The 62487-nt window shown below is 35.7% G+C and overlaps 2 protein-coding genes and 1 long non-coding RNA gene across 5 annotated transcripts; 2 read left to right on the forward strand and 1 right to left on the reverse strand.

The window, feature by feature from the left end:
• Positions 1–29503: 29503 nt before the first annotated feature.
• On the forward strand, positions 29504–35797 carry LOC146913556 (uncharacterized). Its single transcript, XR_015016196.1, has 2 exons — positions 29504–29929; positions 35541–35797. It is a non-coding gene; the product is annotated as an uncharacterized LOC146913556 (long non-coding RNA).
• A 2618-nt stretch (positions 35798–38415) lies between these two features.
• LOC146913557 (methyl-CpG-binding domain-containing protein 4-like) lies at positions 38416–40189 on the forward strand. Its single transcript, XM_085720076.1, has 2 exons — positions 38416–38654; positions 39436–40189. Exons 1-2 carry the CDS (start codon positions 38619–38621, stop codon positions 39922–39924), a joined length of 525 nt encoding a protein of 174 aa, XP_085576202.1. The 5' UTR covers positions 38416–38618; the 3' UTR covers positions 39925–40189.
• An 11462-nt stretch (positions 40190–51651) lies between these two features.
• On the reverse strand, positions 51652–54698 carry LOC146913558 (WUSCHEL-related homeobox 11-like). Of its 3 annotated transcripts, none has more exons than XM_085716745.1 (3): positions 53900–54698; positions 52212–52414; positions 51652–51929 (listed from the first exon to the last, which is right to left on the reverse strand). In XM_085716745.1, the coding sequence occupies exons 1-3, from the start codon at positions 54567–54569 to the stop codon at positions 51906–51908; spliced, it is 897 nt and encodes a 298-aa protein (XP_085572871.1). In that variant the 5' UTR covers positions 54570–54698; the 3' UTR covers positions 51652–51905. The 3 variants fall into 3 exon arrangements, with proteins under 3 accessions (XP_085572871.1, XP_085572870.1, XP_085572872.1); XM_085716744.1 differs by having other exon boundaries at positions 52212–52423; XM_085716746.1 differs by having other exon boundaries at positions 52212–52378; positions 53900–54682.
• Positions 54699–62487: the final 7789 nt, after the last annotated feature.

The raw sequence follows: 62487 nt of genomic DNA on the forward strand, positions 1-62487 counted from the left end.
ACAGGACATGTACCACAAACAAAGTGTCAAGAACTTGAAAAAAGATTAGACAATTTCTTTTTGTAAAGTTTTGTATAGAATCAAGAAATAAAAGCAAGAAAATGAACTAATATTTTCTAGTAAGATTTTCAGCAAGGAAATTGCATAAAAAACATCACAAAATTAACAAGAGACAAATACAAATTTTTATGGATTTTTCCAAGAAATTTTGAATACGAATGGGAGTGTGAAAATCATAGTCAGTGGGGTAAATAGCAAAAAAAGGTCCAGAAAACAAAACAGAAACCCAAGGCCCAAACACCAGCAGGAAAATGGATCACAGGATGACTCAGGGACCGTTGGATTGATCCAGATGGATCAAACCTAGATCCAACGGTCAAGAGGCTAAACCAAGTGAACCAGACCGGTTCACAGGCTTATATAAGTGTCTGGAAACCGGTCCAGCTCACTTTTCACTCGTCCTTCTCTCTCTTATCTCTTTCTAGTGAGAGAAGCTCTCACCTCTCTCTTCTTCCTTCTTCATCCTCCACCGCCGGTTTCTGGAATGAAACGGCTGGAGACGATGAAGATTCATCGGAATCTTCATTGTCACCGCCGTGAATTCCAGATTCCGGCGACACTCAAATCTCTCCGATCTGTTTGGAACTAAACCCTAACTTGTGTTATTTTTCATGCTGATCATGGATCTGAACTTAATCTTACGAAATAAACGGTGAATCATCCTAGATCTACATGTTAGGGTTTCGACTTTGAACTTTTTTCAATCTTTGTTGGACTTTTTCGAACGAACAAGTCTTAAAACTTGTCGATCTGTTCAGATTCACCGTTTATTTTTGACTTTGAGCCTTCGATGATGATTAAAATTAGAAAACGAGGAGGTTCTTGAGTATACCTGTTGAAAATTGGAGATACGAGCCAAAAGAAAGAGGAGAAAAGACGTTGAGGCTTCTTCTTCGTCTCTGAGGTATATTTTGATCGAAACTTCGAAAATAAATCGAAGTTTCTTTGTCTTCTCACTCTTCGTCTCTGTGATTTCACTGGTTCTTTCTTCGATTCCCTCTCTTCTCACTTCTTCGTCTCTGTGATCACAGCGTTTCGTCTCTTGGATGATTCGGTGTTGGAATTGCAGAGCTTTGCGTTCGATGATGAAGATTCAATCCGAATCTCTGAGAACTGCGAGACAAATCCCCTTACTTTGAACTGATTTTGTATATGATTGTTGAATTGAACTTCCTGATGATGAAATTGGTATGGTTTTGTGATGAATTTGATGAAAATTGGTACGAATTTGAGAGTTTGTGCGGTGGGTTTTTGATTCTGTTGTGGTGGTTTTTGAGTTTGTTACGGTGGCGGCTTGATTCAGTTACGGTGGTGACTTGGGAGAGAGAGATTCTGTTAGGGTTTTTTGATGATGATGTGTCACTGAGTGATTGATGAAAAATCTGACTTTGACTTGAGTTGGCAAGGCTTTATAGGTGCCAAGTGTTCCTTCTGCCCAGTGAAATACTGCCACGTGCCCCTGGACCGAGCTTGGACTAAAATGAATTATGGACTGATCTGCAATTTTTAAAACTTTGGGACCTTTCTGCAAAATATAACAAATAAAGGACCAAACTGCCAAAATAAAGGACTAAAAGGACTGAAATGTAATTGACCGAAAAAATAAAAGGACTAAAATGCAAAATGACACAAAGGACTAAAAAGTAATTAATAATAAAATTGGTAAAAAAACGTAATTTGGAAATAACGTAAAGTGAAACGATTAAAATTGACAAAACGGACTAAAACGAACCAATGGCTTAAATGAGGTACTTTAAAGTAACCTCTCTCTGCCGAAATTTCGTGTGAAATGACCAAAATGCCCCTGGGGGCTAAAACAACTAAAAATGACTCAGATGCAAATTTAAAATGGATTTTTAACAGGAAATTAAGGCAAGAACTTATTCAAACAAAATTAAAAGACTCAGAGACAATTTTAAGAGTTTAAACAGAGTTTTGACATATGAAAAGACTAAAAATGCCCCTAGGGGCAAAACTGACTCAAAATGACCTCAAATGCAATTTTTGAAATGGATTTGGACATAGAATTGAAATAGAGACTTATTCAAACCAAATGAAAAGACTCAAACAAAATTTTAAAAGACTGAAAGAAATTTTGACATGGGAAATGACTAAAATACCCTTCTATGTGAATTTTGCAAATAACATTGTAATAAAATGCAGAGAAAGATGCAATTGATCAGAGACAGTTCAAATGGCTTGAAATGCAAGAAAGGAAGAGTTGAGTTAGTATTTTTAGGTCCAAAATTAGGGTATAACAGCTGCCCCTATTTAAGTTTCTTTGTCCGGAGAGTCAAGAGACGGAGTCTTAGAGTTGACGGGACGAAGATACTTAAATATTAACATTTGCACTGTTTTTGGACATAAAAATACGCTTTCAGATTTTCAATAATATGAATGCCATGTAATACTTTGATTATGAATGCAAGACAAACGACTGGAGTCTATGGAGCATGTCATGTCACTAGGGATTCAGGTGGACATTGACAGGGTAGGCAAACCAGGGGATAGAAAAAGGGTACAAGTTGTTCTTTGGATCGAACTCGTCGCTTGACCAAGGAATTCAAAACAAGAGATAGGTACAAGTTGTTCTTGGGATCGAACTCGGCACTTGACCGGAAACATAGACACATAGGCAGATACAAGCTATTCTTTGGATCGAACTTGACACTTGATTAAAAATACAAACAGATAGGTAGGCACAAACTGTTCTTTGGATCGAACTGGTTGTTTGGCTGGAGATATAGACAAAAGGGGTAGATACAAACTGTTCTTTGGATCGAACTTGCCGTTGGATCATCACCACATCATGTGGGTAGGTGCAAACTGTTCTTTAGATCGAACTTGTCGTTTGACTGATAACAGAGCATAAGCTGGGTACAAACTGTTCTTCGGATCGAACTTGTCGTTTGTCCGGAAGTATAGGTATATAAGTGGGTACAAGTTGTTCTTTGGATCGAATTAGTCACTTGACCGATAACAAGATACAAATTGGAAGTTTGATTTAACAAGATACCAATTGAGGGTAAATTGTCATTGACTTGATTTGAAGATAGACATGACCATTTTCGTTGGTGCAAGAGCAAATTGAGAGCGAATTGACATTGATTTGAATTGAATTGAAAGTTTAAGATTGAAAAAGATTGAGAATTGAGATTGAGCAGAGACATAGACATAGCCATTGGATTGGAGAGTTGAAATTTGACATTGAGATTGGATTGAAATTTCCGATCAAGTTGAAATTGAAATTGAGATTGCTTCGAATTAGGATTGGATTGAACTGAAATTGAGATTGCCTCGAATTGAGATTGAATTGAATTGAAATTGGAATTTGAGAGTTGAGATTGCATCGAATCTGACAGTTGAAATGATTTGAAATTGAGATTGGAGATTGCATCGAATTTGACAGTTGAAATTGAATTGAATTTGACAGTTGGAATTGAAATTGAGATTGAAATTGAGCTTGACAGTTGCAATTTGGATTGAGTTGAAATTGAAATTGAGTTGGATTGAAAGTTGATATTGGAAATGCAACATGTGTGTATGGTATAGCAAGATTATTAAATGTATGAGCACATAAAATACATGATTATGCATGTATGAATGCTTGAAATGCATGATTGGTTTGTAACTTGACAGAGAAGTTTCACAGAGATAGACAAAACATTGGAATATTGAGCACGTAGTGGCTCGTGCTGCAACATATTCACAGGGGAAAACCTCTTTGGAGAGACCGTTGTTGAGAGACGTATCGAAACCATGGCTGAGGGCAATATAAACTTGTAGAAGGGGGATCCTTGGAAGATTCTTGGATACAGGTCGCCGTTGCTAGGCGTGTCAGTGCTGAGAAAACATTGGATGCTCGCATCTGTGGTCAATGCTTTTCGATATTTCATTCTTTCATTTTTTCATTTTCAACCCCATATTTGCCTGAACCGCCCTTTCGGGTTTTCGATTCACCGGGGAATAAATTCTTTTCATTGCCCCATTTTTGCCTGAATTGCCTTCATAGGTTGTCAATCAGCGGGTGCTCATTTTTGCCTAAGCCGCCCTTTCGGGTTTTCAACTTAGCGAGCTTTTCATTTGCACTTTTTTCAATTTTTTTCTTTTCATTCTGTTTTTTCATTCTTGCTTGACCACAGATCATCCTGGAGAGTAACTTGCTTGTAACACGTATTAAAATAGACATTGACATTCATTTATTCATGCATGTTTCATTGAAATGTACCCTACTGCTCAGGTTTGTTTTCAAAATAGGCAGGAAAAGATGTTTCAATTTTCAAAAAATGTTTGTTTCAGACATTGACATTATCAAATAGAAAGAAAATATTTTGTACATAGCATTGAAAGTGGAAAGAAAAATAGAGTTTCAAACAAATAACACAGGCTCAAATTGATGTAGAAGAGTGAAAATTAGCCAAAGGCATAATTCCACGGATTTACAAAGCTTGGAAAATGGTAATTTTATTGGTTGGTGGTACATTGAACACGATGACCGCTATATTTAATAGAAATCTTGAATTCACAAGTACTGAAGCTTCTGATGAAGATGATCATTGACGGTTGCAGATGCCCAAAGGGGTGATGGTGATTTGCCAGATATAGTTACTTGTCTTTTATCATCAACCTCATTTTTGTATGAACCGCCCTTTCGGGTTTTCGGCTCATCGAGGCGCTCATTCTTGCCTGAGTTGCGTACAATCTCAGCGATCTTTTCCATCATTTTTTTTTGTCCCTAACTTTTGCCTGGATCGCCCTTTCGGGTTTTCGATCCACCGGGAAGCGCATTTTTGCCTAGGCCGCCCTTTCGGGTTTTCGACCTACCACGCTGTTCTTTTCTTTCTAGACAAAGTATTTCTTGACTATATCGGCATTAACAGGATTTGGGAGTTCAACACCATCCATGTGTGTAAGAATCAAAGCACCACCAGAGAAAGCCTTCTTGACAACATAAGGACCTTCATAGTTAGGTGTCCACTTGCCCCTTGGGTCGGGTTGTTGACTTATCCTTCTTTTCAATACAAGTTCGCCTTCCTTGAATTCTCGAGGTCGGACTTTCTTGTCAAAAGCATTCTTCATTCGCACTTGATACAACTGTCCATGAGTCATAGCATCCATACGTTTCTCTTCAATCAGATTCAATTGATCGTACCGACTTTGACACCATTCAGCCTCAGTTAACTTTGCTTCCATGATCACCCGAAGGGATGGAATCTCCACTTCCAGAGGGAGAACTGCTTCCATACCATATACCAAAGAGAAAGGGGTTGCCCCGGTTGAACTGCGCACCGTAGTACGGTAACCATGCAAGGAAAAAGGTAGCATTTCATGCCAGTCTTTGTAAGTAGTGACCATCTTCTGAACAATTTTCTTGATGTTCTTGTTAGCGGCCTCGACTGCACCATTCATCTGAGGTCTATAAGGAGAAGAGTTGTGATGTTCAATTTTGAATTCTTCACATAAAGCCTGCATCATGCTATTGTTCAGATTGGAACCGTTGTCAGTAATGATTTTGTTGGGAACACCATATCGACAAATGATGTTATTCTTGATAAACTTGACAACCACTTGCTTGGTCACATTAGCATAGGAAGCAACTTCAACCCACTTGGTGAAATAATCAATTGCCACTAGAATGAAACGATGTCCATTGGAAGCTTTTGGTTCAATTCTTCCGATCATGTCAATGCCCCACATAGAGAAAGGCCATGGGGAAGAGATAACATTGAGGGCATGTGGAGGCACATGAATCTTGTCAGCATAAATTTGACATTTGTGGCATCTTTTGGCATGTTTGTTGCAGTCCCGCTCCATAGTTATCCAGTAATAACCGGCTCTTAACAGCTTTCTTGACATGGTGTGGCCCGAAGCATGGGTCCCAAAAGTACCATCATGTACATCATGCATCAATTTCTCAGCTTCTTGTTTGTCAACACATCTCAATAAGACCATGTCATAGTTCCTCTTGTATAGGATTTCTCCGTCCAAAAGGAATCTACTAGCCCATCTTCTCAAAGTCTTTTTATCCCTGTTGGAAGCACCAGGTGGATATTCATGATTCTGCAAGAATTGTTTGATGTTGTAATACCAGGGCTTTTTATCATTCACATCTTCATCAGCCTGATCCGGTATATTTTCAACAGTAAACACATGAGCGGGTCTATCAAGACGCTGCACTTTGATTACAGGCACATCATTCCAGTGATTTACACGAAACATAGAAGACAACGTGGCAAGAGCGTCAGCCATCTGGTTTTCATCCCGGGGGATGTGGTGCAGCTCAACCTTGGTAAAGTATGTCAACAGACGTCTTGCATAGTCACGGTAAGGGATCAGCTTCTCATGATGAGTTTCCCATTCACCCTTTATCTGATTAATAACAAGCGCAGAATCTCCATAGATGTCAAGGTGCTTAATTCTCAGATCAAGGGCTTCTTCAATGCCCAGGATACATGCTTCATATTCAGCTATGTTGTTCGTGCATTCAAAAGTTATTCGAGCGGTGAAAGGAATGTGGTGCCCCTGTGGAGTTACAACGATGGCCCCAATTCCTTTACCATAAGCATTAACAGCACCATCAAACACCAATCCCCATTTGCTATTGGGGTCCGACCCTTCATTGATCAGTGGTTCTTCACAGTCTTTCGCTTTCAAATACATAATCTCTTCATCAGGGAAGTCAAACTTAATGGGCTGGTAATCATCAAGAGGCTGACAAGCAAGATGTTCAGCAAGGATGCTTCCCTTGATTGCTTTCTGAGCTTTGTACACAATATCATATTCAGACAACAACATTTGCCAACGTGCAATCTTTCCAGTAACAGCAGGCTTCTCAAAGATGTACTTGATTGGATCCATTCGGGATATCAACCAAGTTGTATGATTCACCATATAATGACGCAGGCGTTTGGCAGCCCAAGCTAAAGCACAACAAGTCTTTTCAAGCATTGTATACCGAGTCTCACAGTCGGTGAACTTCTTGCTCAAATAGTAGATAGCATGCTCTTTCTTACCGGTCTCATCTTGCTGACCGAGAACACAGCCCACTGAATCATCTAACACTGACAGATACATAATCAAAGGCCTTCCTTCCACTGGTGGGACAAGGATAGGTGGCTCCAACAGGTATTCTTTAATGCTATCAAAAGCTTCCTGACATTCATCATTCCATACAACAGGCTGATTCTTTCTGAGTAATTTGAAAATTGGTCCACAGGTAGTGGTCATGTGAGATATGAATCTTGAAATATAATTCAGACGTCCGAGGAAACCTCTGACTTGCTTTTCAGTTTGAGGGGCCGGCATTTCTCTAATGGCTCAGACTTTGTCAGGATCAACTTCAATGCCTCTTTGGCTGACAATGAAGCGTAGCAATTTTCCAGATCTTACACCAAATGTGCACTTGTTAGGATTCAACCGCAGCTTGTACTTTCTCAATCTTTCAAACATCTTTTTCAAATACACAACATGCTGCTCTTCATCACTTGAATTTACAATCATGTCATCAACATATACTTCAATCTCTTTGTGAATCATATCATGAAACAGAGTGGTCATACCCCTTTGATAGGTAGCACCAGCATTTATCAAGCCAAACGACATCACTTTATAACAGAACGTTCCCCACGGAGTGATGAAGGACGTCTTTTCTCTATCTTCAGGTGACATCCGTATCTGGTTATAGCCAGAGAAACCATCCATAAAAGAGAACACTTTGGATTGAGCAGTACTGTCAACAAGCACATCAATATGAGGCAATGGGAAGTTGTCTTTTGCACTGGCTTTATTCAGATCTCTGTAATCAACGCACATTCGCACTTTCCCATCTTTCTTTGGTACTGGCACAATGTTGGCAATCCACTCAGGATATTCAGCTGTCATGAGGAAACCCGCATCAATCTGCTTTTGCACCTCAGCCTTGATTTTAAGAGCCATGTCTGGACGAGACCTTCTCAATTTCTGTTTGACAGGAGGACATTCAGGTCTTGTCGGTATCCGATGTTCCACAATTTTGGGATCCAGACCCGGCATATCTTCATAGGACCATGCAAAGACGTCGGGATAATCATGGAGGAGTTGAGTAATCTTCTTTTTCACTTCTGGCTCAAGTGCAGCACCAATCTTGATCTTTCGCTTATTCTCTTCAGTACCCAGGTTGATAAGCTCAATTTCTTCCTGGTGAGGCTGAATGGCTCTTCTTTCTTGCTCAAGCAGTCGAGTAATCTCATACGGTATCTCTTCATCATCCTCCTCATCTTCAGCTTCATATACAGGGAATTCAAAATTTGGAGGAACCATAGGGTCACTGTGTTCAACAGGTTTATTATGGTTTAATCTGCATAATATGATTGGGATGATTTTTAGAAAAAAGGTTTTTTCATGCAGATTTTTAAAATTAATAAGAAAATACAGATGTTTTGGTTTTTTCTGGCATTACCATTATTTCCAAGAAAAAGGCACTAAAAAGTAAAAAACAAAGAGTCGTGAGAAAGACGACAACTTTTATTGATAACGGCAATGCCGAAACAAACACGCCCTTACAATGATATCACTTTCGCCTTGGGCAGGGCGAAAGGATTGTTATTTTGAAAACAAAGAAAACATGAGCAACAAGAAACATTACATGGAGGCATGCATGACTAAAGGAACATCAATGGCCTCCCAATTTCTCGCAGTGCCTCCTGGTACAATAAATGTGGGCACGTAACTACTTCCAGCAGTATCTTCAACAATAGCATTGATAAACCCAGCACTGTAGAAAGTTCCCGTTGAAACACCAGAGGTTGGGGAGAATCCAAGGCCCTCTTTACGCTTGTTTTCCAAAATCTGAATTACTTTGCCCCAGCCGACAGCCTGCCCTTCTTTAACAGCTTTCTGGGCGTCTTTCAATGAAGTCATAGCAGTACCAGCTCTTCGAGGCTCCGCACCTTCAACAGTCAGACCTTGAAATGACGTCCCTTCAGCGGACCCTGCTTCAACACAAGAGAAAGATGACACTTGGCTAACCAGATATGCTTCTTCACCATGCACAGTGACAATCTTACCATTCCTCATGAACTTGAGCTTTTGATGCAAAGTAGAAGTGACTGCCCCAGCGTCGTGAATCCATGGTCTTCCGAGGAGACAACTGTAAGAAGCATTGATGTCCATGACTTGGAAAGTAATCTGGAATGTCTCAGGACCAATGGTGATTGGCAAGTCTACCTCTCCAAGAACATCTTTGCGAGATCCGTCGAAAGCCTTAACCAAATAGCTGCTTCCCCTTAGAGAAATTCCATGATGACTCAACTGTCTTAGTGTAGACTCAGGCATTACATTCAAGGATGATCCAGTCTCCACCGGCACATTGGATATCATGTCAGACTTGCAGTGTACCGAGATATGCAGAGCCAAGTTATGGTGTTTCCCTGCTTCGGGGAGTTCATCGTCACCAAACCCCAAGTTATTGCAAGCAATGATGTTACCCACTATTCCATCAAACTGATCCACAGAGACTTCATGATCAACATAAGCTTGTTCCAGTACCTTCATCAACACTTTCCTATGAGCTTCTAAGCTCATAAGTAGAGACAAGATGGATATCTTTGACGGAGTTTGCAGCAGCTGGTCAACAATTTTATAATCGCTCTTTTTAATAAGCCTTAGAATTTCATCTAGATTAGACTCGTCAATAGATTGGCCTGATGGGCCAGTGTTCTTGTCAATAGGAGGAGCAACTGGTGGAGTTATTGTGGCAATAGGTGTAACCACCTTCTTTTGGAACAAGGGTGGACGGACTTTTCCACTTCTCAGAGCTGTAATTTCACTAGCAACGTTATCAACTGTAGCTGGAGATACCAGGGGCACCTCCACTCCATTCTCAATCAGGGTTGCATTGTACTTGTAAGGGATTGCTTTTGTAGAGGCATATGATACCGGACCAGGTAACCTGATCACCAAAGGTTCAACATTCCTTATTTGGGATACCGTTTCAATAGGAGAATCATGAAACACTGGCACAATCACGCATACATCACTGACAATCAAGTGTTTGTCATCCATCAGACTCTGAATATCATCTTGCACCACGCAACAGCCCATAGGGTTTTGAAGACATTCTGAACAAGAAGTATGATCATGATTGAACAAAGAAGCCTGGCAAAGTTTGACATGTAGTGGTACCAAGGGGGTCACAACATTACGGACATTCAATGTGGGATCCTCTTGAGGAACAGGGACTCTTTCAAAAGCTTCGATCATGTTAACAGCAGCATGGTTTGGAAGTGGATTGTCAAGAACATGAGGAACACTGTTTTCAAAAGTCAACCGTCCTTTTTCTATCAGGTCTTTCACAATATATTTCAGAGCATAGCAACCTTCAACATCGTGGCCTTGAGCGCCCTGCTGGAATTCACATGTGAGATCTTGTCGAAACCTGGGAGGCAATGGATTAGGCGGAGGCTTGCCTGGTCTAGTGACACAGTGTCCCTTAGCAAGTAGAGTTGGGAGCAGCTCGGCATACCGCATTGGTATTGGTGGAAAAGAAGGTCTGGGTCGGGGACCCTGTTGTTGCTGCTGTTGTTGTTGAGCAGGAGGTTGATGTTGTACTTGCTGAGCAATGGCATTGACGGGCACTGGGGGTTGACCCGGCGGCAGAGGATATTGCTGGTAGAATGGCGGGAAGAAAAGATGTTGAGAGTACTGCATGTATTGGTAGGGCAGAGGTAATTGTGTAGCAGCTGCAGATGGGTTACCAGATACCATCCCTACTTCGGATTCTTTCCTCTTATGGTAGCCATTACCGTACTTCTTTGGTGCACTGGCTGAAGATTCACCCTTTTCAAGAACAATGATACCCTCTCTGACAGCCTCCTATAGACGAGTCCCCATAGTAACCATGTCGGAGAAGTTGTTTGGAGCAGATACTATCATTCTTTCCTTATATTCCTTCTTCAGAGTCTTCAGGAATGTCTGTGTTAATTCTTCCTCATCAAGCCGAGGAGAAACACGGGCAGCTGCCCCTCTCCATCTTTGAGCATATTCACGGAAGGTTTCATCTGAATTCTGAGACAAGGACTTAAGGGAGTCCCTATTTGGCTTCAGACGAGTATTGAACTCATAATGACTTTCAAAGGCAGCAGCAAGATCTTCGAAAGTATGGATATTGTCTTTGCTCAAACCAGTGTACCAATCTGCCGCATCTTCTGCTAAGCTGTCTTGGAAGCAGTGTATCATCAGTGCATCATTATCTGCATAGTTGGCCATCTTCCGGACGTACCGAATGACATGGCTATGTGGACAGGAGGATCCATTGTATTTGTCAAAATCTGGCACCTTAAACTTCTTAGGAATCTCAAATCGGGATACCAAGCACAGATCACGAGCCTTAGCAGAGACATTGTTTCCACGGATAGCCTTGACCTCACGGAGTTCTCCAGCCAACTCCCTTAACTGTCTTTTCATAGCTTCCATTGCGGGATCTTGTCCACGCGGAGTATCGACATCAATCACCTGTTGCACAGTGTGTACAATAGGGTCGGTAACAACAGTAGTTACTTGAGGCATAGCGGTGGATACAGGAATCTGTCCTTGACCAGCACAACCAGAGATACCAGCAGCAGTATTAGGAGAATAGTAAGCCGAGAGTCCATAAGGACGCCCATTGGGCATAACAAACCGAGCATCGGTAGCCACAGTAGACAGTGGGATAGATGAAATTGCTTCAATAGAAACTGGAATAGATGTGGCTGGTTGTTCTTGTGCAGCCATCAGGGTAGACATAGCGTCATGAGCCTTAGCCAAGTCTTCTTTCATAGCAGCCAATTCGGCACGGAGCTGAGCATTTTCTTCTTCAAAGTTAGCCATAATCCTTCTCTTGTGAAATCTTGTTTGATGAACTCTATCTGGTTGGTAAACTTTGCGAACACGAGCCACTTTTCAGACTGCGGCGGACAAAACCAGGAGGCAATGAGCACGAGAGAAGTTTTTTTGTGACCAATGAATGCATATGATGCATGAATTGTGTTAATGCATATGTAAAAAGACTCTTTTTTGTGTTATCGAAGGGTTTTCAGACAAATTAGAACTTGTAGACATTACTAACAACAATTAACATAAACGGGAAACAAACAACCAACATATAGTTTTACAAGACGATTCCCTTTGAAATGCTAAGCCAAGGGATAGACTTTGAAACGTAAACAACATAAACAATTGGAAATAACAACAGGAAAAAGAAATCCTCAAGCATAGGAAGTGGAAGCATCGTCCTCAGACTCAGACTCATAGCTGCAGTATCGGGCATAGAAGTCACGGGCACCCCTAGCCCTCATGGAATCCCTCATAAGCAACCTATCTTTCTCTTCAATCTCTCTCTTAGCCTTAGCTAACTCTTTCTTCAGTGTCAAGACCTCATGAGTCTGCTGCTCATCCTTTCCATCCAAAGTCATGATCAAGTTCTCAGCCTCATAGTATCTAGCCCTCCACTGATGCTTCTCCCGACTCTCCATAGCTAGATGCTCCTGATACATCTCCTGGGTAGGTGGGAGTAGAGGCAAAGGCATGGTAGGAATAGATGCAGACACATATCTCATAGAGGGGTAAGGCATGCCAATCTCCTCAGCTTGGTTTATCACCCACTGTGTATAGGCCTCATGAGCAACACCGGACCTTACACCCATATGCTTCACCTCTTTCTTCCGAAGCTTGGACCAAGCTTCCATGAAATCTTCTCTTATTCTCGTGGGAGCATTGGAGTAGTGAAAGAAGTAAGGACCTGTAGCAAGATTGATGGGCTTTTCTTTCATCGGGAAACCAAATTGTCGCAAGGCGAGCTCCGGGTTATAGTTGATTCCACCCCGGGTACCAAGAAGAGGTACATTAAGAAACTTTCCACCACCAAAGATAATTTCCTTGACTCTAGAAGCGGGAGTGAGCCAAACCACTTCATTAGGAGTGAGAGCCATAATCCTCTGTGAAATAGACCAATCCTCTGGATTGTTGTGGAAAGACTTCGGAAGGTGCGAAATAAACCACCTATAGAGGAGAGGCACACAACAAAGAATGTATCCGCGACCCTTGCCGGATCGATCATGAATAGCATGGTATGTGTCAGCTAGCAGGGTAGGAACCGGATTCTTGGAGTGGAAGATCATAATAGCATTCATGTCCACGAAGTCATCAAGATTCGGAAAGAGAATAAGCCCATAGATGAGAAGTGCAAGAATAGCCTCAAGAGTGTCCTGACAAGTGGTATTGAGGTTGGCTTTCCCAAGAAGATACTCTGAAGTGAACCCTCGGATACGTGCCTTAGTGACAAGATTCTTGGAGACATCGGTGGTCTTGAGATAGAGATCTTTAGCAATAACCAATGGAGTAAGAGGATGCTCAAGTCCCGCAAAGGGTACCCCCTTAGCAATAGATAGACCCATCAGAGAAGAATAAGCCTCTAGAGTAGGCACCAACTGAAAGTCGGGAAAAGTAAAGCACCGATACTCCCGATCATAGAATTGCACTAGAGTGTGCACAAGCTTCTCATCCACATTAGTCTGGAGAATAGTAAGTAAAGCCCCGTAACGATGTCGGAAACCAGTCGGATCCTCAACCTTGAGTGCCAAATCTCTCAAACTAGCCAAATCCACTTCCTTGAACTTGTAGGACTTAGTCTTCTTCATTCCTACAATGTTTACAAATTCAACTTGTCTAAGCCCTTCGATAACAATGTATGGAAAAAGGGTTATGCATGTATGCATGTATGCATGAATGCATGATTATGTTCAAGTTCGGAGAAAACATGGTGGGTTGAAGCTCAAAGTCGAGGAGTCATGGGTGGACACGGTGTCCGGTGAATCTAGGGCTTTAGGAAATAGTAACCGGGTTCTAAAAAGGGTTCCCAAGTTGCAACCTTTCCGACGTATATCATGGTGCCACGAGACAACACTCGCTCCATGATTATCCGTGGAAGGTCTAGCTTGAGTGTAGTATCGCGTGACGACTAAAACTCGAGACAACACTCGGTCTAGCCTCCGCACTACATCCTAGAAAATGGCCATGGATGGGTTTGGTTATCTACGGTTCATAGCGTCATAGAACAATTAGAAGTAAAGTGCCTAAACGCGACAACACGCGCCGACAACATCACCCCCAAAATGCCTCAGCTATGTGGGATTTGATCGCATAATCCAAAACACGAGGCAACCCCCGGAATGAATTGTCGATTATATCCCTCCTAAATCCTAAGTTCACTCAGCCCGGGTGCAGGACTTTTGATATTCTCACCCCACACGTTTGCAACAAATTAAACATTTATTCACATAGGAAAGCAAGTAAAAGAAACAAGTAAAAGAGCGCAAGCGTGGAAATAAAGACTAGGCGTAACTCTCGAATGTCCACAGTGAAGTTGCCAGCTATTTTATCGTGGTTTTCGGGTGTCAAACATTGATTACGTTTGAACCTTTTAAACCGGTGATATCTTATTTTTTCTTGGGAAGGGAAAAAGTAAGCAAAACCCTTGAGAATCGAGGTCCGTGAGTTGTTTTCGCTACGGGAAGGTGTTAGGCACCCATAACGACTATAGTATCCTATAGGAACCGTCTTTAATTTCTACGCGCGCGCTTTATTTTTAAATGCTATTTGAAAGTGATATTTACACCTAAGAGTTTACTAAATGAAGAATTTGGAGGGAGAAGAAAGTGTTTGAATTTTTATTTTATTTGAATTGAAGGAATTTTGTTCCTTGCCTACGTACCCTTTTAAGGGATCAAATCCACCGTAGTTCTCTTCCAAAAGTGTTTTTGTTTTTGTTGGTTGATTTTAAGTTTGAAAATGGGATTTTAAAGAATAGAAAGAGGCCTCAAGGACATGAGATTTAGAAAAAAGGGAGGTTGGAATTAGTTATTTACAAAATATGGTCCAAGTATGATTAAAATTCATTAAAATTTGATTAAGAAAATGAAGGGGAAAATTACAATGGGATTTTGGTCCCAAGGTTTATTGTGAAAATGATTTGAGTGAAGTTTGTTCATATTTTTTGGAAAATTGATTTTTTCTAAGTGTAAAACCTAAGCATTCATCTAAACATACAATCCTAAACATACATCTAAACATGCATATCCTAGCCATACATCTAAAGTGAGGTGTGTGCATGTGTCGGTGCTTGTGTCGGTGTACATCATTAGAGTCCATTGTCCTTTACATCCTTGGCCTAGATACATTCTATGGTCTTGCAAGAAATTAAAAATTGCATGAAGTAAAATATTACAAAAGCTCCTAAGTCTTTACATTCTAAGCCTTGGTACAAATTAAATTGCAAGAAAAATAGAGATGAATATGGGATAAAATGGGGATGCTTATGAAATATATGAGACATGAAGTGAAATGGTTAGTAACACATGGCAATATTAAAAGAAATAAAGCAGGAAAAACACTATAACACAAAGCATAGAAACAATCCAAAATAAAGACAAAATGAGTGCAAAACATGACTAAAATTTGCTCATAAAATGTAAGAGCCACATGACCTATAATTCTCACATTCTAACACATTTTTAAAGGTTTAGAATCAGGCTTTAGAATGGGAATTAAGGCAACATGATTAACTTGACATTTTTGAAAGCAAACTTAGGCATATTATTTATTTACACAAGTAACTTGTAAACTAAGTAACTAATTAAGATTCATACTCATGCAGCAAGATTATATACAAATAATATCTAAAAAAAAAACAAGAATCACAGGACATGTACCACAAACAAAGTGTCAAGAACTTGAAAAAAGATTAGACAATTTCTTTTTGTAAAGTTTTGTATAGAATCAAGAAATAAAAGCAAGAAAATGAACTAATATTTTCTAGTAAGATTTTCAGCAAGGAAATTGCATAAAAAACATCACAAAATTAACAAGAGACAAATACAAATTTTTATGGATTTTTCCAAGAAATTTTGAATACGAATGGGAGTGTGAAAAGCATAGTCAGTGGGGTAAATAGCAAAAAAAGGTCCAGAAAACAAAACAGAAACCCAAGGCCCAAACACCAGCAGGAAAATGGATCACAGGATGACTCAGGGACCGTTGGATTGATCCAGATGGATCAAACCTAGATCCAACGGTCAAGAGGCTAAACCAAGTGAACCAGACCGGTTCACAGGCTTATATAAGTGTCTGGAAACCGGTCCAGCTCACTTTTCACTCGTCCTTCTCTCTCTTATCTCTTTCTAGTGAGAGAAGCTCTCACCTCTCTCTTCTTCCTTCTTCATCCTCCACCGCCGATTTCTGGAATGAAACGGCTGGAGACGATGAAGATTCATCGGAATCTTCATTGTCACCGCCGTGAATTCCAGATTCCGGCGACACTCAAATCTCTCCGATCTGTTTGGAACTAAACCCTAACTTGTGTTATTTTTCATGCTGATCATGGATCTGAACTTAATCTTACGAAATAAACGGTGAATCATCCTAGATCTACATGTTAGGGTTTCGACTTTGAACTTTTTTCAATCTTTGTTGGACTTTTTCGAACGAACAAGTCTTAAAACTTGTCGATCTGTTCAGATTCACCGTTTATTTTTGACTTTGAGCCTTCGATGATGATTAAAATTAGAAAACGAGGAAGTTCTTGAGTATACCTGTTGAAAATTGGAGATACGAGCCAAAAGAAAGAGGAGAAAAGACGTTGAGGCTTCTTCTTCGTCTCTGAGGTATATTTTGATCGAAACTTCGAAAATAAATCGAAGTTTCTTTTTCTTCTCACTCTTCGTCTCTGTGATTTCATTGGTTCTTTCTTCGATTCCCTCTCTTCTCACTTCTTCGTCTCTGTGATCACACCGTTTCGTCTCTTGGATGATTCGGTGTTGGAATTGCAGAGCCTTGCGTTCGATGATGAAGATTCAATCCGAATCTCTGAGAACTGCGAGACAAATCCCCTTACTTTGAACTGATTTTGTATATGATTGTTGAATTGAACTTCCTGATGATGAAATTGGTATGGTTTTGTGATGAATTTGATGAAAATTGGTACGAATTTGAGAGTTTGTGCGGTGGTTTTTTGATTCTGTTGTGGTGGTTTTTGAGTTTGTTACGGTGGCGGCTTGATTCAGTTACGGTGGTGACTTGGGAGAGAGAGATTCTGTTAGGGTTTTCTGATGATGATGTGTCACTGAGTGATTGATGAAAAATCTGACTTTGACTTGAGTTGGCAAGGCTTTATAGGTGCCAAGTGTTCCTTCTGCCCAGTGAAATACTGCCACGTGCCCCTGGACCGAGCTTGGACTAAAATGAATTATGGACTGATCAGCAATTTTTAAAACTTTGGGACCTTTTTGACAATCGTAACGCGACTTTGAAGACATAATAATTTTTTTTTTAAAGTTTGCAATTTTTTCCTGGACTTCCACTTTTAAGAAACAAGAGTTTTTGAAGAGGAGATTGTGACACAACATCAGTATTGTATCACAATCTTCTTGGCAGGGCTTGCACACTAAAACTTTGAAAGAAAAATTCCTGCCTGTTTTGTGTTTCGTTGTTGAAAATATTTTTTTTTTTATATTTAAAACAATAAAAATAAATACTACCTGAAATTAAATCTAGTGGGTTGCCTCCCACCAAGCTCTTTCTTTTACGTCATTGAGCTTGACGCTTCAACCACTGTTAGGGTGGCAAATATGTAGACCTGCATGTCGACTGGTAGAACCCTATTTCAATTTGAATGCGTGGAGTTGTGAATTGGTGGATGCGAACAAGTCAAACTAGCTCATCTTTAGCTAGAAGGAGAATGAACTTTTGGGTACTATCGTTTTGTCAGGTAACTGTTATTTTACTGTCGTTTGTCACTGTTGCAAGCAAATTCCTTGAGGACAAGGAATGGTTTAAGTTTGGGGTTGTGATGACATCCTATCATTACGTAATATTAGGGACTTATTGTGACATTTTGATAGAGTTCTGATGCAATTTAAGCTGTTTTGGAGTGCAAAATGATGAAAAACTGGTGTGCTGCCAAGAAGAATCGCGCTGATCCAATTTACAGCCTTGCCGCGATTTTGGTTGAAAAATTCACTATGTTCTGTAAAGGCAAAATCGTGGCGCGGCTAAAAAGTGGCGCGGCGCGATTTTGTGCTGACAGTTTGTTATTTGCCTATAAATACTGCACTCTTTGGTGAGAACAAGAGTTACGATTTTGGAGAGCAAAGTGCGATTTTGAGACATCAGAGACGGCTAGAAGGGCGATTTCTTCCTCCTTTTACCAATTCATGTATGTTTTAATTATTTCATTGATTATGCTATTTGTAAACTCGATTATGAGTAGCTAAATCTCTTAGAGATTAGATCCGAGATGAATCTTTGTAACCCTAATTGACACATGTTGCTGTGAAACTCTGTTTTGTTTATGAATTCAATTCTAGTTTATTCAATTCAATTGTTCTTAATGCTTTTTATATCTTGATCACATATAACTTGATTTCGTGAGAATGAATGACCACTGACCATGGCTTTCAACTTAGACCTAATTGAATTTTTCTAATAAACAGGGTTAGTCTAGGAATAGATAATCGTTTGTTAGTGATAATAGGTTAACGTTCAGTAAAACCTTCAAGAATTATTAGACCACCTAAGGAATTAGGGGCTGTAGTTTAAGAAGAGGGTCCTAACTCAAGGGATTGATTAGGGCTATTTTGTTAATCATCGTAAATTAGAAAAGGATTCATAACAAATAGGTGCAGTAGACCAATTAGGGGAACTTAGAGGATTCGACGGATCTGATCTCATCTTTCTCTCATATTTTCTTAATCAAATCTAGTTTCTTTTATTTGATTTCATAAAATCAAACCAAATCTTCTGCCTAGTGGCAAACTAAAAATAAACTTTACACATCCTAATTATATAACGAAATTGAATTATTGAAGTTAAAAACAGTCCTCGTGGGATCGATATTTTTACTACTTCGATAGTATTTGGTGCACTTGCCAGAGATCTATCAAGTTTTTGGCGCCGTTGCCAGGGACTGTTGATTTATTTCAACAAGGCAATTGCGTTATAATTTAGGATTTCTGTCATTTATATTTTTGTATATATATTTATAAAAAAAAATTATTATGCTCTTTGTTTTCTTCTCATTGTACTGTGCTACTGAAAAGTTTATCCAAGTTTTGCAGCTATGATAGACAGGGTACTCCTCTATGACACAGAAGAGATTGCTAAGTTGCAGTATGAAAAATATATGCTATCTTTTAAGATCAAAATTTTGGACAACAAAATCTCGAGTTGTGGTCATTATGAGGCGGATCAACCAGGTAGTGATGGTGAAGGGAAGAAAGAGGTGATCAACATCGATTACAATACTCAACTTCAGAATATTTTAGATGATTTCTTGGTGTCAAATCAAGTTTTATTTGAAAAGTTTGATGTTCAGTGTGGTGATCTTGTTGAGAAAGCACATGAGTCTCAAAGGAAGCTGGTTCAGATGGAGATTGAGTGTCACAAGGTTGTGGTGGAAAAAAATCCAAAAGTGAGGAGTGCTGACATTTTCCCGAAGTCTGAACAAACAGGGGTTAAGGAAATCACTCGTGTGCAGATGGTTGCTTGTCCTTCTCTAAGGTGGGAGAGCTTAAATTTCAAAGGTCTAACTGTGAGTTCATGGGAGGATCTACTTATTTGTTACAAATTCATGGAATTCCTACCAAACAAGAGGAAGAAGAAGGATGATGTGTTCTTTCTGACATATTTGCCACCCTAACAGTGGTTGAAGCGTCAAGCTCAATGACGTAAAAGAAAGCGCTGGGTGGGAGGCAACCCACTGTTTAATTTTCAAGTATGATTTTATTACTTTCAAAAATAAAAACACAAAAATATTTTTCTTTTCTTTTTAATATGAGGCAGGAAAGTTTTCGAAAAATTGTTCTAGTACCTCCTATCAAGAAAATCATGCAAGGTATTGATGTCTTGCATGATTCTCTCTTCGAAAGTTTTTCAAAAATTCAATAAGACTCAGGCATTTTTCAAGAAAACAAGTTTTGGCATGAGAGAACTCCCTGTTTCTACAAAATCGAGCCGCGCCTGTATATGGCCGCAACGCGATTTTTCTCCTCAGCCTATAAAAACCTCACTATTCATCATCATTTTCATTCCATTTTTCCTACTTTTCTCTACCAAAAATTTCCCTAGACTTCCCATTCACGAATTTTTCCCATCTTAATCTACCTTATCACTTCCTAAACATCATCAAACCACAATCCAATCACAAATTCATCAATCTAAACCATTATCATTCACAATCCATCATAATTTTCCCAAACTTCACAAAACTTCCTTTTCACCATCTTCCTTAACCACAAATGGCCTCCAATTCACGAAACACCCGCTCAAAGAAAGCCACCAACCCCAAGCCATCCACAAGAAAAGCCAAATGCCCTCGTACCGCATCTGAACCACCCGAAAACGCCATTCATTTTATCAATGACCAAGCCCAAGAGTTCCACAAAGCCATGAAAAGTTTTGAAGTTGTGGGGGAGAGGAAGTTTGAATTCACAAAGCTTGTGAATTATCCGTTCTTTGAGGCTGAGTTACGAAGGAGAAGGTGGACGAAGTTGAATGAGATGATCGATGAAGCGAACAACAAAACCGTGATCGTCGAATTCTTTGCAAATGCACGGGTTTCCGATACACCCTTTCAATCTTTTGTTTGGGGCAAGATCATTGATTTCAGCCCTGAAGCCCTTAATGCATTGCTGAATGTTCAACCGCCGGAGGAGTGTTGGGTTGAGAAACTGAGGAGGGAAATCACTGACGATTTCAATGCCACCAAGCAAGATCAAGGGGATGGCATCTTTGAGGGATTGAGGACACCAGGGGCTGGACACTCGGATGATGATGTGAACATGGGCTGATCTACTGATGGATTAGCATTTCCTGCTTTGTATTTTATTTTCAGTTATTTTTCTTTTGATGTATTTTCTTTATTTTCTTTTTATGTCAAAGTCCATTGAACTTATTTCCCTATTGTAATTGCTCCTGAACTTGTTTATTATTAATGAATTTGTTTTGTTTCATGTGACCTATTCCAGTTTAGTAACAGTTGTTTGATGAAACGGTATTCCAAAAGTTCTAAAGGAGGGGTGACTTGATTCAGAGGCGAAGTGTACGGCGTTGCTAGGTAGTCACACACTCCCAGAAATCTCAGCCATAAGGTTCATTGCCAAATTTGTTTTTCAATTTACTTATATTTAGAATAGTTTTCCATGCAACTACATTTCTAGAACTTGCATTGTTTCTCTATTATTGATTGGTCTTTGTCAATTACACACTGAGGCAAAAGTGCTTGGTCCTGTGAGCCTTTTTGAAGCCTACCCTGTTTTTAATTTGTTGAATTTATCCTTTCTTAACCAATTGTGAGCCGGTAGGATTAGAACTTTTTGTTCGGTGACAAACTACATTACAAGCCTAGAGACCTTTAGGACTTGTCCCTTAATGTATTTTCTGAGTTAAGGCATTGTAGAATGTCACTAAAGATTAAGTTTGGGGTTGCTATTGGAATTTGCAACCAACTAAGTTTGGGGTGGGGGTACTAGAGAATAAGAGAACAAAGAATGAACTTTATCATGAAAAATACACACAAAAAAATGGTGTATCAAAAAAAAAGAATGAAATTAAATGATGAAAAAAAGGGACAAAACATTGAAAATCTGAGTAACTTCAAACTCGATTGTCCCTAAAATGTTAAAAGTATTCTCTAGTACCTTTGCATTGATTGTTATTCCACAAGGTGAATGATTGAAGGATTGAATTTTGTGCTTTAACTTCCGTAGGAATGCCTAACTCAAACTTTGTGTAGCCTACTTATCCAAATATATCCCATCTTTCACCTAAGCCCCGTTATAACCCTAAAGACCTCAAAAGTGTGTAATGATATTGACTTTGATTGATGTTTAGAAACTTTTCAAGCGTATGGTAATATGTAGACCTGCATGTCGACTGGTAGAACCCTATTTCAATTTGAATGCGTGGAGTTGTGAATTGGTGGATGCGAACAAGTCAAACTAGCTCATCTTTAGCTAGAAGGAGAATGAACTTTTGGGTACTATCGTTTTGTCAGGTAACTGTTATTTTACTGTCGTTTGTCACTGTTGCAAGCAAATTCCTTGAGGACAAGGAATGGTTTAAGTTTGGGGTTGTGATGACATCCTATCATTACGTAATATTAGGGACTTATTGTGACATTTTGATAGAGTTCTGATGCAATTTAAGCTGTTTTGGAGTGCAAAATGATGAAAAACTGGTGTGCTGCCAAGAAGAATCGCGCTGATCCAATTTACAGCCTTGCCGCGATTTTGGTTGAAAAATTCACTATGTTCTGTAAAGGCAAAATCGTGGCGCGGCTAAAAAGTGGCGCGGCGCAATTTTGTGCTGACAGTTTGTTATTTGCCTATAAATACTGCACTCTTTGGTGAGAACAAGAGTTACGATTTTGGAGAGCAAAGTGCGATTTTGAGACATCAGAGACGGCTAGAAGGGCGATTTCTTCATCCTTTTACCAATTCATGTATGTTTTAATTATTTCATTGATTATGCTATTTGTAAACTCGATTATGAGTAGCTAAATCTCTTAGAGATTAGATCCGAGATGAATCTTTGTAACCCTAATTGACACATGTTGTTGTGAAACTCTATTTTGTTTATGAATTCAATTCTAGTTTATTCAATTCAATTGTTCTTAATGCTTTTTATATCTTGATCACATATAACTTGATTTCGTGAGAATGAATGACCACTGACCATGGCTTTCAACTTAGACCTAATTGAATTGTTCTAATAAACAGGGTTAGTCTAGGAATAGATAATCGTTTGTTAGTGATAATAGGTTAACGTTCGGTAAAACCTTCAAGAATTATTAGACCACCTAAGGAATTAGGGGCTGTAGTTTAAGAAGAGGGTCCTAACTCAAGGGATTGATTAGGGCTATTTTGTTAATCATCGTAAATTAGAAAAGGATTCATAACAAATAGGTGCAGTAGACCAATTAGGGGAACTTAGAGGATTCGACGGATCTGATCTCATCTTTCTCTCATATTTTCTTAATCAAATCTAGTTTCTTTTATTTGATTTCATAAAATCAAACCAAATCTTCTGCCTAGTGGCAAACTAAAAATAAACTTTACACATCCTAATTATATAACGAAATTGAATTATTGAAGTTAAAAACAGTCCTCGTGGGATCGATATTTTTACTACTTCGATAGTATTTGGTGCACTTGCCAGAGATCTATCACTCTCCCACCTTAGAGAAGGACATGCATCCATTTGCACACGAGTGATTTCCTTAACCCCTGTTTGTTCAGACTTCGGGAAAATGTCAGCACTCCTCACTTTTGGATTTTCTTCCACCACAACCTTGTGACACTCAATCTCCATCTGAACCAGCTTCCTCTGAGACTCATGTGCTTTCTCAACAAGATCACCACACTGAACATCAAACTTTTCAAATAAAACTTGATTTGACACCAAGAAATCATCTAAAATATTCTGAAGTTGAGTATTGTAATCGATGTTGATCACCTCTTTCTTCCCTTCACCATCACTACCTGGTTGATTCGCCTCATAATGACCACAACTCGAGATTTTGTTGTCCAAAATTTTGATCTTAAAAGATAGCATATATTTTTCATACTGCAACTTAGCAATCTCTTCTGTGTCATAGAGGAGTACCGTGTCTATCATAGCTGCAAAACTTGGATAAACTTTTCAGTAGCACAGTACAATGAGAAGAAAACAAAGAGCATAATATTTTTTTTTTAATATATATATATACAAAAATATAAAAGACAGAAATCCTAAATAATAACGTAATTGCCTTGTTGAAATAATTCAACAGTCCCCGGCAACGGCGCCAAAAACTTGATAGACATTTGGCAAGTGCACCAAATACTATCGATGTAGTAAAAATATCGATCCCACGAGGATTGTTTTTAACTTCAATAATTCAATTGCGTTATAAAAATAGGATGTATAAAAGTTTATTTTGTTTTGCCACTAGGCAGTAGATTTGGTTTGATTTTAATTAAATCAAGTAACAGAAAATAAAGATTTCATTAAGAAAATATGAGAGAAAGATGAGATCAGATCCTTCGAATCCTCTAAGTTCCCCTAATTGGTCTACTGCACCTATTTGTTATGAATCCTCTTCTAATTTACGATGATTAACAAAATAGCCCTAATCAATCCCTTGAGTTAGGACCCTCTTCTTAAACTACAGCCCCTAATTCCTTAGGTAATAATTCTTGAAGGTTTTACCGAACGTTAACCTATTATCACTAACAAATGATTATCTATTCCTAGACTAACCCTGTTTATTAGAACAATTATATTAGGTCTAAGTCGAAAGCCATGGTCAGTGGTCATTCGTTCTCACAACATCAAGTTATATGTGATCAAGATATAAAAAGCATTAAGAACAATTGAATTGAATAAACTAGAATTGAATTCATAAACGAAATAGAGTTTCACAGCAACATGTGTCAATTAGGGTTACAAAGATTCATCTCAGATCTAATCTCTAAGAGATTTAGCTACTCATAATTGAGTTTACAAATAGCAAAATCAATGATTGAAATAAAACATACACGAATTGGTAAAAGGTTGAAGAAATCGCCCTTCTAGCCGTCTCCGATGTCTCAAAATCGCACTTTGCTCTACAAAATCGTAACCCTTGTTCTTCAGATTGAGTGCAGTATTTATAGAAGTCATGGGCCTGACCCGTCAAAATCGCGCCGCGCCTTGTATATTGGCGTGCCGCGATTTGCCTTAAACAGAGATGTTGTAATTTTGCTTCCAAAATCGCGGCAAGGCTATAAATTAGCGTGGCGTGATTTGCTTTGTACAAACTTCAATATTTCAGCTTTTTCCACTCCAGAACAGTATAATTTGCATGAGAACTTTATCAAAATGTCACAATAAGTCCTAAAAATTATGTAATGACAGCATGTCATCACAACCCCAAACTTAAACCATTCCTTGTCCTCAAGGAATTTGCTTGCAACAGTGACAAACGATAGTAAAATAATAGTTACCTGACAAAACGATAGTACCCAAAAGTTCATTCTCCTTCTAGCTAAAGATGAGCTAGTTTGACTTGTTCGCATCCACCAATTCACAACTCCTCGCATCAAATTGAAATAGGGTTCTACCAGTCGACATGCAGGTCTACATATTACCATACGCTTGAAAAGTTTCTAAACATCAATCAAAGTCAATATCATTACACACTTTTGAGGTCTTTAGGGTTATAACGGGGCTTAGGTGAAAGGTGGGATATATTTGGATAAGTAGGCTACACAAAATTTGAGTTAGGCATTCCTACGGAAGTTAAGCACAAAATTCAATCCAACACATTCATTCTCGTCATAGAACAACAATTGCAAAGGTACTAGAGAATATTTATAACAGTTAGGACAATCGAGTTTGAAGTTACTCGGATTTTCAATGTTTTGTCCCTTTTTCATCATTCATTTTCATCATTTTTTTTCATACACCATTTTTGTGTATATTTTGCATGACAATTTCTTTTTCTTTCATTTTTTTGTTCTCTTATTCTCTAGTACCCCCACCCCAAACTTAGTTGGTTGCAAATTCCAATAGCAACCCCAAACTTAATCTTTTAGCAACATTCTACAATGCCTTAACTCAGAAAATACATTAAGGGACAAGTCCTAAAAGTCTCTAGGCTTGTAATGTAGTTTGTCACCGAACAAAAAGTTCTAATCCTACCGGCTCACAATTGGTTAAGAAAGGATAAATTCAACAAATTAAAACAGGGTAGGCTTCAAAAAGGCTCACAGGACCAAGCACTTTTGCCTCAGTGTGTAATTAACAAAGACCAATCAATAATAGAGAAACAATGCAAGTTCTAGAAATGTAGTTGCATGGAAAACTAATCTAAATATAAGTAAATTGAAAAACAAAATTTGGCAATGAACCTTATGGCTGAGATTTCTGGGAGTATGTGACTACCTAGCAACGCCGTACACTTCGCCTTTGAATCAAGTCACCCCTCCTTTAGAACTTTTGGAATACCGTTTCATCAAACAATTGTTACTAAACTGGAATAGGTCACATGAAACAAAACAAATTCATTAATTAAACAAGTGTAGATTCATCACAATACGGGGAATAACAAGTTTAACGGACTTTGACAATACAAGAATATAAAAATTGTACGAAACCAAAACAAAGTACTAAAAAGAAAAGTACAACGAAAACACTAAAACAAGCAAAGCTGAACCCTCAGTGGTCCAGTCCCATGTCCACATCCTCATCACCACCAGTCTCAGGTAACCCATCAAAGAAGGCTGGCGGGATTTGTTAAATCTCTCGAAAGAGCCAGTGATCGGCCTCTTATGCATCTGTGCCTCTGCAGCAAACTCAGTGGAAAACTTAGGACGGTTTACCCACATAAGATCAGAGGTCTCATTCATCCAAATAGCAGAAGTAAACATGTATTCCAGAACCATAGGATGAACCGGCGGATAAGAACCATGTTGACTACCTTCTCCTCTCTCCATTTGAGGTGGCTGCTGTTGTGGGGGTGCTTCATGTGCACCACCTTTATTCCTCATAAACTCCTCATACTTCTTCATAAAGACATCCATGGTCTTGTCGGTGATAGGCTGAACAGTAGGAGTATGCAAATCACCCTCAAACTCTTGCAATAATCGAACCATTCTTTGCGTCATCAGAAATAAACCGGTTAACATTTGATGGTGGGACAGCGTTTCTTTTGCTTTTGTTTTGGCTAGATGAAGGTTGGGTGGTAGTTGTCTTAGGCTTGGTTTGTTGTCTAGTTTGTGGTTTTGAAACATTTTGTGGTTTGGGTGCCATTTGTGTGAAAGTTTGAGAGTGTGTGAAAAAGGGTAGGTTGTTTTGGTTAATTGAAATGGATGAAGATGAAGAATGTTGGATGAATTGGTGTTGGGATATGCTAAGGAGATGAAAAATTGATGAAAAAGGGTTGATTTTCGTGGGTTAGGGTTCCTGGAGAAAATTGAGCAGAGTAACTAGGAAAATGGAAAGAGGTTTATGCTGAAACTGTTGGTTCTTTAATAGGCTCTGGCAAAATCGCGTTACGATTGGGAAATCGTGGTGCGATGGCAGTTTGTAATGGTTACCTTTTTCAAATTATCACAAGGATCGTATCACGATTGTCACCACCGTGACACAATTTGGCTGAGGCAGAAAGGGGTGCAAAATTTTTCTAAAATCGTACCACGATCCCCCAATCGTAATACGATTTAAGCGGTCAAGTCCAGGCAGTTTTACTTCAAAATCGTATTACGATTTGACAATCGTAACGCGACTTTGAAGACATAATAAATTTTTTTTTTAAAGTTTGCAATTTTTTCCTGGACTTCCACTTTTAAGAAACAAGAGTTTTTGAAGAGGAGATTGTGACACAACATCAGTATTGTATCACAATCTTCTTGGTAGGGCTTGCACACTAAAACTTTGAAAGAAAATTCCTGCCTGTTTTGTGTTTCGTTGTTGAAAATATTTTTTTTTATATTGAAAACAATAAAAATAAATACTACCTGAAATTAAATCTAGTGGGTTGCCTCCCACCAAGCGCTTTCTTTTACGTCATTGAGCTTGACGCTTCAACCACTGTTAGGGTGGCAAATATGTCAGAAAGAACACATCACCCTTCTTCTTCCTCTTGTTAGGCAGGAAATCCATGAACTTGGCATAAAGAAGTAGACGCTCCCATGTGCTCACAGTTAAACCTTTGGAATTTAAGCTCTCCCACCTTAGAGAAGGACATGCATCCATTTGCACACGAGTGATTTCCTTAACCCCTGTTTGTTCAGACTTCGGGAAAATGTCAGCACTCCTCACTTTTGGATTTTCTTCCACCACAACCTTGTGACACTCAATCTCCATCTGAACCAGCTTCCTCTGAGACTCATGTGCTTTCTCAACAAGATCACCACACTGAACATCAAACTTTTCAAATAAAACTTGATTTGACACCAAGAAATCATCTAAAATATTCTGAAGTTGAGTATTGTAATCGATGTTGATCACCTCTTTCTTCCCTTCACCATCACTACCTGGTTGATTCGCCTCATAATGACCACAACTCGAGAATTTGTTGTCCAAAATTTTGATCTTAAAAGATAGCATATATTTTTCATACTGCAACTTAGCAATCTCTTCTGTGTCATAGAGGAGTACCTTGTCTATCATAGCTGCAAAACTTGGATAAACTTTTAGCACAGTACAATGAGAAGAAAACAAAGAGCATAATATTTTTTTTTAATATATATATACAAAAATATAAAAGACAGAAATCCTAAATAATAACGTAATTGCCTTGTTGAAATAATTCAACAGTCCCCGGCAACGGCGCCAAAAACTTGATAGACGTTTGGCAAGTGCACCAAATACTATCGATGTAGTAAAAATATCGATCCCACGAGGACTGTTTTTAACTTCAATAATTCAATTGCGTTATAAAAATAGGATGTATAAAAGTTTATTTTGTTTTGCCACTAGGCAGTAGATTTGGTTTGATTTTAATTAAATCAAGTAACAGAAAATAAAGATTTGATTAAGAAAATATGAGAGAAAGATGAGATCAGATCCTTCAAATCCTCTAAGTTCCCCTAATTGGTCTACTGCACCTATTTGTTATGAATCCTCTTCTAATTTACGATGATTAACAAAATAGCCCTAATCAATCCCTTGAGTTAGGACCCTCTTCTTAAACTACAGCCCCTAATTCCTTAGGTGGTCTAATAATTCTTGAAGGTTTTACCGAACGTTAACCTATTATCACTAACAAACGATTATCTATTCCTAGACTAACCCTGTTTATTAGAACAATTCAATTAGGTCTAAGTCGAAAGCCATGATTAGTGGTCATTCGTTCTCACAACATCAAGTTATATGTGATCAAGATATAAAAAGCATTAAGAACAATTGAATTGAATAAGTTAGAATTGAATTCATAAACGAAATAGAGTTTCACAGCAACATGTGCCAATTAGGGTTACAAAGATTCATCTCGGATCTAATCTCTAAGAGATTTAGCTACTCATAATCGAGTTTACAAATAGCATAATCAATGATTGAAATAAAACATACATGAATTGGTAAAAGGTTGAAGAAATCGCCCTTCTAGCCGTCTCCGATGTCTCAAAATCGCACTTTGCTCTCCAAAATCGTAACCCTTGTTCTTCAGATTGAGTGCAGTATTTATAGAAGTCATGGGCCTTGTAACATCCCGCTCGTCTGCTAATGGAAATTTTACCTGTTAAGTGTATCAGAGGACTCAGGTTCATGGAAAGTAAGTAGTGGGAGATATTTTATGACATGTCAGCATAATACGGGAAAAATATTAGAGTCGTTTTAAAAACGCTTGAGACAAGGGCAAAGTGGTAATTGCACGCCAAAGGATATTTATTTGGATTTGGTCTCGAAATCATTCATTTTCCATTCACTTTCTCTCTCTAGGGTTTGAGTTTGGCAATTGCTCTCCCCTCTCTCTAGAACTCACACGCCCTCCTTCTCTCTTTCTCTTCCTCAATTCTTCTCAAACTTCTTCCAAAATCATGAATCATGTTGTATAAGATTCCTTCAAGGTCTTTAGTTGCTTGGGAGCTTGGGATTTGGTTTGATTTCCTTACTTCTCATCACTAAGAGAATCTCAAGAAGATAGGGTGATGATTGGAGCAAGGTTTGAGCTTGGTAAGGTTCCTTCTTGGTCAAGAATTAAAGGAAAGATGATTTGAAGTGGGCTTGAAGAGCTAGAGTATGGATTGTGATACTTTGAGCTTTGGAAGCAAGCTAAGTTTCAATATGTGAAGTGATGAGGATGCTTGAAAGCTTGGGGATCAAGTGCAAATCATATTATGTGAGTTCCATAGATAGATTACCCACCCTTGGGTTTGTTTAATCTTGTGAAGAATAATGATTTATGTTAAGTTTAGTTTTTATGAAACTTTAGTACCCCAAGTCAATCCTAGTTATTTATATGTTAAAATTGCCATGATATATGTTTAATTAAGTCTATACAAGTTGTTGGATGTGTTTGGTGCATTGCAGGGTCAAAGTGGACGAGTTTTGGGTCGAAAATGGCGAAAACCCGCAGCAAAAATCACTGAAAACGCAGAATTCGCAGCGCTGCGCCTGAACAAGGGCGCTAGGCGCCCAAAGTCAGAGAGGCATGCGCTAGGCGCCCTCCCTCTGGCGCCAGGCGCCCCAGACAGGACAACGTTCGCGTTGTTCTGCGCTCGGGTGCTTAGGGGCAGTCGCGTGGGGGTCCGAGGCGATCGTTTCGAAGTATTCTTTGACTGTTTTCACTTATTTTTCAACTGGAATAAACTTGGCTTTATGAAATCATAGAATTTTCTAAATGGCTTAAGTCTTGGGTTTTGGCATTTTTGGTCCTTAGAAATTATTGGAAATTTGCACACATCGTCAATTGATCCTTGCATCATTAATCGTGGCAATCTTAGCATGTATCACAAGGATGGCTCAGGAGAGTTTAAGCATGATGGGGTAGTAATGAACTAAGAAAGGGAATGTATGTAGAGCCTCAGCTTAGCTAGTCGAGAACTAGAAGATAGCATGTGACAAGTAAGGCAAATATAGGATATGGATCCCTAGAATGATAAGACGCGAAGTGTATTCTCTTCGCATATGATCTAGCATGCCTTAGCAAGTATGTGGGCCGTGGATTGACTAGTTGATTTATCCACCATGATTAGGTATGTTTATGAACAAGTATAGGTTACCGATAATCGGATCGATCAAGGTTCCGAGGTAAACATGTATGTATGATTATGTTTAACTTATATGCACGACAAGACCATGACTAATAAGTGTAGGTGACATGTCTCTTGATATCCACATCAGGGGGATACAAGGGGTTCTCATTATGAGTAACAAGACGTAGGTGCTCGTGTCTCTTGTTATCCACGCCAGGGGGATACGGGAGGTTCTCGACCTAAGGGGAACGGTTTAAGCCGCAAGGGACCCGCACGACACCGAGGGAGTCCGATGTACGTACATCGGTTATGTATGGGATTGATCTCGGGGTTACTCCACCCGGGACTATCCGTAAAATGAATCAAGATAACATTGTTTGTTCAACGCTGTTTTATCTTGGTTTTCGGGTGTCAAACATTGATTACGTTTGAACCTTTTTAACCGGTGATATCTCATTTTTTCGTGGGAAGGGAAAAAGTAAGCAAAACCCTTGAGAATCGAGGTCCGGGAGTTGTTTTCGCTACGGGAAGGTGTTAGGCACCCATAACGACTATAGTATCCTATAGGAACCGTCTTTATTTTCTACGTGCGCGCTTTATTTTTAAATGCTATTTGAAAAGTGATTATTTGAACCTAAGAGTTTCTAAGTCAAGAATTGAAGGGAGAAGAATTTTTTTGGATTTTTTTTTTAGTTGAATTGAAGGAATTTTGATTCCTTGCCTACGTACCCGTTTAAGGGATCAAATCCACCGTAGTTCTCTTCCAAAAAATGTTTTTGTTTTTGTTGGCTGATTTTAAGTTTGAAAATGGGATTTTGAAGAATAGAAAGAGGCCTCGAGGGCATGAGATTTAGAAAAGGTGAGGTGGAATTATTTATTTGCAAAATGTGGTCTAAGTATTATTAAGATTCATTAAGATTTTTTGTTTAAGAAAAGAAAAGGAAAATTCAATGGGATTTTGATCCCAAGGTTTATTAAGAAAAAATGTTTGAGTGAAGTTGTTCATATTTTTTGGAAAGAAGATTTTTCTAAGTATGAAGCCTAAACATTCATCTAAACATACAATCCTAAACACACATCTAAACATGCATATTCTAGCTACATACCTAAAGTGGTGTGTGTGCATGTGTCGGTGCTTGTGTCGGTGTACATTATTAGAGTCCATTGTCCTTATTACATCATTGGCCTAGATACATTCTATGGTCTTGCAAGAAATTTTAAAATTGCATGAAGTAAAGTATTACAAGAACTCCTAAGTCTTTACATTCTAATTTTTGCATGAAATTAAATTGCAAGAAAATAAAGCCAAGAATGTGAAATAGGATATGAGATGCTCATGGGATGCATGAAACATGAAACAAAATGGTTAGTAGCACATGATAGAATAAAGGGGAATAAGGCAAAGGATACTATGGCTAAAGTATAGAAACTAACACAAAATAAAGCCCAAAGCAAGTGCAAACATGACTAAAATTCACCCCAAAATGCAAAAATCCTATTGCCTAAAATCCTCACATTTTCATACATTTTCCAAGGGCTTAGAATCAATTCTTAAAGTGAGAATTAAGATAATATGATGGACTTGACTTTTTAAGGTGGATTTAGACATATTTGCATTGTTTATTCACAAATGTGACTTGCAAACCAAGTAATTACCCAAGATCCACACACAAACATCAAAGTTATGTACAAACAGTGGCTAAATATTCATAAAAGCACATATCATGTATATCAAGTAGCCCTCAAGAACATGGCATAGAATTGAACAAATCTTTAGAGGCTTTTCACATAAAAACAAGAAATAATGCAAGAAAATGTGTTAACACCTCTTGGCAAAATTTTCAGTGAATTGAATGCATAGATGTATCACAAAATTACCAAGAAACATACAAAAATTTTTATAGAAATTTTAAAGGATTTTTAAAGGCTCAAGAGCATATGAAATTCCACTAACTTCAATTAAAATAGTAACAACTAGCAAGAAAATACCACACATATTTTTTTTTAACCAAGAATTAACACATAATACATCATAAAATGTCAAGAAAAGGATCTAGAACACATAGGAATTTTTTAGGAATTTTCAAGGGAATTTTTGATGAGACAGGGGTGTAAAAAGCATCAAGCAGTGTGGAAAATAGCAAAAAATCAGGTCAAAACAAAGGGACTAAGCCCAATCCAGCCCTGCATGGATCCTGGATCATCCAAACTCATCAGGATCGTTGGATTGATCCAGGATCCACAAACCCTAGATCAAACGGTTAGGAACACGGTTCAAAGGCAAACCAGACTGATTCAGGTGAACCGGTCTGGTTCACTCCCTCTATATATCCTAAGAGGCCGGTCTAGGCCTCATTCGTTCCATTCATTTCTCTCTCTAACTTCCTTCTAGTGAGAGAAGCTCTCACTTCTCTCCTTCGCCGGCGTTCTTCCCTTCGCTGTTTTCTGGAAAACAACGGCTGAGGAAGATGAAGATTCATCGGAATCTTCATCACCACCGCCGTGAATTCCAGATTCCGGCAACGCCTCAAACCAAACGGTTTGTATGGATCTAAACCCTAATCTACTTGTTTTTTCCCACAGATTACGAATATGAACTCAATTCCTAAAAATAAACGGTGAATCTTCGTAGATCTACGTTTTAGGGTTCGGTTTAAAACTTTTTTGGATCTTTTCAAAGTTCTTTCGCAGGAAACTGCTTCTATGTCACCGATCTATTCTGATTCACCGTTTATTTGTGTTGACAGACCTTCGCTGAGCTTTTTGCGATGAAAAACGAGGGAGTTTTGATGAATACCTGGTTTTAATCGAAGATTTCGAACAATAAGATCCTTGCAAGCTTCTGGTGAGTTTGGACCGAAAATAAATCGGTGTTCTCTCTTCTCCTTCTTCACTGGTTCGAAACTGACTTTGATTCCTCTTCTTTTCTTCTCATACTTGCTTCTTGTGATCGGCTTCGGCTTGAATTGCAAGAAGTTGAAGTATACGATTCGATGATGATGATTTCCGCAAGGAATCTCTGAGAACGAACACAAATTAAACCAAATTTGATAAGAGTTTTTCTGATTGAGACGATGATCTTTTGGTCTTCTGAAGGTTTCTTTTGATTTTGTGTGTTTGATGATGAATTCTGATAGAGAATTGGTATGAATTCGAGAGTTTTGTGGTGGTGATTGATTCTGTTACGGTGGCTTTCTGATTCTGTTACGGTGGTTTTTGATCCTTGTTATTGTGGTTAGGGTTTGGAAGAGAGAGAGAGTTGGTTAGGGTTTTCTGATGATGTGTCAGTGATTGAATGGTGTTGTTGTTCTGTGCATTGATGACTTGGCCCCTTATATAGGCTGCCATGTGGCCTCTGAGCCACTTAGGACCTGCCACGTATCTTGGACCCTACCTTGGACTGATTTTTGGACTTTGGGACCTTTGTGTAATTTTGAGAACTTCAAGGACTGACCTGCAAAAAAAAATATTAAGGACTAATCTGCAAATAAAAACTTAAGAAAAGTGAAATTTCGAAATAGGCAAAAAACTTAAAAAAAAATAAAATAAAATAAAACTTGAAATTAGAAGAAGGACTTAAATGCAATTTTTTGGAAATTTTGAGGACTTAAAAGAAAACTAAAAATAAAATTGGACTTAATAAAATTGGACTTAAAAAATGGTAAATTTGACTAAACGTAAAGTGAAACGATTAAAATTGACAAAACGGACTAAAATGAACCAATGGCTTAAATGAGGTACTTTAAAGTAACCTCTCTCTGCCAAAATTTCGCGTGAAATGACCAAAATGCTCCTGGGGCTTAAAACGACTAAAAACGACTCAAATGCAATTTTAAAATGGTTTTTAACAAGGAACTAAAGCAGGAGTTTATTTAAACCAATTGAAAAGACTCAAAGACAAATTTTAGAACTTAAACAAAGTTTTAACGCATGAAAAGACTAAAGTGCCCCTAGGGGCTAAACTGACTCAAAATGGCTTCAAATGCAATTTTTGAAATGGATTTTGACATAGAATTGTAATGAAGACTTATTCAAACAATGTGAAAGGACTCAAACAAATTTTTAAAAGACTGAAAGAAATTTTAACATAGGAAATGACTAAAATACCCTTTTGTGTGAATTTTGCAAATAACATTGAAATAAAATGCAGAGAAAGATGTAATTGATCAGAGATAGTTCAAATGGCTTGAAATGCAGGAAAAGAAGAATTGAGTTAGTATTTTTAGGTCCAAAATTAGGGTATAACAAACGCTAACCAATATGAATGAACTTAAGTACGTTTATGTATGTTATGATTATGATTATGAACATGTATGAACTCAGGTACGTTTATGTAAGAGAATAATAGCATTAGATGCTTTAAGATAAGTATAGGTTATGTATAGAGCAAGCTATGAACATGATACCGATGACGATCTTAGGTTCCCCTAATCGTCCGGTTTAGCATCGTGCCATGATTATGATATGTTAGGCCTCGGTACATGGAGTGTATTCTTGGCAATGCGGTTCTAGATTCCCCCTCGACCGCCTTGGCACGTATAGGAAGTGAAGCCTATAACAAGTGAGATAAGACTATGACGGCTTTAGTATACACTACCGTCTAAGTATGCAAGTCCCCACACACGTATAATCAACCGTCAGGTTGTAATGTAGACACGTGGTGACCGTAGGTTTTCCCTTGAGGTTGCCTATAGCCTAGGATTTAGGGGAACTCACTGAGACATTATGTCTCATCCCAATCCTTATTTGTTTCAGATAAGCAGGACGTTTATGCATGTTCGGAGCCGGATGGATATTACTTCAAGGGTTCGTTCGTAAAGCTGCAGGACGTTATGGACTTCAAGGATGTATTTTTATGTATGGAGGTGTTGTGTTGTATTATTATTTATACGAACGTAACTTGATGTAAATATTATTCATTCGAAGTTTTTAATTGTTGTATATTTTAATGTATCCAGTACTAATATCAACGCACGTGCTAGACTTTCTAGATACGTCTGGTATGGGTGTTAGAGGCCTGACCCGTCAAAATCGCGCCGCGCCTTGTATATTGGCGTGCCGCGATTTGCCTTAAACAGAGATGTTGTAATTTTGCTTCCAAAATCGCGGCAAGGCTGTAAATTGGCGTGGCGCGATTTTCTTTGTACAGACTTCAATATTTCAGCTTTTTGCACTCCAGAACAGTATAATTTGCATGAGAACTCTATCAAAATGGCACAATAAGTCCTAAAAATTACGTAATGACAGCATGTCATCACCTACATCATTCATTACAGTCTTGGTCTTAAACATTCATTAAAGGTTAAACCTATACATGCTTACTCATTTACCACGGGTTCATAATCTACCCGATTAGTGGTAAACTATCTTCTTGATCATTCTTAATCATATGTTAAGAGATTAACTTATCAATCCACGACTTATCATACTTGCATGGTCATTATTATTCATGTGCGAAGAGAATATACTAATTACTTCGCGTCTTATCATACATTGGACTCATGCTTAGCATTCTAGTTCTCGACAAACTATGTCAAGGCTCTACATTCATCCCCTTTCTCAGTTCATTGCTAATCATGTTCGTATAAAACTCTCATAAGCCGTCCTTGCCATATAAGCTACGATTGCCATGATTTTCGTTTCAAGGATCGTTTGATGTTATGTGCATTGATTAGATGTTGTTTAGGGGTTATATAGTTGGAACACATCATAAGAAAGGCCTTGAAATGCACTACGGCCCCTTAACAAGCCAACAAGCCATAGAAAAGTGGGAGGTGGAAGAACCAACTCGCCTATGGCGTGTTTCTGTTATGGGGAAACTCGATATAAGCGAGTTTTAGGCTTATGGCGAGTTTCTTCGGGTCTGTAGTGCATATTTTGTATTTTTGACCCAAACATCATCCAATTTGATCATGTAATGCATCATACACATCCAGCAACTTATATAAACATCATAAAACATCTTACATGGCAATTCTAACATATAATCAACAAGATTGGAATTTGGGTACTAAAATCTCATCATTCTAAACATAACACAATTCAAGGTTTTCTCACTAGAATTGCACAAACCCAAGGTAGGAAATCTATCTATAGAACTCACCTAACATGTTTCTTGTGATTCCTTCAAGCTCCAAGCTTCCCAAAGATCAAACCCTAGCTTATGAATCCAAGCTTTAATCCATTCTCTTGGTTGTTTCTTGCTTGCTAAGACACCATAATTCAAGCTTGATTCACCAATTACATGTATTTGGAAACTTTGATGGAAGAAGATTGAGGGAAGGGGGTGGTTCTAGAGAGAGAAGGAGGAGAGAATTCCTCAAAGAAAACCTAGAGAGAGAAAGAGCAAGAAATTATGAAGATTTAGCCCAAAAATCACTTATATACCCCTTTTCGTAAAAGTACCAAAATGCCCTTCGTCTTAATGTGTTTATACCGACACTGATACATAAACCATACTTAACTGATATCGTTTGATAAATATTCTACGTCCTACTCGCTTTCCACGAACATTTGTCCTCTGACACATTTGACTGATAATATTCCATTAGCTGACTAGCAGGATGTTACAAATACCTAGGGTTTTTTCTTAGGATGTTGAATGGTATTAAGATTATTTATGCAATTTACTCAGTTTAATAGCGGGTATGGATATTTGCGGGTGTGGATACCATTAAATCCGTATCCATATCCATTAATTAGCGGGTAGTTAAAAAATCCATTTATTTTATCCATAGATATCCATTAAGGTATCCGCTCTGTGTCCGTGACGGATTTTATCCGCGAATGTCCACGGGTGTGGATTTTTTCCCGTTCCTAATTAGTTATAATTCAAACATGAATGGCATCCTCTTAAAAAAAACATGCTTGGCAACCTCAATTTGTTTATTCAACTGTTAATTTTACTTTATTTTAATTGGAGTTTTTTTTTTTTTTTGCTCTTGAAAGAAAAACTTGTCTACTCTTTTTGTTACAAAAGTGAAATAGGTTGGTTTGTGGGTCAATTTTATACTTTTTATTGTTAAAGGTTAATAGCATATTTGACCATTTGAAAACTATCAGATTTGCGTTTACTTTTTTTAGGGTAGATTTGTGTACTTAGAAAAGAATTCGATTATGACACATCATAGAATCTTACTTTCAGACAGCTTTGGATATTATTGCGGATACTAATAAGAATGAATTTTATCCTCATGCAAACTTGTTCTCTCTCGTTAATAGGCTCTTTTCTCTTTCTTGGGTGTTATCCCTTAATCATACTTTGAGTGAAGACAATGAATGTGCTGACTAGTTGACCTAGTTTGGTGCTAACAATGTTGATTCCTTGAAGATGTGGATGTATCATCCTCCTTAGTTAAATATCACTCTGCCTGTGGATATAGATTTTAAGGTATTTAGATAACGGATTGCTTAGTTTTTTTATTTTCCCCTTGATAAAGAAAAAAAGAAGTCGATTGTGACAATGAAAATAACATAAACCGCTAGGTAGCTGTGTAAATGTAAAAATATTGAAAACTAACAGTGGTAAATTGGGTTAATTAATAGAATGGTGGTGTATGAGTAATATTGAGGGTGTTAATAAAGTAAGTTTGTAGAAACATATTATCAGAATGGTGGTGTATGAGTAATATTGACGGTTTTAATAAAGTAAGTTTGTAGAAACATTTTAATGAGATGAGAAAGTTACTAGGCCCATTAAGATGAGGGAAACCTAGCCCATTTAGTGAGACTATATATGGATAACTCTAGTAAGAAATTAGGGTTGAACATTCATTTCATAAACTTCACAAAAAGCGGCTGGTGAGAGAATAGAGAGATTTGTTTGCTAAATCAATGGCAGGCTCCAAAACTCCAACTTCTTCTAGCAAGGTACTATTACTAACTATTATTTTCAACACTCGATTCCTCTCTTTTTTTTTTTAGGGTTTTCTCATCCCTTAATTTTCAACTATTTTTCTTGATCCATTCTTGTTAACTCTTCTGGGATGATGTTCTTTTTTAGTTTTAGGGTATATAGTTACTTGTTAATTGAATCAGAAGGATTTAGATCCTCTAATTGTAGGTGATTTTGAATTTAATTCTGAACCCCGGGGCGAAAGAAAAAAAAGTTTTGTTTTGTGTGCAGATTTGTCTTTCACCTGGATCTTGTGAGAAACAAGAAAAAATTATGTGTTAATTTCATAATCAATGTTGAATTGAATGAAATCTTATAGATTTGTCTTTCATAACAAGAATAAAAAATGCAAGCTTATAGAATCAATGTTGAATTGAATGAAAGTTTTCATATTTGTTGTGAAATTTTTTCTCTTCCAACCCGTTGATTTGTCTGGATTTCAAAATTGTACGAGTAAAAGAGGGTTATTTTTGCACGTCTGCATTATCCATGTTTAAGTCTTGCACGAATAATTTGGTGGGTGACCTGATTGGATAGACTGTGATATCATATTAGGTTTTTATATTGAGTCTAAGTCATCCCAGAACCGGCTTATAAGGTGTCATCATTCTTCATAAACCTTTTTCAGAGCTTATCACTTTTAAACACGGGACTTGGTTTTTTTATCAATAGTATAGATTATTAAGTCTTTATTGGATTTAATCTAAAAGCTGAACTTCTGCTGCTTTATAAACTGATGGTGAATTATTGTGACAGAGACCAGTGATGTCCCAAGATGATATATATGTGGCACAATGCAAACTTTGCATGAAATTTAGAGTGATTGATACACAGGAGGAGTTTGAGGAGATCCTTCATAAAATCAAACGAGAGCCTTTTGATTGTAGCAAAAAGGCTAATCGTAGTTGTGATGATCCTACTGATATAGAATATGATTCTTCTCGGACATGGGTCAAATACAAGCCTAACATACCAAAGACTCCAAAAGGATTCAAGAGAATCTCAGAGCTTAGAGATGATTACTCTAAATTGGACTCTTACTACATCACACCTACAGGTAAACAACTGAGATCCCGCAATGAGATAGCAGCATATCTTAAAGATCATCCACAACCCAGTGGTGTATCTGCTTTGGATTTTGATTTTTCATCCCCAAAGGTCATGCAAGACACCGTCCCAGAATTTATTGTGAAACAGAAGGATTCTGCAAACAAAAAAGCTAAGATAGATAAAGATGAAGTTTGAGAAATGTCATCACAAGGTTGTTGCATTTTGTTGTTCTTGATGCTAATTATGGTTGGTTTGTTTGTAATATATTATTTCTAGATATTGTGTTATGGAAAACCAATTCAGTGGTATTGAAACAAATTTAACTTTAGTTATGGTGGTCCATTGTAATTGTAACCTAAACATGTATTTGCAGGCTCTTTATGTTGTAACCTAAATACATGTTGTACTCTATCTTTATAAAAAAATATAATTTATAGTTATGTGGTGATAAATGTTAGAATTAATACTATAAAAAAAAAAAGCAGAAAATAAAATAACATTGATTTTTATTTAACTGCATTAGTTTAGATGCACCCTACAATAATGCAGGACAAGTACACTGATATAGGGTGTATAAAAACCCAGTTCATATTATATAATCTGAAATGCTTATGTACATTTTTGTAATCCGAAGTGTCTCAGTGCCTGAACAGAACACATAATTATGAACATTAAACCATGGTTCAAAATATCAAACCTAAAGGAAATCCCATTTTGGTATAAGAGATATATTTGGCTGACTATCATTAGGAACACCGTCATCATCCAACTGTAACCTCTTACATTGAGTGTGAATTTCATCCAAGCAAGTTGAGCTATTGAGCTTGATTTTCTTGGTAATTGTAAATGCACACAACAATTAGTATATGATCCAAATTAAGAAACCACATTTAGGTTTATTCGTGCCACACCCAACTACTCAATCCGCCTTGTCTGTGAGAAAATGCAAAGCATTTCTTGATATGTTTCTAACCTATTTAGACCGCACCAACTTTCCTTTGAACCTATAGTCAAGTAGGATCATGCTAATCTAAAACAACACGTGTATTTGAGTATGCTATGAATCTAACTTGTTGTGAATGGATGTCCACTTTTTACATATATCACCCATACTAGTATACAGATACTTTTTTGATTGTGAGCAGATTCAACTTTGTTTGTTGGATTATATAAGCTGAAATGTTTTGGGTCTTTGAATTATATAATCTGAATTGGAATTTTTTCCAGTATCTGGGCTGCCAATCCAGAGGAGAGTTCCTCTTTTCATATTATATGACCTGAAATGCTTAAAAAGGCTACATAGGTAGAATTTAGAGATTTGAGACTTTTTTGACAACTAAAATCATCTATAAACCTAAGATTTTACTGTCTGATAAGATTTTCCCCTCAACTGAAGCGACACTTTTCTTTCATTTCAACCACCCAACTTGAATTTGATAATTTTCATCTCCTTTTATTTTCTCCGTTATTTTGCACTATAAACCTAAGATATTTAAATGGTACCACTTGTGGTATGATATGATCTCCAAATTTTACATTTGCGCTGGAAATGCTTCACCTCTTGTTAAAATTACATTCTATATACTTTGTCTTGCTTTTACTAAAGGGAAAATTATATGTTACTAAGGTCTGTCTCCAAGTCTCTTATCTCCTATTTAATTCTCCCTTTGACATTTCAAGTAGGACTATATCATCTACAAAAAATATACATCTTAATGCTCGCTCTTGGATGTGTTCAGTAAGTACAACCAAAACTAAGGTCAAAAGATAAGGGATTAGTGTTGATCCTTGGTGCAATCCTATTGTTATAAAAAACCTTCGGTGTCTCCACCTTGTGTCCTCACAGTAGTCGAGACCCCTTCGTACATATTATTGATAGCTCGAATATAGGTCATCCTAACACCTTTCTTCTTCAGGGCTTTCCACAAAATCTCTTTAGTCTATCTATCTAGTCGAGACCCCTTCGTACATATCCTTGATAGCTCGAATATAGGCCACCCTAACACCTTTCTTCTTCAGGATTTTCCACAAAATCTCTTCTGGCTCTCTACCATATACCATCTCCAAATCAATGAAATTAACTAAGTACAAGTCATTTTGATCCATTTGGTACAGCTCCATCACACTTCATGGTAAGTATATGAAGGTACGAAAAACACAAGAAGGGATGGTTGAATTGTGTTAGCTTTTTCTTCTTTTTAAAACTAAGTCAAATGTTCAGAGTCTGATAGAGTTCAGAGTCTGGAACAGAGTTCATAGTCTTATGCAGCGGATAATGTAAAGAGAGAGAGAGAGAGAGAGAGAGAGAGAGAGAGAGAGAGACACACACACAAAGCAATTATACAGGTTCTTTCCACAATTCGGAAGTAGTCTTGTCCCCCTTGCACTTTCAAGGAGAGTTCACTAAAATCAATATCTGATTACAAATGCTCAAGCACAAAAGCAAGAGACTTCAAACTACTCAAGCACAAAAGCAAGAGATTTCTTATGCTCAAGCACAAACGCAAGAGACTTCCTATGTTCAAGCACAAAAGCAAGACACAGAAAAATGTTCGAGGTTGAACATTTGATATACAATCAGTGGTGTTCACAAAACAAATCAGATACATACTCTTTAAGACTCTAGAATTTCTAAGGTATGAAAGTTGTTAAGATATTCAAAGTGATCTTTGATATGAAAACAATTCAACAGAGTTTTGGCACTTGTAAATTGTTCTTGAGTCTCTTACGATCTTCAAGTCTTCACTCCTTTATATAGAGATGTGAGAGATACGTTGAGGATTCTCAGCACATCAAAAGGAGTCGTTGTTGAAGCTTGATAATCACCAATGATCTGTTGCTTGATTTTGTTATTGTCCTTGGAGAGAACAATTTCAAATTCATTCCATGAATAGAGAATAACCAGCGTAGACACAACTGTTATCTTGTACTAATGCATAAATGAAGAGTGAAGTAGTGGTTGTACAATTGTACTATGTCCTCTTCTTGTGCTCTTCAATGGATAAGCATCCAATGCCTTCTAATTCCTCTTAAATAGTCGTTGCTCCATGCTTCTATTCCTTCTGCAATGATGTGTATTCAAAATAAGAACTTTTAACTAACTGCAGCTTCCAGTCTTCAGACTTTGATGAACTTCGACTTCTGATGATCTTTAGACTCTCTGATGACGTCAGCTTCTGGCAGTCAGCTTCTGATGGTCTTTAGACGTTGTTGGTCTTCAGACTCCGTCTTGCAATATAAGTTTCCTTTGTAAATTCCTTTGCTCTCTTTTGTTCTTTCAGAACGAATTACTTGAATTAAGACTTATAAATTTTAGTCTATGATCATGCACACTTAAACAAATATTAGCATATCCAATTGACATTTTAATACCTTGTTATCATCAAAACTTAAGGTGGTAATGTTAAACACATTTTGTTCCAACAATATATTGCTTTCATTGTCGATCTCCCAGACATAAAACTGAGTTAGTTTTCACTAACTTGAGTCTCTTTTCTTAGTCTATGTTCAATCACTTTTTTCCATAACTTTATGGTATATGACTCAAAAGTTTAATTCCCAATAATTCACGCAATTTTGTATATCCTCTTTGTTCTTAAAGATTGGCACTAAAGGGCTCCATCACCCGGCATTTGCTTTGACGTCATAATGTAGAGAGCACGTGAAAACCATAACGGATGGGAAAATAATTTTTCTTGAATGTGGGACACTGAGCTTACGAGAGATTGTAGTAGAACAAGATTGCTATTTTTAGGTGGTTAATTTCCACTTACACTTTGGTAAGATGAGCTATGCATTTTTCTATTGAACTTGAATATTTTAAATAGCAATAGTTTTGAGACACTTCGACAGTGTTCAAACCCAAATAGGTCATAAGAAATTGACATTTTCTTTTCTAAGTCTTGAATGTTGAGAAATAATAAAGACACTCCATCCACTGCACAATAGGTGTTACATTTGCTTATTTCACACATGTTAAGAAATTGTAATAAGTAGAAGAAATATAATTTTATCACATTATCCTATTAAATATTTGTGTGTTCACTAACGTAGTGTGACACAAATAGTAGATACTTGAGCTCCTTAACTATTTGGTCCAAGGTTCAATTCTGACCAATGTGTATGAAAAAACATTTTGTTGGGAGAGGTCAACTCCATAAATGGATCTCAGTATCTCGAGAAGATTAGTCTCCGCAATTGCACCAGAAGGATAAAAAATTGTGTTCACTATATATTACCATAAATGTAAAATGAAAATTCTTGTGAACTTAGCTCAGTTGGTAGGGACAATGCATAATATATGCAAGGTCTGGGGTTCAAACTCCGACCACTAAAAAAATGTAAAATGAAATATAATGATTTAAGAATATATTCCTAGAACCTAGAAAAAAGTTGAAATAATGACAGAAATTAGAGACAGATAAAATAAAATAAAATCGGTTATCAAATTGATCGCCCTAACACTTAGCGTCAAAATTAGAGATAACTTTTATTTTATTTCCTCTAAATTTTTGTTGTTTTTTCAACTTTTTTTAGTAGTATGTAGATAATAAAATTAATTAAAAATTACTATTGGAAAAAATTAATTGAGTATTACATTCAACTTGGAGACAATAATAAATTATACCCAAAATCTATAAGCTTCACAGTTCACATGGAAACAAAAAAGTAAAATCCCAGCTGGATTTTAGAGTAAAACTATACCAATGTCAATTTTATACCCTTGAAATTAATCATGAGCACAATTTGAAAAAACCAACATAACCCATATTGGAATTCTCATTTCTCAAAATGGTTGCCTAACCTGTTGTTCCCTAGTCAACAAAATCAATAATCCTCAAACCCATTAAAATATTATTCACAACAAAATATGTCACATCACAGAATCTATCATAGAGATGCAAATGTATTATTTAATTGACATGCCAACCAATTAAACTTATGTATCTCACATGGTATTTCTATGTTAGTGTGCCCCTTCTCTAATGTTTCTATTATTATTATTATTACAACTATTATTATAAACTTCAAAAGAATCCAAGAAAATTTGTTACAAACATCCGTCTGATTTGTATTGGTTATATTGGTCGGTGTGGGGACCAAATTGTAGAATTATTCTTTGAGTTTTGGTATCTCTGTTCCAGAAATCTACTCAGGAATCCACGTACTACTCATGCACTTTCATCCAAATCTTGTACTTGTTTTCAAGTGTTTTATAAATACAAAATCTTCTTCTAATCACTAAGTATTTTTCTCTGACACGGTGGATCTCATCAAGAATAATATGGAGTGGAAAGGGTTTGTGGTCAAATGTAATATAGGGTTTCTTTGCTCATTTCATATATGGTTTGCAAATCCTACTTAGTATATTATTGGTAAGTAGTTTAAATAATCACTTAAGTTTGAGTTATAAAAAAATGTTAGACATGTCAATTTTATTTTTTACGTATATAAATTTTCCTGTTGGTTCATCCATTTTCATCTATGATGATTTTTTTATTGGAAGAATTGTTTTGCTTTGAAATGATGTAAGAGCAGCTTAAAAAATTTAAAATTGTGATGCGTCACTATTTTACATGGACTATACGATAATCGATGTAAAAAAGTCTCATAAAATCTGCATTTTGTATTAATGGGAGTATCCCTTATAGTACTCTTTGATTAAGATATGCTACTTTATTTGTTAAAAATAATCATCACTGACTCAGCATGACTATGCAATAGATACTAGTTGTATTAGAAGATAGGCAAAGCATTTATTTGATATTCTTCTTTATATTCTTTCTGTTTTCTTTTTGAGCAATTTTATTTGTTATTATACAACATGTGAAGATTTACACAAAAAAGATAGGAAAAAAAATGAACATCAAATATTATGTCCGAGAATATTCTCCCATCTAATGCTATTATAAACAAGTTTTCACACAAAGCTTATTTTACTCTAAATTCTTAGATTTTCTTGTTGAGGTCATGTTGAGAATTGTCTCAAAATTTATTATTGAAGGTTCGTAAAAAAATTGTGGCACGCTTTGGAGAAATTGGGGCCCTATTTTGGTTCACAATTTGGGGTTTTGATTAGACAGAAATCGGGGCACGATTTTGTGGATAATGTTAGTAATGTACTGTGTACTGACGGGAAAACGTGGCACGATAGGTGAAAATCGGGGTACGATTTTCTCAAAATCTGAGTACTATATCTTCATTCTTCATGTTTTGTGTAGAGCTTCAAGAGAGAGAAACTTGAGAAATCAAAGAAGATAAATTTAGGGTTGAGGGTCTTTTATGAGGGTTCCTTTATAGGTTCTCTTGCGTTCCAAAACATTTGTAAACACCTTGGATGAGTAAAATCATTGAGTCTCTTGTTCCCGGAAGAGACTGTGAAAATTGTAGAAATTAGATTTTGTTCTTGGAGAGCTTGTTGAAACTAATTTTTGTAACCCTTCTGTATCTCTTTGTAAAGAACTCATTGATAGTGGTTTGGAGAGACAAATCTCTCCCCCATAATAGGTCATTGTTGAGCCGAACTAGGTAAATATTTCTTGGTGTGTTTGTTTCTCTTCTCTCTTTATTTTTCGCTTGTGGTTTTATGCTTTTCACCTTATTTCTAGATTAGATCTAGGTTCGTTATTGTTGTTGTTGCTTGAGGTTACTTTGATATTGGTTACTACTTTCCTTTAGCTCTACACATCTAAGTTTATTGTTATGAGATTTGGGTCAGAATTCACAGTAGGTCAATTCAATCTCTCGAAATAGACATTTAATGTTACAATATTTATTTTGTAATATTGAGTTAAGACCGATTCAAATTCTAAAATATAACAAATCATTTAACATAATGGTAATGAAATCATCTCTAGTTTGTTTGCAACCAATAGAAATGCGTTTATCCATATACAAATACACATATAATCAAAAGATTTTATATGATTTTTTTGAAGTAAAATATTATTTTAATGAGAGTAAAGATGTACTTGAACCAAAATAGTAAAATGTATACAAACTTATGTACAATTATGTTATTTGAACGATCCTTCTGGGACAACCAATATATGAAAGAGAATTTATGTATTGACACTCGAACTAAAGCTTGACATTGCTTTGTATGTCTTGGTTGTTCAATTAACATACATCACATATACCTTTGATTAATAAAACAACCCAAAATAGGGCAGTTGTTAGCATTTGTAGTGAGGCCAAAGTCCCAAAAACGAACAAGTCAACACTTTTCTTTCCTTGTTCTCTCCTTCTCTCTCTCCTCTTTTGATTATTTTTGTATTTTCTAATGAAGAGAGAGAGTAAAATTAAGAGAGAACGAGAGAAATCAGAAGGAGAGGAGATCCAAGTTTGCCAGCCAATGTGTGTTTGAAATGCAAGAATAATTAATAAGTATATAATCTTTTTTTTTTTTTTTTGAAATAAAGTATATAATCATTTCATGATGACTTATGTGAATGAATGCAAATATTCACATGTGAAAGAATGCAAGTATTCACATGAAAGAATGCAACTATTCATAAAACGGCACAATTAAGTTTCGGTAAGTATTTATTATTTTTTTGAACAATTAAGTTTTGGTAAGTATCGGTGACTTGATGGAAGTTACTAACACATGTATGCTTCTTCAATGAAGTTTCTCTAACAATTAAGCATAAAAATGGATCATACGAAAAAAGGAGATAGATTGAGAATCCAATGATTGTGGCTTATACTTTCTATCATTGATGATGAATGTACGCCATGTACTATCTTTATTACGTTGAAATCATATTATAAGATCTTTATAATTGATTTTTTTTTGAATGTAAAGATTATGGGTTTAGTTCTTTTTTCCTGACCCGATTGTGACGATTTTGAAGAAGCTAAAGATTTTAATTTTTCCAAGAAACATAAGAGAGAAATGTTCAAAGTTGCACTATATTGATGAGAAAAAGGAAAGTTGTCGCCCAACTTTTCTTTCTTATGCTTTATTTTTTGTTATTGCAACACATGTTTGACTCATTTGTAGTTTTTCTTGGGATAGTGGTGGGTGTTAGGCACTGCACACAATAATATTTCACCCGTGTATAATTATAAGACTCTTTTAAAAAAAGTTTGGTACCTATGAGACATTAGAATTTTTTTTAGATGTATTTATTACTTATGTTTTTCAAATATACCCTAATACTATCAATTTGCATTATATTATGAAAAGTTAACATTGAATGTACTTATACACAGAATAATTTAGTAATTTGTACACAAATTATACATACTAATTATACTACCATTTTTTTAATATACATAAAAAATAGGGAAATGCTTCTTATAGCAAAAGATTTCTTTCCGAATGCATCACGACTGAGTTGTATTGTATAACAGCGTCTTTAGTAGACCCTCCTATTTTTTATCCAACAGCCTATGTTGTCTGCCAAAGGAGATCTAAGCGTTCAATAACTTCGTGAAATTGCTTGCTATACATTTTTCGCTCGAAATAGCACTACCATAAAAGAATATCAAAGAGTCTTATAAAGAGGGATGGAGAGAGTATCCAATAGTAGTATTTAAGTTAGCAATCACATACTTCATTTAATACTAAATCCAATAGTCTTATAGTAGCATGCTCTAGAAAGAAAGAAAAAAAGTCCATATAGTAGCATGTGATTTTACCTAAAATGTCTCCTTATGGTCTTATCCCATCCAGTATTGTAATTTTTTTTTTTTGTTGAAACATCTCAATTTCCAATAGAATTACTGTATCATACTATATAGCAAATATCTTTGTCACCAATTAATGATACCATATATCAAATTGAAGTGAAGTCAAGAAACACAATCCTTTAAAGATGGAACGGCAACTATTATTCCTTATCATCATTTTTCCACTACAAGGGTATGAAGTAATATATTACGGCTGAATTTATATCAGTGTTGATCTTTATTGGTTTAAAAATTATCTAAAGGAAGAAGATTCAATGATCATGGTCATTTCTTACAAAAATCAAGAGGCATATAGCCGAAAAATTTCCCTATATTACTCCAAGAGAAATATTTAATAGATGAGTAAAAGATGAAGAATGCAAGTCAGAATGGAGTTAGATATGTTTCCAACCAGCCTCAATTCGAATATATTCTGTTTCACTTTTGTTTCTTAATTTCCCGACCCACATGTCCTGTCCCTCTTTTAGGTTACGATCATAAAGAATTTGAGAAGTAATATTTCTATGTCATCTTAAGCTGATCATTATAATATAATTAATTGGTTGATCTAAAGTGATGAATGACCTCCTGTTAAATATGAATTGTTTGTATAATCTGAATTCGAATCTTGTTTTGAACAATCTTTGGTAATACCTAACTTATTTTCCGATCAAATTCAGAATCATCATGTCTTTTTCCTTAAAAATAAAAGGTTTAAGATATAATAATTCTTTATACGAACCAACAACTATGTCTTATTCCATTAATTGGGGTCGTCTACGTTGTTGTTCTTATTTAGCATATAACATGCTTTTATTTTTCTTTTTCTTTTTTATTTTTTATACTGTATATTAGCTAGATAGAAGGCCACCAAGAAAAACAATATATATTGTTATATTATATGCAAAATTTTACTATGATAATTTGTGTGTGTCTAATACCTTTACCGTTTTTAGTCAAAATCAAATTTTATAATAATAAAAAATGGAGGATAAAAACAATATTTTATTATAATTTACTTAAAATAATAGGGTCCACCGTTGGTTGGACCAAATCTATATTAGACAACCCTTATTATTTTATCTTAATTTTTTATGTCTAATTAGTCATTTATTTATTTTTCCATGTGAAGTTAATTCCTTAAGTTATTAAACATCTCTAATGTTGGACTTAGTCTCCGTTTAGATTGCCTTATTTTTTAGCTTATGAAAAATAGTTAATGTAAATAAATAAGTTTTTATGTTAATTTATAAGTTTTCACTAGCAAAAATTGCATCTTCACACACTGTTTTGTCATAAACTACATTGATAAACTTATGAATAATACATAAAAACTTATTTATTTGCATAAGCTGTTTTGCATAAGCTCAAAATAGGGTAGCACTTGGGTGACATTGGGGTGCCAATGTCATGTGAGATTGGCCAACCACAATGTCACAAGTGTACAAAAAGACAAAAAATCATGATTTTCTTCTCTCTCACTTACAAGGATTTCTTTTGTTCTTTTTGTATACTTGTGACATTGTGGTTGGCTAATGACATTGTGGTTGGCTAATGTCAATAGACATTGGCACCCCAATGTCACCCAAGTGTTATCTCTTAAAATAAGTCTTATCCAAACGGACCCTTAATCTCATTCTGAGTAAAATTCTGTTTTTGTTTCTGAATGCATGAGGCAAGTGTTACTAGTCCTTAAATATTTTAAAATTTCAAAAATATATATGTGCGAGTGAAATCATGTTAGTAATTTTAAGACTAAATTAATTAAATAATTAATTAAGTAACTAAAAGACACGTTTGATGACCAAATTCACTAAGAAATGAAAATGGATGAACATTTCTGTAATTTTATATCTTCAAAGATTATAGTATAATCACTTAACATATTCTAGGATATGTTGGAAAATTTTGTTTACTCTGATTTTTCATCTCTCTTTTTTTCCAAATGTCTTGCATAGCCCTTTTTTTTTGCTGACATGGAAGTCTCACATGTCTTGTGACTTTATCCCATTCATGTCTAGTAGAGATCCTCTCCATTTCTTAAAAGATATTTATCTCCATCACCAAGTGAATCCCACCATCATTTCATTTCTTAAATTTTTTTAAACTTCTTTGTATCTATCTTCGAATGGTGGCCTCCTTCTTATTTTTTTTTTTGAAAAATGGAAAGGATTCTAACGCCAATTTGTGATAGAGAGGAGAGTTTTCTAAATCAAATTAAAAATCTATGCAGAAACATGATTCTCATACACATTAGGGTTTGTATTTGGAGATCGAGTAAATCGTCATGTTTGTTGTGTTTAGGATACTAATCCTTCAGTTCTCTTGTAGTTGTCATTTTAGAGTTATTTACACCAAAAAACTTAAAGAATTTTTTATTTTTTATTGTCGATATGTCTTAGCGGAATGAGGCACCTCTGTTTATTCGGGATAAGTTCTTTAGGGATAGACTTCGCTTGCCTACTTTTTGTTTCCCTTAGTTTTTTTTGTCTTTTTCAATTCTTTTATTTTTGTTGCCTTAGGTACAGTATACCCACCCACCCCACCCACCCACCACCACCACCCATCTCTATGTATTTTCCATCTATGTATGTATTATTACGAGTATGCTTGTAAGGGATTGGTGGTGTTTTTGAGTGTCAACCTAGTTGGTATGTCTAAATGTCATTTTGATGCAAATTCATGGTCTTGGCTTATCTAAGAAGAAAAATGGACGAAGGAAACACTATCTTCGAAAAGAAAGGTATGTTAACACCATCCATGTAGAGCATTTTTTTAACAGAGATTGATGAAAATAATGCACTTATTTACTTAAATGACTGATTTATTAGGGAAAATACATAGGGAGTACTTTGACACACAAAATCACTGAGTGATATCTCGTTCAGGAACTTGGTTATTAATAAATTATGCCGTTAAAAAAATTATATTTAGTGCAAAGTAATAGATAGAGGGAGAGATACGAGCGCCTTGAAACTAGGGTTCCTAAAAATCAAGATTCAGTTAATATAGGACTTGTCCTCTAAGGTTGATAGTCCCGTGCCATCTTTACTAAATTTGATATTAAAATTGAGAGTTGGTATATGTTTGGCTTGATGGCTGGATGGAGGGGGTTAAAAAAATGTGGGATTAGAATGTCGAAACACTCTTAGCATGATACCAACATTTATATATTCACAACACTAACATTTGTTGTTTAAAAAGGAAAAAAAAAACAAATTTCAAACGGAGCAATACATGAAAATATACATTCCACAACTGTCTTTTATTTTATTATATTAGGAAGTTTATAATACACAAGGATGAGAACTTTAGGTTTATAATTTAATAATTGATAAATAGATATAGATTTCTATAATCACATATAGTAACTCTAATATTTGAGTCACTTATCAAATATTAAGAGAATGGAGAAAAAAAGAGAGAAGGTAATATATAGAAGAAATATATATATTTAACCAAAGCTTCCATTTGTCCAGTTGTGCTGCATGTTCATTTTTTCAAGCTTGTGCTTGCTTTGACACCTGGAACAAAAACACCAAAACATTTATTTCAAAAACTTTATTTAGGTTTTTTTTTTGAAATAAAAAAATTTATTTAGGTGTACACAAAGAAAATATTTCTAATTATAAAATTTATTTTTTATTAAAAATAATAAATGTCAACCTTTAAACTATTTTTGAGAGGTTCATATCAGACGCACTCTGTTTATAAAAAGAGTGATAAATAATTTGAGTTGAAAAAGCATTTTAAAGACGACACTTATAAATGAAACGGAAAAGTATGTTGAATGCGTGCTAAATTACCAGATAGTAGCTTTCACCATGCTGCAAGTTCTGCATCAAGAAACCAAACTCATTGGTTGGAACTGAGACTCCAGAGGAATGAACCAATATTACATCTTCACCAAACATTGTTTTCATGTCAATTGCAGTACCTCTTGGCATTTCTGTTGGAACTCCATTGATAAACACTGTGATCACACCTGAAACATTACTCCCCCCATATCCTATTCCCCCTAAAATTAATATAAATAAATATTAAAGCATATCAATCAATTATAAACACACCAAAACTATTACATATGACATACAAAACAAAATATAAAACTTCATTATTAAAAAAAAAAACTTCATTATAAAAATAATTATATAAAAATAATGCAAGAACAAATTTAGTTTATTATCGTCTTTTTCTCACAATATTAATTGTAGGTTTCAATTGTCGGTGATATTGGCAGAATGAACGTAAGCCATGACAATTTTGTTGAAAACTACACTCAGTAGCTTCAACAAAATCATGACGTCTGTGTGATTTTGTCAAACTAGTCAATTCAAACATACATTAATCAATCATTACATCATCGCCACATTTGCATTATCATCGATTTGTGAGTGTAATTTGAAAGCTTGTACATTTTAGTATTATGAGTGTATTAGATTAATTTGCTGCACTGTGATCTCCTTTTTTCTGGAATGAATGAAGGGGTTTCCTTTGTCACACTTTGCCTTGGGAAGACAAAATGAAGGGCACAGAATATCATATAGAAAAATAAGTTAAAAAAGAAGGAATAGCAATTTCTTTCACTAATTTGGTATAATATGGACAATATAATGTTTCTCAATTTATGATGACAATATGTAAATTATCTAAATTAATCATTTTTTTTTAACTAATCAATGACCTAGAGAAGAGTATAACAAAATTAGTAAAATGAATAGAGAAAAACAATCTAGGGTTTAGAAATTTTTAAATTAAGGAATTAGTTTTGGATGAAACCCAGAAAGGAATGTGATAAAAAGGGAAGAACAGAAACTGAAACAAGAAAGTGAACTCATGTTTTTCCGGAAAAGAAGATTAGTACAACTTTTATGCTTTTCATTTAATCCCAGGAACTGTCAAATCAACAAAAGGTTTTCCACTTTTATTAATTCTTCAATCACCATCAAAACTGATTATAAACCAAAAAAAGGATAGTTTTATTTTAAAATATATATAAAAGTAGGTGAATCTGAATCTACAACACTTGTCAAAGGATTTAATGAAAGTTCTAACTTGTTTTAGAGTTTATTAAAATAATCAGTCTAAACTAATTAAACAAAAATTATTTAAAGGAGACTAATAACATGACAGAAGTATTAAATTAATTTATGTTTAGAAAAGTAATATAGATTCTAGTACTAATTTTTGTCCTTAAAAAGGGTTTTGTCTTAAAGAGAATCTAAAAAATATCATATTTTTTTGAAAAGGGGGTTTTGTTAAGATGATTACAAAATTTGGAAGAACTTTCAAAAAAAAAAAAAAAATGGAAGAAGATTTAACAAATGAATCATGTAAGAAACCTGTTTAAGTTGGGATCAAAATAAAATTAAATAGAATTCATATGAAGAGTTGAGTATTTCTTTACTCAATTTAATTTGAAATCTAGTTTTTTTGTTCATAAAAAAAAAATTATAGGATTATAACACACCCATGCAATAAATTAAGCATATACCTGGGTAATAGTTGAAATTTGAAGCATGATCAGAAGGCTGCAAAATTGATGAAGCAGCTGAAGTATTGTCCATTTGAGGCAAATTGATTTGAGTAGAGCCTAAGTACAAACCACCAAACCCTTGTTCTCCACCAGCAGCAGCACCAAGACCAAGACCAACACCAGCACCAGCACCAACACCAACTCCAGCACCACCAGCACATGATGAAGACGAACCCGAAAAGTTATTATTATAAGTAGAACAAGAAGAAGAATTCATAGTGAAAGTTGAGGAACCACCAAGACCAAGTGCAGCACCAAGAGACAGAGAGGTACTGTTGGTGCTGCACTGGTATTGGTGATATGGATTTGCAGTACTGCCACCGCTTAGTTGGGCGGCGGCCTGCATCTGCCTCTGACGGCGTCGGGAGCGAGAGCGGCGATTCTGAAACCAATAAAAAACATTAGCATCACCAACAGCTCCAAATTTCTCAAGAAGTTTTCTTATTCTCACGGTTTCATCTTTTGGTGGATTGACCATTCCACTATTGAAAATGGATTCAAGTATAAGGATTTGTTCAGGTTTTGGTGTCCATCTTGATCTCACAGTTTCACTCTTTTCAGTGTTGTTTGGATTATTAGTATTGGAACTTTGAGACGGAACATGTTGGTTTTGTTGTTGATCTTCCATTCCAATGTGGAAGAAAGAAAATAAGAAAAAAAATGTTTTTTTTTTCTTCTTTTGAAGATATGATGAAACCTAGGTAGCTAAAATAATATATATATGTTTGATGATGTGAGAGATGTGAATAAAGTACATGGAATACAGTAACACTGCTTTTGGTTGTTTTTATATAAATGTTGAATAGTCAAATTACATAAATAGCCTTTATGTAGCTATTCATTTCTCATGTCATGCATTGCTATAAGTCAAAAATACCGCAGGATTCTAGATTACTCTCATATATAATATAGTTCTCATTCCATTAACTGAGTTTCAAGCAAATTAATTAAAATTTTAATTTTCATCACCCAATTATAGCCGACCCTAGTTTTTTAGTGAGAGAAATTCCACATTTCCTCTAAGTTCTCTTTCTCTTTCACTCATTGAAGAGAGGTGGTTTTAGGTCATAATTTTTCAACCTAAAATCACCCATTTTCATCTTTTTTTTCCTTAACTTTCAATCTAAATGATTTCCACATATATCAAGTTTTTTCTTTTGTGTTTTTTCGTGATTTCATCGTCCAAGTGCGACGTTAGGTTGTTCTTCGTCTTGTGCGGCGTTGTTTGATTTCGCGTCTTGTTGCGTTGATCGTTTGGTACTTATTGAAAGATCAGTTTTAGTCAATCACATGTTCAATCAATGATATGTGTGTCAACATTGCAGATTCGGAAGCATGAATATTTTGGTGATTTATATTTTATCATATTATTTGTAGGCATTTTGTCGTCGTATGCTATTAACTTGAGTGTTGTGAGTTTGTTCACAGATTCACCTTTTACGTTTTTAGTGATGTTGATCATGTTATTGTATTTGATGTATTATATCAATTTGAATGAGTGAATATTGTTTTTCTTTTGTCCAAATGAAAAGAAAAAAAAAAACTACAAACAATTACGAGTCTTACTTAAAGACCATTTCTCTATTCTAAAATACATTAGCACGCATGGAAACTTAAAAGCTTGTAATATTTTTTTTTTTGCCCTATTGCTTTTTAGGGTGAAAACTATCATTTTCATCAAAGGTAGTCTAGAATTCAACAATACCCCGTAGTAGGCAGTATTAAACGGGAAACTGCGTCACTTCACTAGTAAAGATCGGGCGGCGGGGGGTCAAAAGTTGGTTAATAAACATCATCTTCATTTATACAAAAGGTAGCCTAGAATTCAACAATAAGCCGCATTCAACGGATAACCACGTCACTTCACTATTAAAGACATAAAATTTTGAGTGAGAAAAAAGAAAGGTCATAACTGCAATTTAGCCACAATAAAAAAAAGGTTAATTAAGTAAATGGTCCCTACAAAATATTCATATTTTTTTAAGTTTCTACAAAATAAAATCACAATTTTTAGCCCATGTGACATTTTACAGACCAAAATGTTGACGTAAAGTTTTATAAGGACTAAAAAAGCTGATGAAATTTTGTACAAGGAGTAAAAATGCTGACGAAATTTTTTACAAGACCTAAAAAGTGCGATTTTCTTTTGTAGAGACAAAAAATGAAATTTTAAATATTTATAGAGACCATTTAATTAATTATCCCAAAAAAAAACAAAGAATCATAGTTAAAGAAATACATTAGACCCCGTGAGCATATCTCAGTTGGTAGGGACATGCATTATTATATGCAGGGGCCGGGGTTCGAACCCTGGACACTCCACTTATTCACCTTGAAAAAGGTGAATTCTAACCACTATGCTACCTGACAAAAAAAAAAAAGAAAGGAATACATTACATACCGTAAATCTAACTAAATATTTAAAATATAAAATTGTTATGTCAATAGGGTATCAAAATACCATTTTATACGGAAAAAATATCTTATTCAAAATAGTTGTGATATTTGATTATCAAAATAAAGACGGTCTATGTAAAAAAAAATGTGTTAATCTTTTTCTGTTTTTTACTTTTTATCTTCTATGACTTTCAAACCACAAGACAATATATTTCATATAAAAAATTTGATGTTAAAAAATCGTCCCTCTATTCTAAAATGTATTAGTATGTATGGAAACTTGAAAGCTTGTAATATTTTGTTTTGCATTATTGCCCTTTTAGGGTGAAAACTATCATTTTTATTTTCACAAAAGGTAGCCTAGAATTCAAAGATACCCTGTATTCAACGGGAAACTGCGTCACTTCACTAATAAGATCATAAACTATTAAACACGAAAAAATTTGAGTGATATACAACCGGAGGTCAAAAGATGGCTAACAAATATAATTTCAACTTTTAAAAAAGGTAGCCTAGAATTCAACAATAACCCGGATTCAACGGAAAACTGTGTCACTTCAGTTTTAAAGACAATAAATTTTGAGTGAAAAATAAGGGGTGTCAAAGATCCGACTTAGCCACAATAAAAAAGTTAAGAACCATGGTTAAAGAAATACATTACATGGTTGGAAAGTATAAACGAAAAAATACTCTTCTTCTAAGTAGTTGTGATATTTGAATATAAAAATATAGATGGTATATGTAAAAAAAATGTGTTAATCTTTTTCCCGTTTTTAACTTTTTTATCTTTTACGACTTTCAAATGTTTCAAACCAAAAAACAATATATTTAATATCACAATCTTGATGTTAAAAATCATTCCACTATAATGTATTAGCATGCATGGAAACTTGAAAGCTTGCAATGTTCTGTTTTTCACTATTGCCTTTTTAGGATAAAAACTATCATTTTCATTTTCGCAAAAGGTAGCCTAGAGTTCAACAATACTCCGTAAACGGGAAACTATGTCACTTCACTATTAAAGATCATTAAGTATTAAAGACACGAAAATTTGAATGAGATACAACCAGGGGTCAAAATATGACTGACAAATATCAATTTTCTCTTTTACAAAAGGTAGCCTAGAATTCTACAATAACCCGCATTCAACGGGAAACTGCGTCACTTCAGTATTAAAGACATGAAACTTTGAGTGAGAAAAGAGGAGGGTAAAAGTAAATATGGTTTATGTAAAAATATGTGTTAGCTTTATTTGTTTTTTAATTCTTATAACTTATGAAAGCTTGTGATACTTAAGCTTGTGTTAGCCTAGAATTCTTAAGCTCACGGGGACAATTAGCATGCATGGAAACTTGAAAGCTTGTGATACTTTTTTTCTTTCTTTCCACTATTGCTTTTTTTGGAGGGTGACAACTATCATTTTCATTTTAGCAAAAGGTAGCCTAAAATTCAACAATAACTCGCATTCAACGGAAAATTGCGTCACTTCACTATTAAAGCAATATTAAAGACATGAAGTTTTGAATGAGAAAATAGGAAGGTCAAAGTTGCAATTTAACCACGCTCACAAAAAAAAAACTAAGAACCATGGTTATAGAAACACATTACATGACTAGAAAATATAAGCCAAGAGGTAAAAGTAAATCTAACTAAGTATATAAAATATTATGTTTTTGTTAATAGGGTAGAATATACAAGTTTATATGAAAAATACTCTTATTCAAAATAGTTGTGGTATTTGAATATCAAAATAAAGACGATATATGTAAAAAATGTGAGTTAATCTTTTTCTAATTTTTACTGTTTATCTTCTCTGACTTTCAAATATTTAAAACCAAAAGACAATATATTTAATATAAAAATTCTGATTTTTTTTTTCTTTTTTAAGGAAAAATTCTGATGTTAAAACATCATTTCTCTTTTCTAAAATGTATTAGTAATGAATGGAAACTTGAAAGCTTGTAATATTTTGCTTTGCACTATTGCCTTTTTAGGGTAACAACTAAAATTTTCATTTTCACAAAAGGTAGTCTAGAATTTAACAATACCCCTTATTCAACGGGAAACTGTGTCACTTCACTATTAAAGACAATCTTCATATTAATTTGTGTCATGTCGTCATTGTTTTTGACCAAATTCAAGCTTTTTCACTACTCTACCTGTTATAAAATAAATGAATAAAATGACACTTCTGAATTATTGAAAAAGTAGTGTACTCGTGTGCCAAGCACAAGCTAGATTTTCTTTTTTAATATTATTCATTTTTTTATTTTAATATTATTCACTACTCTACCTGTAATATTCTACGTACAAGCTAGATTTTCTTTTTATTTTAATATTATTCACTACTCTACCTGTAATATTCTACGTACATTTATATCATATTTATCTGATTTTATTTATCAGATTAGACCTTCTTCTAATCTAAATTGTCGTCGCCGTCTTCCTTCCTCCCACCATCAGCACCCTCGCCGCTATCGTCATCTTCCCTCCTTCCATCATCCAAACCCTCGCCAACAAAAGATAGTACGTACAAGCCTACGGTGGTGTGTGTGTTCCCCATGTAGTAAATTCTAAGTATTAAGAAGTTCTGCCTCTTGACCAAGTCAACACTCAGGACATTTATAAATCTCTATGTTGTAGATAAAGACAGGGTTCATACCCAAAGTGATGGTCAGACTTAGGCAAGTGTACCAAATCGGTAACCAAGTAATAAAGTGTAAGTAGAGTATCGTATCCACATGGATTGTCGTTTCAACTAGGCAATTCGCGTTACTTATTTTGGAACAAGAAAATAAATAATGAAGTGTAAGTAGAGTATCGTATCCAAATGCATTGTCGATTCAACTAGGCAATTCGAGTTACTTATTTAGGAACAAGAAAATAAATAAAAACAATAAAATAAAAGATAAAGGGGGGTTTTGCAATTTAGTACGTTGGTAACAGAGCAAGAGTTTAGGAATTAACCTAGTTTTTGATTGCAGAATGTTAGCGGCGGTTAGGATTCTTCGAATTCCCTCTATCCATTTGTTGGAATTAATTAATGGCCAAGCATTATTCAGTTTTTAGCGTCTTCTAATCTAAGTGATGAATTCGTGGGGTTTTATTACCTATCAGCTGTCAAGTTGCATCTACTGATCACACGGGTTTGTACGTGTGGGTCCTAGTCTCTCAGAGGTTTGGGTTCATTTCCCTTCAGCTGTTAGTTGCAACCTTCCCGGAGTTTCTATGCTTTTCAGTGTTTAGGGTTGTCAGTCCTATAGGAAGATCCACTTACGTGCGTAAAAGGTACATGTAGGTGCTTACTTCCTCAAAGGTATTTAAACCAACAACATATATTGTGGTACCTAAATTCTGAGTGTCCTAAAGGTACCATCATCTATTGAATCTTTGAAGGACATCAACATATTCTCCTTCTCGATAGTTCTACAAACAATCAGCGCTATCTCGTCTACCTTACAAATGATGAAAGAAGAATAAAATTACTATGCTGATTTAAGTCATGAAGTCATTGTGTTTCCCTAATTACTGTTAATCGCTATCTTAATTACTTCATGACACAGGTGGGTTTGCACGAAAATTAGGTATGTAACCTTCCTAAGTACCGTTATCTCAGGGTGGTTTGCTTCAGAGGAGACAAATCTTACGCAATAGTAAAATTAAATAGGATTCAAAAAATAACTAAATAAAGAACTTAAATTAAATAATCCAACAAACAAAATAGAGGTTCATCGTAGAACCCTAGCCTAAAAAAGTTTAGTTACTCATTGTAACTAAAGACATATTACAAAAGAAATAAAACATACCCTAGAGACTTAGAGTGAGGAGAGAAACTCCTCTCTTGAAGCTCATAGTACTTTCCTTCCTCTTGAACCGCTACGTTCTGAATGAGAAACTATGAATGAGAGGAGTTGTATTTATAGGCAAGTTTCTAACTGGGTTTGGGTCGAAAAACTAGGCTTAAACCGCTTAAAAAGTGGAAAAAGCAATTTTGACCTGCTCCCTACATGTTCAAGGTGCATGGCTAGGGAGCATAGGCCAAAAAGTTGTGCTCAAGGTTCCTAAGCAATGCTCAAGGCGTATGCCCCCATGCTCAAGGCGCATGAGTGTGCAGTTTTGCACGTATTCACATGTTTCTTTGTCTTTTTGGGTGTTTGCTTCCATATAAGATGTCTTTGGACTTGGGAACATAACTCATATGTTTGTAATGTCTTCCGAGGCCTCTTGAATCTACATTCATTGTCATCCCAAAGTCTTCACAAGTCTTCGAATATTTTGCTTTGTTGAAAACCATAATTATATGACTCAATATAGAAGACATTACAAATGTCCCGAAAACAATAAACAATTTTTCTAATAATCCTCTATTTTGGATGAAGATTAACTGAAAATAACTAGAAAAACTTGCTAAGAATAACGTAGGATGACCTGTTATCACAAAGCAACAAATAAACCCCTACTCCAACACTTATAATTCGGATTGGGCGAATCATCCAAACTCTTCTTGGAGTGGCAATAACAATGTACAACCGCCTCAAGCAATGTAGCTCCACGTTTGGTTCTTAGCTTCTTTCTTCTTGGAATGATCAATTGATAAGTTCTTTGGGCGCATCTCCTCCATGAACATTATTCTTTTCTCATCGCTCTTCATGGTTAATGGAGTTGTAAACATGAAGCATGAGTTGAGTCTCATTGTCAAGTCCTACTTAACTTTTATTCAATCCGATATATGCTTTTGACACATGTTTTTCGTTAGTTTACTTGAGAAAGAATCGTCTCTACCTCACTTGGTTGTCTCGGCCTTCGCCTAACTGTCTCTCATTTAGGGGATTTCGTAAACCTTAATCATCTGTTTCCCAATGTCGAATAACAAGATAAAATATTTTTAGGTGTAAACACAAGTTGGATATCCTAGAAAAGATGAAGATGAAAAAAGGTGAGAAAATATTGTGAGAATTTAGATTATGATTTATTGATATCCTAGTATTTGTATGAAAATATATTATTATGATTTACAACTCTACACTTTGTATTTTGATCACATGTATTATTTTTGTAAATTGTGGTATCTGTACTTATATATTAATGAAGAATAATTAAAACATACTTCTTTCAAGTATTGCATATGCTTATAAGTTTTACTATAAATTTTTTATTAATATATCTTAGTCATAATATGTATCCTAAATTTAAAAAATTTTGCGTATCCGTGAGTACTTATCTCATCGCACCTGCAACCATACTACATATCATAATGTCATTTGTTAGATCTTAGCTTTTTGTTTTTCCCCTCTGTTGTTTTCTCCATTACCAAAAAAATACTATGATATTAAAAAGACTTCAATAAATTCACGTTTAGTTTAATTTATTCAATAAGACAGAATCATTTGTTCTCTGACATCTAGTTAATTATTAACGACACTATAATACTCCTGCTATTTCATTCAAATCAAGACTTTTAATACAAAATTAGATGGTTTTAAACCAAAAAAAAAATATTTGGATGGTTGCATAGGCTTAATAACAATTGAGTAGTAAATATGGGATGAATTTTTATTAATTAGACAGACGTCTTCAAGTCTTACATACTAGTATAAATTAAAAGTGAGAAAAAAAATTAATGCTGAAAAAAAAAATTATGGGAGCAGTATGCATAGAATTTCTTTTCTCACTATTAAAATTCAACCCCATGACATGTACTTGGTGATGATAGCCAAAGAGAGGTCGGTTAGTAAACGGGTGCATTCATATGAATCTAAGAAAAAATATATTAAAGAGAGAGTCTTACTAATTTTAGTAAAATACCATATGTCTTTTTAGTAAAATCCACTATTTTCACTAATTTGTTCCGTGTTTAATTTTAACCAAATATAAAATACATATGACTATATATTAAATAGAAGTCTTCTTTGAGCTTAACTCAGTTGATATAAATAATGCATAATTATAGGCGGTTGTGAGAATTGGAATGGAGGTTCACCTCTAGTAATTCTCAGAACCACCTATATGCATACTCTTTATCTATGTTGTACAAAATGATAACAATTAATGTAATTTCCTTGAAACAAACAATTTCTCTTCACTTGAAATATAATATTGAAGTAACATTCACTTTAAGTATCTTTTTTGCTTTGCGTCCTAACATGACA

Source organism: Medicago sativa, chromosome 6 (assembly GCF_051527215.1).
Source record: "Medicago sativa cultivar Bolivia chromosome 6, Bolivia_mono, whole genome shotgun sequence".
Classification (NCBI taxonomy): Eukaryota; Viridiplantae; Streptophyta; class Magnoliopsida; order Fabales; family Fabaceae; genus Medicago; species Medicago sativa.

What these genes read in the sequence shown, in the direction of transcription:
- LOC146913558 (XM_085716744.1), bottom strand. Translation starts at nt 54,569, where the DNA reads ATGGAAGATCAACAACAAAACCAACATGTTCCGTCTCAAAGTTCCAAT. An exon ending in AAATTTCAACTATTACCCAG is followed by an intron (nt 52,424 to 53,899) that starts GTATATGCTTAA and finishes TATTAATTTTAG; the next exon opens with GGGGAATAGGATATGGGGGG. An exon ending in ATGGTGAAAGCTACTATCTG is followed by an intron (nt 51,930 to 52,211) that starts GTAATTTAGCAC and finishes TTTTTGTTCCAG; the next exon opens with GTGTCAAAGCAAGCACAAGC.
- LOC146913557 (XM_085720076.1), top strand. Translation starts at nt 38,619, where the DNA reads ATGGCAGGCTCCAAAACTCCAACTTCTTCTAGCAAG. An exon ending in CTCCAACTTCTTCTAGCAAG is followed by an intron (nt 38,655 to 39,435) that starts GTACTATTACTA and finishes TTATTGTGACAG; the next exon opens with AGACCAGTGATGTCCCAAGA.